The sequence below is a fragment of the Nicotiana tabacum genome, chromosome 3 (assembly GCF_000715075.1).
Source record: "Nicotiana tabacum cultivar K326 chromosome 3, ASM71507v2, whole genome shotgun sequence".
Lineage (NCBI taxonomy): Eukaryota > Viridiplantae > Streptophyta > Magnoliopsida > Solanales > Solanaceae > Nicotiana > Nicotiana tabacum.
The window spans coordinates 5,472,200-5,544,288 of record NC_134082.1 but is presented as its reverse complement, the minus strand read 5'-3'; the positions used below and the strand labels follow the sequence as shown (position 1 = coordinate 5,544,288).

Here is a 72,089-nt window from a genome sequence, read left to right as displayed (position 1 = left end):
AAAAAGACTGAATGTATGCCTCTGTTATCTGGGCGGGCTCCCAACTTCAACTCTGGAAATATAAAGACTTGAACCAACATATCCTATTTGAGGGCGGATGAACCCAACATATCCTATTTGAGGGCGGATGAACCCGACATATCCTATTTGAGGGCGGATGAACCCGACATATCCTATTTGAGGGCGGATGAACCCAACAGATCCTATTTGAGGGCGGATGAACCCGACAGATCCTATTTGAGGGCGGATGAACCCGACATATCCTATTTGAGGGCGGATGAACCCAACAGATCCTATTTGAGGGCGGATGAACCCGACATATCCTATTTGAGGGCGGATGAACCCGACAGATCCTATTTGAGGGCGGATGAACCCAACAGATCCTATTTGAGGGCGGATGAACCTGGCAGATCCTATTTGAGGGCGGATGAACCCGACAGATCCTTGTAAGCACGTGATTTTTGCTTTACGAGCAATCGCTCCAAAAGAAAATAAAAATAGTGACAAATGATTTCGCTGTACAATTGTTCGAGTTTTCGTGACGTGTGTTGTTAGTCATTTGTGGATCTGTCCATTTTTGCATTTAATCATTAGCAAACAAAATACAAAATGTGTATGTCGGGATGATTAAACCATAATTCGGTCAGTAAAAGAAAATTCAAAAAATATATATATGTGTGCATCGTTCGTTCTAGGCTTTTAGCTAACTTACTTAAATATTTTTGTGATAATTGTGTTAAAATGTTGCATTGTTGCTTAGTTTTAATTTCGTTATTTTATTATTTGTTATTTTTATTTTTGTTTTAAAAGAAAAAATGAAATTAGAAAACAAAAAGTGAAGGAAATCGGTTTGGGCCAAAAGAAATTAAACAAAAATAACAGGCCCAACCAGCACTCAGACCCAGTCCAAATCCGGCTGCCCAGGCACCTCCTGAAACGACGCCGTTTCAGGCAAATCAATCTGAGCCGTCCGTCCAGGCCAATCCAACGGCTCAGAACCCCTTCCAGCAACCCGTGTTCAAACCCGACCCAATAACCAATCCGACCCAACCCCTCACTTAAACCAAACGACCCCGTTTAACTACCAAACGACCCCGTCTCATTTCCCACCCTCAGATCCAAGCTGTTGAGATCATATGATCTAACGGCTCAGATCCGATCAACCTCCCCATATATAAACTCAGCCCTTACCCCGCACCCCCTATCCGAACCCCACCCCTCACTCGTCTCCTTCCCCAACCTGAAACCCCCAAACCCTAGCAAGCCGCCCTAGTTTCCCTTCCACCAAAACCCGGCGGCATGAACGCCGGTGGCCACCTCCCGAACACCCTAAGACCCCCTCACTCCCCTGAACACGAATCCACTAACCACGAACCTCGAATCATCTCCTATCGTCTCGAATCTGGATTTGAAGATTCGAGACAAAACTCGATCTACACCAAACCTCACCATCTTTGTATCAGACACTCCCCTGACCTTCCTCGTGACCAAACCAAGCTTGGTTTGGTCCGAATCTACCCACAACTCCCTAAAAATCAGATCTGGAAATCCAGACCTTAGAACACATGCACCTGGGGAATCCGGCCGGTTTTCCACAAGGGTTTGAGGTCTAATAGACCTTAATCAAGGTGTTCTCATGTGAGAACACCCTGATTAAAGTTTGTTCGGCCTCAAGAGTTCGAAGTTGAGTCTGATTTGGGGTCCATTTTGATTTCAAACTTTGTCGGTAAGTTTTTCTTTCCCTTTTCGTTTATATTAACTGCTGATTAAGTCATTAGCATGCTTTATGGTAATTGTTCGTTATTTTCTGATAGTTTCTTAAATTACTTTCATCTCTGTAAAGACCTTTTATTTGGTCGATTGTCTTCTGTTTGTGTGCTGAATACACTCTGTGATAAACATGATCGTCAGTTGGATTAGTCATCAAATGAATTAACTCATATAGGCCCCAGTAATTGAACAAAAATTGTCTGATGCCCTTTAGGTACCTGAACGTATTGTTTATTTGAACGACTGATTATTACCTGTTATAATTAGTATAGTCGACTCGATAAATGTCGTCGATTAGTTTTCTATAACTAAGGAATCGAATGAGCTAATAATGTCGCATAACTAATTGAACGTTGCCACTGACTGAATGCCCCAGCATTGTTTAAAATGGTTTGTTTGCATTGTAAGAATGACTGAAGGTTCAGTCCAGGCAGCCTTGAATTTGAACTTTCATCAGTTCAAAAATGTCCTGATGCTGCAATAGGCAGGGCAGTAATAATCAAGGTTAAGCAGGGGTATTCTGGGGTTTGAAAAAGGCAGAAAAGGTTAGTTTAAATGAAGCTGACAAGTAGGGTACTAATTAAGATTAAACTAATACTAATGGGGAGCAAGACATAAGAGTATGGGGCTTAAAATGAATAAATAAAATGAGCTCATAACTCTTGATTAAACAAAGACCAGGCGTGGGTAACAAAGGGGCTGGCACCAAAGATGCTTAGGCATGGGCTTAAAGGGTATGGGTATTCTGCCAATTGGCAGGGCAGGCAGCTTAGCTGCACTGGTTCATTTGGCTTATAAATAGGCCATTTGAGAACTTAGCAGAGGCTGGACTTTTAGTCTTCAGAAAAAAGGAAAAATTTTGAGTCTTGAGGCTGGAATCTTTAAGTCTTAAGAAAGTTTTGTAAGTTAAAAGAAAAGACTGAAAACATAAGAGAGTTCCAGTAGGACATTGCAACCAAACACTGCCTGAAAGTTGTATAAGAGTGCATTTTGGTCAAGTTGTCTTGGTCAAGTTCTGTTGTTTGCATTGACTGAGCTGTTTCTGGTTGTTGAATTGGTAGTGTTGCTGTATTGAATACTCTGTTGTTGCTTCATCATTCTTTTCTGGGTTCACTGGTTTGGTACTCGACTATTTGCTGGTTCTCGTTGGTTCTGGGAAACATTGTTGTTTGTCTGTGGACTGTGGACACCACTGGGAGTGTCCATTTGTTGTTCGACTCTTTGCTGAGCTTCATCATTATTGGCTGGTTGTTTGTTGCTGTGTTGTTGCTGTGAATCTGCTGATTGCTGTTGTTTGCTGTGTGCTACTCAGCTTATCCCTTTCCTTCTTCTTCTGTTCCTCTATACCAGGTACACACCTAAGACACTGTCAGATGTAGCTGGAAATTTGAGCATGAATGTAAATGAAAAACCTGAAGAATTTTTTTTTATAGATATAGATTGTTACATTAAATATTCATGCAATGTGTAATAGTTTTACATTTTTGTTCTGGGTACAAGAGGTAGTCTTCATGCCTATAAATGTCAATGCATGGTAGTTGAATGCTAGAATGTGCATATAGGTTGGTAATGAGAGTATGCCCAAGGCAGTAGTTTGTATCTCATATTTAGTTCAAAGGCGTAGTATAAGCCTGTAATGTATGCCAAGCATGAAATTCGTACACTGTAAATAAGTTCTTTCCTTTCCAATAAATTGCTACATATAACTCTTAAAACCATGTTTTAAGATCAGGAACACAAATTCAGGGCCTCAACCTCACAAAGGTCGAGTTCAGGCCAAAACAGGCCAAGTCGGCCTGCTTCGAACAAGCAGTGGCCCAGGTCTGGCCAATCACGCTTGGGCTGGATTTGGGCCCGTGATTATTTGTTCGGACAGCCTCGTTTCTGATTTTAGGCATTTCTGAATGTTGTTACAAACAACTTGCAAGCATGTAATTAATTAGGACTATCTACTGTTTTCAATTGATAAGGACAAACAAGACAAGAAACGTAGTTGCTATAGGATATCCTTTTTAAAATAAGAACGAGATGAGCCTCGATGAAAATAAACAAAACGCGCAGATGCGGGGCCCTTGTTTAAATGTATATTATCGAAGCATTTAGGTTCCAGGACGGGTTGTTTAGCAAATCTCACAACCCTCCTAAAATAACAATACGTTAGACTCTTTAGGACGCGCCTTAATAAATCTTACCTTCTTAAACTCGGGTGCGCATTTATGTGACCCAAATCCAATTCTCAACGGAGTCGAAATGTGTTTCTAATCACGGGTACATTGATTGTGACGTGGTCCGAGATGCATGTCCATGACGTTGCAAATTCATTAAAAAATAAGAACGAGATGAGCCTCGCCAAATAAAAATACAAATTGCGGGGCCCTCAGTAAATATTTGCTTTAAAATTATTTGGACTTCGGGATGGACCGTTTAGTAAAATTCCACGGTCTTACCCAAAATAAATACGCTAGTCGCTTTAGGCGCGTCTTTAATAATTTAATTTCCTTAAACTCGGGTGCGCATTGATGTGACCCAAATCCAAATCTCAACGGAGTCAAAGTGTGTCGACGACCACGGGTCCATTGATTGTAACGCGGTTCGAGATACATTTTCACAACGTTGCAATTCCTGATAAAAACAGTAAAATGATAAAAGCGGTTAAAAGTTAAATTTGCACATAAGTTCACACTTGTATAAAATCAGATAATCAAGCCGAATATGACAGTTGAGCGACCGTGCTAGAACCACGGAACTCGGGAATGCCTAACACCTTCTCCCGGGTTAACAGAATTCCTTATCCGGATTTCTGGTACGCAGACTGTAATATAGAGTCATTATTTTCCTCGATTCGGGATTAAAACTGGTGACTTGGGACACCCTAAATCTCCCAAGTGGCGACTCTGAAATAAATAAACAAATCCCGTTTCGATTGTCCTTTAATTGGAAAAAACTCCCTTGCCCCTCGGGTGCGGAAAAAGGAGGTGTGACAATCCTATTTGAGGGCGGATGAACCCAACATATCCTATTTGAGGGCGGATGAACCCGACAGATCCTATTTGAGGGCGGATGAACCCGACAGATCCTATTTGAGGGCGGATGAACCCGACAGATCCTATTTGAGGGCGGATGAACCCGACAGATCCTATTTGAGGGCGGATGAACCCGACAGATCCTATTTGAGGGCGGATGAACCCGACAGATCCTATTTGAGGGCGGATGAACCCGACAGATCCTATTTGTGGGCGGATGAACCCGACAGATCCTATTTGAGGGCGGATGAACCCGACAGATCCTATTTGAGAGCGGATGAACCCGACAGATCCTTAAGACTTGAAATGTCTTACCTCGAATACTTGCTGGGGATTAGGATGAATTTTCCCTCTTTTTTTCATTATTATCTTTTTATTCTTCCCTTTTTTTTTATTCTTTTTTTTTTATTCATAGCTTCTTCCTTCGAAGACTACCTCCCTTGAGAGTCGTTTTGCCTTTCCCCGAAAGGAACCGCTGAGGATACCGACTTTCCAACCTTGTGTTGGACTCCTCGCAACTGCTAGGGATAACACTGTTGGGGAATTATTTACTTACCTGTTGGGGGTAAAATGTTATCAGTTGAGGGTACCTGACTTCCAAAAAATTTTCTAAATGGAAGGAAAATTTTCTGCCCCAGTTTGATAATATCCCTTGTGGCATGCGTTTCTGCATCAATGCCATTTCCTTTACCTGTTTCAAATCAAACAAAATTTGTTAGTTTAAAACATGGTGGTTGGCTGTGATACTCCTATTGGGATGACTTTCCCTTTCCCCTTCCTTTCTCTGTGCTCCACAACTTGTTGGGGATGATATTGTGTGCTGGGGATAATCCCTTCCTGCTGGGAATATCCCTCTTCTTTTGTGGCATAGCTCGGAAACTGGCATCTTCCCGACCTTTTAGTCTAGTATGGATTTCGCCAAATCATGCTCACTGCTCTCCTTGCTCTGTTCATGGGCCCTGGCCTTTGAGGTTTATAACCTTGGTTTTGGCAAGGATATCTCTCTTGACGCTCGTCAATCCTTTTGTCAATTCCCTTTGCTGGGGATATCTTTTTTGACACTGGTCTCGCGTTTGTTCCTCGCTGACTATACCATTTGGATATACTAGTCAGATCTCATCTTGGAAAGCTGATGGCATATTTTGAAGTCATTTCATACTTGTTCTGACCGGACAGACTCTATTGGGGAAATTTTTTATGAAAGGAGAAAGATAACAGAAACAAAATAAAAGACAAAGGAAACGATGACTCTTTTACAAAAGAAACTATAAATAAAAATCTATCAAACGCAGATACCGACTCTAATGGCCATGACATGCGTATGTGGCCTATCCTCTGCCGTCAATCGTCTTTTAAGATCTTCAATTGGCGATTCCCCCTCTGATTCTCAATCTTATTCGACTTGTAGTGCCCGAAGGGTTTTCACTATCAAGTCTCTCTCATTTTTGGGTTTTTCTCTCAGCTTTCATCGCCTTATGGTGCCTGTGAAGGTTTTCACCAATAAGACTCTCTCGTTTTATATCTCTCTCTAGCTGGGGATTTGGATTGTTGCTGGTATGACTCTTTCTGTTGGAGATTAGAGTCCTTTCTGCTGTGGAACAGAATGTTATGTTCGCCGGTAAGACTCTTCATTTGTCTGACTTGGCATTTTTGAAAACTGATCAGAAGGTCTTTCTTTGGACCGTAATGTGGGTTTTGGATAGGGCTAAAAAAAGGGTATTAAACGCTCAAAAAATGCATTAGTTTTGGGTTATTAGTTACAACCTTCGGAATAAGATTTATTTACAACGACCGCAACCTCTGCCCCAGTTTCTTGCTTGGGGATATCTTAATTGTTTTTTTTTTCATTTTTCAAAACTATGACCGAGCCGTGAAGTGCCTACGTATCCTCTTTGAGGAATCAGGTCAAACGTAGTTCCCAATTCCTCTTTTTCATTTGACTTTTCCTTTTTTTTCTTTGTTACCATTTTCTTTTCTTTTTTTTCCGTTTTGTTGTTTTCTTTTCTTTTTTTTCTTTCTTTTGTTTACCTGCCGCGCTTGCGTATTCTATTCGTTGCTACTAATTCCGAACAAGGGGTATGAAAGAAAATAAATAAGGCTCAAAAGGGGTAACGAAGGATAAAGTGTTTAGGTAGCAGAACAAAATGCCTTCGTCATTCCAATCTTCAAAACATGCCAAGTGCAAACAACACAATTTAAATTTGTAGTCTCTTCTGATGGTGCTTGACTTGACAATTATATTCAACATTTGTTTGTTCATTTGTCACTTCTAAAGCACCGTTGGGCGACACTCTTATTATCATGAATGACCCTCATGCCAATTTGGCGAATCTTGCTTTTAACGGTTTTCTTTGTGTTTAACTTGCCCCAGTTCCACATGACTCGGGCTTCAAATAATCCAAAACCGTTCTTATTTCCTTTGAATGCTTTGATCACCTTCCTATGGTTTTATGATTAACTTTTAAGATTAGGCCCAAACTGGGTGCGCATGTCATGTCCCTAGAATCAGCATTGAATGAAATGATAAAAGGACTAAACAAAAGACGACTGGAACTAACAAAAGACCGACTTTGTATTAGACTACCGGCGAAATGGTTTGAATAATAAAACAAACAAAACAACCAAAATAAAATCCTAACACAGACTGGACAAAATTTAAACAAACTGCTATGACAAAATGGAAAGATAAGAAGGTTTGACACATGACAAAATCCCAATTACAACCTTAATAATCCGAACAACAGAAATGACCACAAAATAAGCCACCACAAGCTTCTCTCTTGCTGACCAAGGAACGAAGCGTCCTCCCCAAAAAATTGGCATCTTAGCCATTGAGCTTTGCATCAATACTGCCAAGACCATTACCCGCTTCAACATCGTCACCCTCTGTCAACAAGTTCTCGATAGGGTTCGAGTGCTCCATGTCACTGTTATTGATCACAATCCGCCCTTCTTGGATCATTCTTTCTATTTCTCTTTTCAAATCCCGACAGCTTTCAACATTGTGCCCCTGGACATTGAAATGGTATTCACACCTTTTAGAAGGGTCAAAGCTTCTTGCACGTGGGTCCACACGATTTGGAGGAATAGGTGCAATCATGTCATGATTCTTTAATTTCTCAAATAAGCTTTCATAGGACTCTCCTATTGGTGTAAAATTATCTTTCAACCTTTGTTCCCCTTTATACCACTGGCTTGGCTGTGGGTTATAGGGCATCTGAAAATTTTGTGGAGACTTCTGGAGATTTTGTGATGCTCGTGCTCGCCTCATGGGGTGTTTTGGTGGCTGGACAACATACTGAGGTGGAGCGACAGAGTATTGAGCGTCATGAGGTGGATAATACTGCTCAGGGGAGCCATAAAAAATTTGAGGAGGCTGCTCATACCCTCGAGATGTTCTCCTGGGACCTCTTCTAGACCCTGATGTCATCATGATTTCTTCAATCTCCTCATTTGTGTCGCTAAGATTATCTGACTCAACCCGGACAGCCTGAGTTGCGGCTTTAAGAACAGCTTGACTTATAATTTTGCCTGTCTTAAGACCATTCTCTACCATTTCTCCAATTTTGATTGCTTCCGAGAAGGTTTTGCCAACTGCGGACACCATGTTTTGAAAGTAATCTGGCTCTTGCGCCTGAAGGAAGACAGTAATTAGCTCGTGGTCATCCATGGGTGGCTTAACTCGAGCTGCTTGCTCTCTCCATTTTATGGCATATTCCCTGAAACTTTCACTTGGTTTCTTCTTCAGATTTGAAAGGGACATGCGGTCTGGGGGAATGTCGATGTTGTATTGGAACTGTCTGACAAAGGCCTGTGCCATGTCATCCCAGACATACCAGCGAGACGTGTCTTGATCCATAAACCATTCGGAGGCTACTCCCGTAAGGCTTTCCACAAAATAAGCCATCAACAATTTTTCATTTCTTCCTGCCCCTCTCAGTTGATTGCAATACCTTTTCAGGTGGGCTATGGGATCTCCATGTCCATCGTACTTTTCAAATCTGGGGGTCTTGAAACCAGGCGGCAAGTGGACATCGGGGAACATGCATAGATCTTTGAAGGCAACACTCTTTTGGCCTGCTAGCCCTTGCATGTTTTCCAACCATTGTTCTAAGCTTTTCACTCGTTGGGTCATTTCTTCCTGTACCATCTTTCGGGCAGACTTCTCAGCTTTTGCAGCAAGATCAAACGAGTACGAGTGATACTAAGGAGAGTGGTACTGCTCTTGTTGTGTCGCAAATTGTGACTCATGACGAGGAACCTTCCCACTCTGAGTCTCTGGAGCACTTATAGCAGCTTCGACGTTAGTTGTCATTTTTCTTTGAGGCACAAACCAACCACCTCAACTTTCTTCACAATTCAAAACCAAATATGTTAGAATGGACTCAGTCGGTCCTTATTATTATCAATATATATATATATATATATATATATATATATATATATATATATATATATATATATATATATATATATATATATATATATATATATATATATATATATATATATATATATATATACCTTTGTTTTTCTTTTTCTTTTTTTTCCCTTTTCCATCATTTTTTGTGTGTGGTCGAATCTTATGGAGATTGCCTACGTATCATGACCCCGCATGAATCAGACCTTGCGTAGTTCGGACCAATAAAAAATAAACAACAGTAAACATTTTTCAATTTTCATATTAGAACAAACTGAGTTTCAAAGGTTTGAAGATGACCTACAAACTTGAAACTAAAGCAACCCACATTATTCTAATCAAGAGATTCAAAAACAAAAGGCTAGCTCCCTTTCTCTGTTCGACAAATGCAACCAAACAGTTATTTTTGCAAATGTGGCCCCTTCCAATTTTCACATGAATTTTGAGGCCGGGGAGGATTCTTTTGACACTTTAAAACTTGTCCATTCTTTTACGAAAATAACCTTTCGACAACTGAAAGATACTCTAATGCTATTTCGGCAAGAACGGTTTAAGACGTGGCCGAAGCTGGCTCGGCTTATTATGACAAAATTCAAACGGTATTCACCTGACCGCTGACTCTTTTTTTTCAAATTATAATAAAACTTGGTGTTGCAAAACACGGCCCTTCAGCGTCTCGGGGACAAAGCTTTTTAAGGCTGTGTGGGTCCATATCTCAAAATGGCCCAAAGGCGGCTGTTTATGCCAAGTCAGCCTTCTGGCGTCCCTTTCGGGAACATTCGGCTATTTATGACAAACAACATCTCCTGACTTAGTTATGACTCTTTTATTGTTTTTCGAAAATAGGAAACCCAATACTGCAAACACGGCCTGTCAACGTCTCGGGGACGAAGATTTTTAAGGCTGTGTGGGCCAATTGGACCAAATCCAAAACATGACCCAAAAGGTGGCTGTTTATGCAAAGTCAGCCTTCCGGCGTCCCTTTCGGGAACATTCGGCTATGTCTTGATAAAACAGCGTCACCCGACTTATTTATGACAAAATTAAAATTTGACATATATATATTTTTATTTTATTATTATTTATTTGTGTTTTTTTTTTGGCTTTTTAGCAAAAGGTGGGGTTGGACCCGATGAGGGTTGCCTACGTATCTCACATTCGGTGAGAATCAAACCCGCGTAGTTCGGGCAAATAAGAATAAGTAGGCAAATAATAATAAGCAGATGAACTAACTTTTTTTTTTTGAATTTTCGTTTAAAAGAACTACTTTAAAAGAAACAAGGAAATATTACTTTTTGATTGATTTTCTTTTTAAAAGAAAGACTAATATTTTTTGAATTTTCGTTTTTTTTTATTCTAAAGAAAAGAAGAAAATATTTTTCGGAATTTTACCTTTAATATAAGAAATGCTCCTAAAATGTTTTTTTTTGAATTTTGAATTTTCTTTTCAATTTCTGAAAAAGAATCAAAATATTTTCGGATTTGTTTTTTTATTTTATTTTATATTATATTATTTTTTGAAAACAATTAGAAAGACTTCCTAGAGAAGCCAATAATGGAGAAAATATTTTTGGATTATTTTAATTTTGTCATTTTCATAAACAAATAAATAACACATATTTTAAAAACAAGACTCTTTTTTTCATTTTTATGGCAAGACAAACAATTTTCTTTTCTATTAATGCTTTTTTTTTAATAAAACAAACTAATAAGACATATATTTTTTATTTTATATTCTCAAAATTTCGGCAGAGTTTCGACACTACTTGGACATTTGTTTTTTTTTTTCTTTCTAAAAATAAGTAGTTATATCTCTACACTGCCATTTCCTCATCTTTTCACGATTTTCTAATTTGTGGAAAATGATGACAACATACAAAATCTTTTGAATTTTCATGCCTTGTTTTTATATATATACATATATATTTTATTTTTTATATTTATTATATTTTCAAAAATGTGGCATGAGGGACATAGGGAATTTCAAGACTTCTTGGATTCCGCAAATGTTCCCCATGTGCTTTTCCCCAAAATGAAGCGTGGGGGACATAGGGAATTCCAAGGCTCCTTGGATTCCACAAATGTTCCCTAGGTGCTTTTCCCAAAAATGAAGCGTGGGGGACATAGGGAATTTCAAAGCTCCTTGAATTCCACAAATGTTCCCCATACTTTGATTAAAATAAAACCATGCTGGAAATGACCAAATGACACATTCGCCCTTGACTAAATACAACATGTAGCACATAGGATGCCAAAAGCTGGTCTATTATTTTCAGGTTGCTTGTCCTAGACGGACCCAACCCCTGTGTTGAGTCCCCTAAGTCAAATGCACATGATGCAAATAAACGTTCCTACTAGGGATCCGACATGTGGCTTTGTTATACTAGGTTCAGACCTGGGTGTTTGTTCTAGACCTGGCTTACCCGAGCGGACAGCTCGAGCCGAGGGGGCAGCGTACCGGGAATACAGAAGCTTCACCGGCTTAGCAACTTGTCCGAACCTCGTTCTAAATTGGGATTTGACACTATACAGAAAAGAAGTCGTACGAAGTACACCCTTCTTCATGATTTAGAAGACTCAGAAAGGATATGGGTTTCGGCACAGTTTATATACAGTTCAAATAATATCAAAGCGGTAAAAGCAGCATTTAACACATTAGGCTCAAACATGTAAAAATCAGATAATAGATAAAGCCAAATAATAACAATTATTTTAAGCTCGAATTCTTAACCCTGAACCAGTGGTTCTGGGTCAATCCCCAGCAGAGTCGCCAGAGCTGTCACACCTCCTTTTTCCGCACCCGAGGGGCGCGAGGGAGTTTTTTCCAATTAAAGGACAATCGAAACGAGATTTGTTTATTTATTTCAGAGTCGCCACTTGGGAGATTTAGGGTGTCCCAAGTCACCAATTTTAATCCCGAATCGAGGAAAAGAATGACTCCATATTACAGTCTGCATACCAGAAATCCGGATAAGGAATTCTGTTAACCCGGGAGAAGGTGTTAGGCATTCCCGAGTTCCGTGGTTCTAGCACGGTCGCTCAACTGTTATATTCGGCTTATTTATCTGATTTTAAATACAATTGTGAACCATGTGCAAATTTTATCTTTTACCGCTTTATTATCATTATTTTAAGGAATGTGAACATCGCTTAAAACATGTCTTTGGACTGCGTCACATGAAATGCACCCACAATCCGGAACATATTTTATTTGACGTTTTGGTATTTGGATTTGGGTCGCATGAAATGCACACCCAAATTTAAGAAAGTAGATTATTAAACACGCGCCTAAAGAGACTATCGTGTTATTATTTTGGGAAGGCCACGAAATTCGCTAAGCGGCCCTCCTGAATTCTAAGTAATTTTAAAACAAGTATTTACTGAGGGCCCCGCAATTTGCATTTTTTGTTTGTCGAGGCTCGTCCCATTTATTATTTTAAAAATGAATTTGCAACGTCATGGAAATGCATCTCAGACCACGTCACAGTCAATGTACCCGTGATTAGAGACACATTTCGATTTCGTTGAGATTTGGATTTGGGTCACATAAATGTGCACCCGAGTTTAGGGAGATAACATCATTAAAGGCGCGCCTAAAGCAACTAGCGCATTATTATTTTTGGGGTAGGGCCGTGAGATTTGCTAAACGACCCATCCCGGAATCTAAATATTTCATACATATATTTTGTGAGGGCTTCGCAATCTGTACATTTTTATTTGGCGAAGCTAGTCTCGTTTTCTATTTATTTATTTATTTTTTTTCCTCTTTTTTTTTTAGAAAAAGGACAAGACTAAAATAACTACGTTTTTCGCTACTTCATGAGATCATGGGTTATAAATTGAACTCATTTGATGAAGTGGTTTTTTTTTCTGCGGAATTAAAATTGCTACTAAAATTTTAACATTACTACCACATGTATAAACAACTATTAAGACAAACTAAGTAATTAACACCTTTCAGAATAGGAAATCCGATATTCAACAAATCCGATACACAAACAGTGCATAGGAAATCCATATCATTTCATTCCATTTAAGCAAATATAACAAGTTTGGAAATGGGTATGCACCTGTTTGAAGCAAGAACAACAACCAAACTGTCCCGACAACTATCGGAAACCTCTCCAATGACGGAACGACGGAACCTCGACGTCAAGCTCAACGTAACGGACCTCGACGAACCAAAGTCGACCTCGACGGAAAACAGAACACTCGGCCAAGCAGGATCGCAGCAAACCACAGCTGCTCGCGAAAGATGAAACAACGTCGACAACAGTAAGGTCGACGCGAGGGGGGCTGCTGACGGGCGTTTGAACGGCGTCGACGCGAGGAGGATGTCGTTTGAGCAGTTGACGGAGTGGTGCGACTGGGTTTTCGTCGTGAGGGTGACGGGTTGGGGTTTTGTTAGGTTTTGGTGAGGAAGAAGAAATGTGAGCAGCTGATGGGTGGTTTAGTTGACGAGGAGGGTGAGGTTGATTATGGCGATGCAGCAGCACGTCGGCTTGGGTGGAGCTGGAGCTTGCAGCGGGCGGCAATGGAGGTTGACGACGGGCCTGTTTGGTTCTCTGTTTGGCGCTGGTGCTGGGTCGTGGATGCGGGTGGTTTCAGGCGATGGAGGAGGCTGGTAGGAGGAGGGTGGTTGCCGGTCGCGGTGGTTTGCCTGGAGGTTTTGGGGTCGGGCTTGGTTAGGTTTTGTTGGTTTTTACAGTAGGGTTTGTTAGGTTTTTTCAAAGGAGGAAGACGGAGGAACAGTACCCTCTTCCCAAAAATTTTCAAAAGTCCCCCTTGTCAAATGTGTTAGTCCGTGTATTTGACATGGCTTTGCCCAGAAAAATGAGCCCACGCGTGGTGGGGTTCAAGGCATATGTTCCCCACGCGTGGTGGGGTTCCCCACGTGTCCTGGACACGGTTTATTATGGGCTAGGTCCGAAAATTAGGCCTAAAACCGGGTAGTTTGAACCCGAATATTATTCTTTTGCCCGGACCCGAGAAATAGGAACACGTTGCTTAACTAGTCCTATGTAAGCAAAATAACTACAAAAAATAAGACTAGTATTTAACAAAACTATATCTTTTTTAAATATTTTTAAGGATTTAAAATAGCTACAAAATATTAATAAAACTATTTTTGTAATTTTCGTAAATATTAAGATAAAATATGAAGTACTATTTTTGTATTTTTTTCAAAGTTAAAATGACTATAAAATATTAATAAAACTATTTTTTTGTAATTTTCGTAAATATTAAGATAAAATATGAAGTAATATTTTTTTTGTATTTTTTCAAAGTTAAAATAACTATAAAATATTAATAAAACTATTTTTTTGTAATTTTCGTTTTTTAATAAAGACAAAAATATGAAATAATATTTTTTGTATTAAAACGACTTCAAAACATTAATAGAATTATATATATTTTTTTGTAATTTTCGAATTTATATAAAGTACCAAAATAAAGTACAATTTTTTTTTATTTTTCAAGTTTATGAGAAATACATAAAATAAAATTATATATATATTTTTGTGATTTTCTTTTTTGCAACGAAATAAAGTAAAAATAGTTAAAATAGCTATACTAGACCCAATTTCACATATTCACGCTAAAAATGTGAAAATTCTCGGGGAGGGTCAAAAATCACGTGCTTACAATGACGAAGTTTCTCTCAGAGAAGTTTGTTTGGCTTTGTACAACTATGAACAAAGAAAGCGAGAAAAACAGAAGGGCGGAGAAGGAGAAGCACTGTTTGTGAGGGGTCGTCCTCAAAATCAAACGAGGACAAAGAAGGGAAGATCCAAGTCAAGATCCAGACCCAGCAAAGATGAATGTGCCTTTTGTCGAGAAAAAAGGCACTGGAAGAAAGACTATCCGAAGTTGAAGAATAAGGCCAAATATAATAATGGAAAGGCCATTATGGATTCAAATGTAGCTGATTGTGATGATTCAGACTTCTCATTAGTTACAACAGGGTCATCAACATCACCAGACATATGGTTGATGGACTCGGCTTGTAGCTATCATATGTGTCCCAACAGGGACTGGTTCATGGATTTTCAAGAAGGAGAATATGGAATCATTCACACAACGGATAACAGCCCTCTTACCTCATATGGGATTGGTTCAATACGATTAAGGAACCACGATGGAATGATCATAACATTAACAGATGTTCGATATGTACCAGACTTGAAGAAGAATCTCATCTCTGTGGGAGCCCTAGAATCAAAAGGGTTCAAAATCATTGCAGAAAATGGAGTGATGAGAGTATGCTCAGGTGCACTAGTGGTAATGAAGGCTAATTGGAAGAATAATAATATGTACTGCTATTGTGGTAGTACAGTTATTGGGACAGCGATAGTGACATCCAGTGACGACAAAGAAACAGAAGCAACTAGGCTATGGCACATGCGCTTGGGACATGCTGGAGGAAAATCCTTGAAAACTCTATCAGATCAAGGATTGTTAAAGAGAGTCAAGGCTTGCAACTTAGAGTTTTGCGAGCATTGTGTTAAAGGGAAACAGACAAGGGTTAAATTTGGTACAGCGATCCATAATACTAAAAGCATTTTGGATTATGTACACTCTGATGTTTGGGGTCCTTCCAAAACACCTTCATTGGGTGGGAAGCACTATTTTGTAACCTTTGTTGATGATTTTTCCCGAAGAGTATGGGTGTATACAATGAAGAGCAAAAATGAAGTGATGGGAATTTTTCTCAAATGGAAGACGATGGTGGAGAATCGAACAGGCAAGAGGATCAAGTGTATTCGCACAGACAATGGAGGTGAATACAAAAATGATCATTTCAATAAGGTCTGTCAAAATGATGGCATCATCCGACACTTCACTGTCAGACATACACCACAACAGAATGGAGTGGCAGAACGTATGAACCGGACCTTGCTGGAGAATGTACGGTGTATGTTGTCCAATGCTGGCTTGGGCAAAGAATTTTGGGCTGAGGCAGTTACATATGCATGTCACCTCATTAATCGCTTACCATCTGTTGTTGTTGATGGCAAGACACCATTTGAAAAATGGTATGGAAAGCCTACTGTAGATTATGACTCTTTGCACGTGTTTGGCTCAACTGCATATTATCATGTGACAGAGTCAAAATTGGATCCAAGGGCAAAAAAGGCTATTTTTATGGGAATTACTTCTGGAGTCAAAGGATATCGCTTATGGTGTCCTATGACAAAGAAAGTAATATTCAGCAGAGATGTTACCTTTGATGAATCTGTTATGGTAAATAAGGTAACAGAAGATACCAAACAAAATAAAGGTGCTTCTAAGCAGGTGGAGTTTGAGGGAAAATTTATTTTTCCTACACAAGAAGCAGAGGAGGAAACAAATGAAGATTACCCTCTGGAAGGAGAGCCAGTAGAGGAGATTCCAACTCAGGAACCTCAACAACAACTTGAATCAATAGCAACCAGCAGGCCAAAAAGAACAATAACGAAACCTGTTCGTCTCATAGAAACGGTTGCTTGTGCAACTTCAATTGTAGCTGAAGATGTTCCTACCACTTATAAAGACGCAGTCCAAAGTTCAGAAGAAGATAAGTGGAGGATTGCCATGAATGATGAAATACAGTCCCTTCATCAGAATCATACATGGAGATTGGTTAATCTCCCGAAGGGAAAGAAAGCAATTGGGTGCAAATGGGTATTTGCAAAGAAGGAAGGATTTCCTAACCAAGTAGATGTTCACTACAAAGCAAGATTGATGGCCAAAGGATATGCTTAAAAGGAGGGAATTGATTACAATGAAGTGTTTTCTTCAGTTGTAAAATATTCCTCCATTAGAATTATGTTGGCTTTGGTAGCACAATTGGATTTGGAACTAGTTCAGATGGATGTAAAAAATGCATTTTTACATGGAAACTTGGAGGAGGAAATCTACATGACTCAGCCAGAAGGATTCAAAGTTGCTGGAAAAGAAAATATGGTATGCAAACTTGAAAAATCGTTGTACGGATTGAAACAATCTTCTAGACAATGGTACAAGCGATTTGACGAGTTTATGTTGCGGCAAGGGTACAAGAGAAGCAAATACGATCATTGTGTGTATTTGCGCAAGCTTAAAAATGGTTCCTTTGTATATCTTCTCTTATATGTTGATGATATGCTGATAGCTTCCAAGAATTCGGAAGAAATTGATAAGTTGAAGATTCAACTGAAGAAGGAGTTCGAGATGAAGGATTTGGGTGAGGCAAAGAAAATTCTTAGCATGGAGATAATAAGAGATAGACGTTCAAAGAAACTCTGTTTATCTCAGAAAGAATATTTGAAGAGAGTACTGCAACGTTTTGGCATAGATGAGAAGACTAAGCTGGTTAGTACTCCACTTGCTCCCCATTTTAAGCTAAGTACTATTATGTCGCCAAAGGATGAAACTGAACGAGAGTATATGTCAAAGGTACCATACGCAAATGTTGTTGGTAGCTTGATGTATGCAATGGTCTGTACGAGACCTGACATTTCACAAGTTGTTGGAGTTATTAGCAGATATATGCATAATCCAGGAAAGGAGCATTGGCAAGCTGTGAAGTGGATTCTACGGTATATTCATAATACTGTAGATGTTGGGTTAGTTTTTGAGCAGGAAGACAATCAGTCTGTAGTTGGATATTGTAACTCAGATTTTGCGGGTGATCTAGACAAACGAAGATCAACTACTGGTTATGTGTTTACTTTTGCAAAGGCACCAGTTAATTGGAAGTCTACTTTGCAGTCAACAGTTGCTTTATCCACAACAGAGGCAGAGTACATGGCTATTACAGAGGCTGTGAAAGAGGCAATTTGGGTTCAAGGATTGCTAAAGGAGCTTGGTGTTGAACAAAAAGGTATCACAATTTTTTGTGATAGTCAAAGTGCTATTCAATTAGCGAAGAACCAAGTTTATCATGCAATGACGAAGCACATTGATGTTCGGTATCATTTCGTACGAGAAATCATAGAAGAAGGTGGAGTCACGGTAAAGAAAATTCATACTACGGAGAATCCTGCTGATATGCTGATAAAGGTGGTGACTGCGGTCAAGTTTCAACATTGTTTGGATTTGATCAACATTGTTGAAAACTGAAGATTGAAGATGAAGACACATCAAAATTTGTTATTGAGAGAAAATTGAAGATGTGGAATTTTGCCAAGGTGGAGATTTGTTAAGTTTGGCAAATATTTTTGTCCCACATCGGTGGGAAAAGAAGAGTTGGGGGGTTTTCCCCTATAAAAGAAGGCTTAATGTTTAGGATTTAAACACACCTCTCATTTGCCTTCTTATCTTCTTAAAACGTTTGTATCTTCTCTCTTTAGTATTATTTCACTTGTATTTTGGAGTGGAATAAAATATTGGTTGTGTCCGAGGAGTAGGCAAAATTAGCCGAACCTCGTAAATTCTGGTGTTCCTTTTATTGTTGTTTTATTGTCTTATTTATTATTTGGTGGCTGTCATAATTTTTGGTATAGTAGTTGTGACTTATTCACACTATATACATTTGGCTTCCGCAACAGTAACGACACGACCACACCAAATCGGTCGTTACATAAAGTGGCACATTTCGTCGTTATGTAACGACGGATTTAATGATACGATACAATAAAATTTAAGTAACAATCAAAACAAACATCGTATTTAATATAACAATACGATACAATACAATGGGTAACAACCATCCAAACAAGCTGTTATTGATTACTTAGGTTGTGGCATTACCTATCCGAACCAAATTAGCACTTCTCTGATCAGGTTAGGTCTCTCCAGTTGAGTTGGGCGTCGTTTTATTTTTATGTATATGCTATACGTTGGCTCCTCTTACTTACTTACTTTATTTATTTATTTATTATATTTGACGTTTTTAGTAAAATTCTTAGCTTCACCGATAACAATTCAAAAAATATATAAAATACGCAATAAATATTGTTATTACTAAATAGGCATTCACATGCTCCCGTCGTCTCATATTAACAGTCGTGGTTACTAAAAATAATTGTTTCAAATTATTTATCATTTTAGAAGTTCAAGACAAAATTAATTATTTTTTTTCCTTTTTTTACCTTTAGTAATAATTATTCCTTGATGGAGATAACACATAAATAAAATAAATATTCAATGATGAGAGATTATATCTTAAGACACAAATAAGGGTAAAGTAGTCCAATTTTTTTCCTAATTAATATTTCTTAAGGGACGTGTAAGCGAGAAACACAACACATAATATATTAATATGGGGAGAAATTCAAAAATAGCCAGATTTACAAGTGGTCATTCAAAAATAGCCACAGTTTCAAAAGTAATCGAAATTTAACCACTTTTCATGTAAAGATAAATCTTAACGAAAATACTGTTCAAAATCCGAAAAATACTCAAGTATATTATACTGGATTTCCAGCATAAGTATATTGAAACTCCAACATATTATAATGGAGTTCCAGCAGCATAATATACTGGGGTTCCAGTAAAATATACCGGTCCAGCATAATATACTGGAAGTTCATACACATGTGCTCCAATCTCCAGTATATTATGGTGGAACTTTCCGCGTGTTGGAGTTACAATATAATTTGCTAGAAGTTCATACACAGGTGCACCGATCTCCACTATATGATACTGTACCGGTCCCTATTACACTAAAATAGTGACTATTTGTCAATAACTTTACAAACGCTTGCTAGTTTTGAATGACCAGTTCGAAAACTGGCTAACTCGTGAGTGAGTATTAATTTATCACTTAACCGTTATAAATTATGGTATGATTTGGTGTAAATTAACTTTTCTCTCTCTTTTCTAGTTTCACTAGATTCTCATTACTGTGCAAAACGTCATCTCCGAAACCCGAGCTTCGATGACCCGAATATTTTCCAGAAAAAAAACCTAATCTTTTTTCTATGGCAATATCATCTTTTTAGAAAATTGAAAAAGAAAAATCAGTCACTGCAGTGAATTAGGATTATAATTCGATCCTAGAGCTATTACTACTGAAGAATTTATGAGTTTTCGATCATCTGAAAGAGTACAAAATGGAAATTATCAGTGAGAGAAAAAGAACCCGATCTCAAGCGGCTGCTATTCTAGTGGAGCTAAAATCCATCAATGTTCAGCCCAAAAAAGGATCCAAAGTATATGAAAAAGATGGTGTGAAAAATTCTGGAAAAAGGAAGCGTCGAAAGGGTAGTAATGTCAGGAGAAAAAAGAAAGGAAAACATGTACAAGTTGACTCTGATGAAGACTATGTGTTTGATAAAAGTCCCAAAAGGAGAAAGCTGGATTATGGACACAAGGGGAAGAGTTCCAGCTCGGATTTGAAGGTACTTTCCAGTTTTCTTTCGTTTTTTTATTACTCTTTCTGCTCCATTGTTATGTGATGTTGTTTGAATGGACATGGAGTCAGAGGCATTTGTACAACCTATAAGTTAATTATGTCGTTAGGTAGAATGAGAAATTTAAAGTTAAATTATTTCTAAATATAAAAAGTCATTCTTTGTGGGACACACTAAAAATGAAAGAGTGTGGCATGAATTGGGATAGGGGCAGTAATATATAATTTATCTTATGTATATATAGCTCTATGTCTATGCATATACATAGTATATGATGTATATGTTTAGTAAACTGTATGTATATATTGTACTAGCATTTGATGTGTATATGTACGGTATGTTATGTGTATTACAGTGTATATGATGTGTGCGTGAGTATAGTAGATGATGTAGAAATGGTATATCTGTACTTTTTGATTGTACAATATATTTGACAACTTTCTGGTGTATTAACAGTATAGTTGTGTCATTGTTATGTAGACTTGGGATTTTTATGTTCAACCGAGAAAGCATTTCACAGCAAGAATTGGGGCACACACTAATGTAGATGTTGTTAAATTGTTGAATGCGAAGTTGGATGATAGGCAGATTCAGATGTTCAGAGAAACATGCTTCGGGCATTTTCTTGATTTGCCTGATGTATTGGTTCAGCCTCAATTGATACACTCGCTATTGCTGAGGGAGGTGGTTCACGAGAGAGAGGATGAGTTGTGTATTTCAGTGAATGATGTCAGGCTGCGTTTTGGGCTTGTTGAGTTTGGTATTATCACCGGGTTAAAGTGTACGGGTGTTGCTGATGTGTGCCTTGATTTCGATGGAACGAATCGGTTGTTTGATACGTACTTTTCTGAACTTTGCAGTGTACCTAAGCAATCCTTAATTGACTGCTTCCTTAACAAGAGATGGAAATCCGATGAGGATGCAGTCAACATTGCTATCCTATATTTCATACACACATTCTTGTTCTCCACTCTGAATCATAAATATATCACGAGGCATGACTTTGGGCTCGTTGAGAGCGGTGCATATCAAACGTACCCTTGGGGAAAAGTTGTCTTTAAAGCCACACTGAAGTCTATTAAGGGTAGGTTGCTTGGGAAGCCCTCGATGTACAGGCTTCGTGGATTACCATTGGCATTCCAATGTTGGTTTTACGAGTGCTGCCCTTATGTTAATAAGAAGATTGCTTTCCGGGTTGATGACAAAGTGCCCCGCATACTTAGTTGGGAAGTTACAAAGAAGCCAAACCTCAAGGAGTTGTCGAATGGGATTTTCATGCAGAAGCGGGATCAGGTAACTGGGAAGCACCGTCATTTTTGTATAGTGTGTTAACATATACACTTGATATTCCATTAACATACACACTAATGTAGGATATATTTTGCACTTTAAAAGTGTATATTTATGGTATTATTATAGTATATTATATTGTAACATGTTGCTATACATGTAAAACCATTACTATACCATCTTACACCATTATTAATTATGAATCGACGAACGTTTATTCTCTTCTCATGCTAATGTTTTTTATGTAGTTGATGCTGAGGAATATTTCTCCAACAACATTTGAGCAAACAACACTGAATTTGCCTGAATCATTTGAAAATGAAAGGGATAATGAGGTGGCATCTGGAGATGGTGCTGAAGTTCATCTTAGTGATGATGACTTTAGCGGTCCGCCGCCTCAAACAAGTAGGAAGCAGCCTAAAACCAAACCTGATCATCCCTTGAACAATGATGACTGTAGCACCGAGTTAAAAAGACTGAGTGATGGACAGTTGGAGTTGAAAAGTGAGATTCAGATGGTACGACCACTTGTCTTTTTGTTTCTTTGAGCCGAGGGTCTTTCGGAAACAGCCTCTCTACTCCTTCAGGGTAGGGGTAAGGTCTGCGTACATACTACCCTCCCCAGACCCCATTAGTGGGATTTTACTGGGTTGTTGTTGTTGTTATGAATTTTCCCTATCTAAATAATTTGAACTTTGTTTTTTTTCCCTTTCACTAGCTCAACAAGGAGGTTGCATCACTCAAGGACTGCATGGTAGCATCCTTTGCAGATGCTTTTAAAGCCATCAAGTCTCTGTCGAAGAAACAAAGAGAAAAGACTGCTTCCGAGGTAATGCACAAAGTAGGGGTTCATTTGAATTTTTTTTGGTAAATAATTTTTTATTAATTACCAAGTAATCTTTGTACAGCTCAAACAAAACAAAAAAACAAGCACTAAAGCTGGGCATCATCTCTATCACTACTATACCCCTAAACAACAACAACATCATAAAGCATTTACTAGGCTAACTAAGGGTAAAAATTTAAGCGTTCCAGTTTTTTAGCCAATCGAGCCCACATAGAACCTCTGCAGAATATCTCTTGAATAATTTGTCTGATAACTTGCTCCTCTTGCCTTTGCTTATTCTGAAATATCCTCATGTTTCGCTCTTGCCATATATGATATACACATCCAGCTATAGCCATTCTGGATACCTCTGCTCTAGCGCTCCTACCCCTCTCATTTACTTCCGTCCATGCCATTTCATGCTGCCAGTTCATAGCCTTTCTTGTCAAAACTTGCCATTGTAATAATCTGTTCCATATTCCACTTGAGTACACACAGCTGAAAAATAAATGGTCAATAGTCTCATTAGCAACATTACACAGAGGACACACCAGTGTATCAGTCACACCCCAGCTAGCCAGCCTTTCCCTTGTGCTTAGTCCCCCTATGAGCTGCCAGGTTAAGCATAAAAATCCATCTTGGTGCACCATAGTTATTACAAATCAACTTTCTCCATGGAACTTTTTGATGGACTCCCCTCATCTTCTGGTATATAGCTTTGATAGAGAAAGACCTCATCCTTTCTAGCTCACTTGTCTGTGCTATTTCAGTATATACCTGAAAATAATGATGTTCTTTCATTTCTCATTTTGAACAGCTTGATGGAGAAAATGGCCACCATGAAAGACACGGCGAAAGCGATTCTAGTGACTTTAGTAATAGTGAAGACAATGGTTGTCAAGGTCAAGAGCATGGCAAGGACTCTATGGGTGACAAGGACAATAGTGAGAAAGGGAACGAAGTAGCTTTGGGCGATGCTGAGGGTCGGGAGACAGTTAGAGATCCTGTGGTGGAGGGTGAAAGGATGGATGTATCTGTGTCTCAGATTCTTCCAGATACATGTGAGGTGTCAGATCACATTACACTGGAACAAAGTCATCTGACACCAGTTCTTGAGTCACCATATGTGAACCAAGACGACACTGGTGTTGAAGGTTCTTCCGAGAAGTCCATTTTAAAAGGACAGAACCCTTTAGAGAGCAAAATTTTTGATGATGTTGATTATAGTTTGTTGTCTGAGTTTGATAAGTGGGTTGACGAAGGGATGAAGAAAGAAAGCAAGTAAGATGACTGTTTCAGTGTTTGCTATCTATGAAGCATCGAGAGGGAGGAATGAGACCGGTTCTGTTTAGCAGTTTTACATCGAGCAAATAGCATTTCGTGTTAAGCTCAAACGTCTTCCCAAATTCTGCGTTTTCCTTTGTCCCTATCCCGACAAAGGGTCTGCCAATTTTAAGGTTTAGAAACAAGAGACTAAATTCATTTGTGAATAAAGTGCAGTTTAGATTGTAGTTTTTATTTTCTCTGCATACCTTAAGCCTTGTAATATTGCTTCTTATACATTGCAATTGAGAAAGCTTTGTTTTCTTTTATATTTTTCCATCATATGTGCCTTCATATTTCAACAAAAATGATTTATAAAAAAAAAAAAAACAAAGAGGGAAGGATTGGATATCTGCATTTTCTAGTTTCTAAAGGTGGACGGATGCTTCTGAACTTTGATTACTTAATTCTATTATCATATTTCAGAACTTAAAACAATCCTTAACGTACTGAAGAATTGAGAGAGAAATGATGGCTGTGTGACACAAGGATCACTGGAAACTTTTTAGATTTGATTAGTACAACTCTGTAAATTACTGTTAATCCATTAGTTTTTCTCTTTTTCCCTGAGTACAGTGGTGTCCGGACCAGCTTGCAGCACCTCAACTAAAATCCACCGGGTACCTGCTACCTCCTGCTAGCTCAGGTACCGAGCAACTTTGATGTTACCTCCATTAGTTAAGAGAGCTAATTTGAATGTCAATAACCCAAATCCAAATTTAATGCTGAAAACATCTGGTGAACAAACACCATAGATACTAGATAGGGAAAAACTTACCAGCACCTGAAATTCATACCAAGCGAATAAATACATGACATGAAATTCATATTCTCACTTTATTTTTCCACTAATCATGGTAAACTAACGCAGTTTGGCGTAAATACGAGATGAGAGATAAGTTTTTTTCCAGATAGATACATTGGAAAAGAGTATGTAAAAGAAAAAAATGGAAGGAACCAGTTAATAAAGTATGCTCATACAAAAAGGATTTTCAGGCTCTAAGCATTCTACTTTGAATGCATGAAAATAAACAAATATCCATAATAGGTTCGAGCCTGCGCCAAGCAAACTAACTCTTCGAGCCTGCGCCAAGCAAACTAACTCTGGTATTTATGTGGAGAAGGATAGAGGGGCGACCCCATTATCCCCAAGTTTTGAAGGCTGTGATTGACCCAAAGGGTCAGCTCCAGACAGATTTCTCGATCATAGGTCCTCCCACTAGCAGCTCAATCAGTCTCTAACCTTGCAATATAATTGTCATAGTATTTTGCAGCTTGTTCCAAATCCCCAAGCTCAGTATAACAATCAGCTATTGCTCCATAAGCTTCTGTGTTCCCCGACTCCTCTCCATGTCTTGCCGATATTTCAAGAACCATAGAGTGGTACTTAATAGCTTCGCGGTACTTACCCTGCCGTTGTAAAGATGCCCCTGGAAAATCCAACATAAAACTGACACTCGAACATTGCCATATAGGAGGGAATGAGCAGCATTGCGTATATGGTCATGTTTGTATGTGTAAATAAATTCTCCCTCTCTCTCTACCATAAGGAACAAGAATTACTGAGCCTTAAATCCAACTTATTAGAAGTGAGATTCAGAGTTGTCAAAAGTGATAAGCTCAGAAAGCACCAAAGACTGTTGGGCTTTAAGTGCAAACAATAACGATAATTAAGCGGAATGTATGAAGTAAAAATGACATTAACAACAATAACTACTAAGTGTCAGTCACAAACAAGTAAAAATGACATCAATCAAGTTTAACCATTTAAAATTTCTCATTGAGATGAAAATTTTAGTTTTTTTGTTTTTCTTAAAGCAAGGTTGCTTAACCTAAAAATTTTAATTTCCTTAACCACCAAAAGTTCATTTGTATCATAGTGAGAGCGCAACTAGGGATGTGTGGGTTAGCCGCACGTCACGCATTCGAACCCTAGCGCATACAGAAGCCTGATATTTAAGTGGCGAAGGGTGAAGAGCTGAGCCCACTGTCTTCCGAGTTTCAAAATGTGTGCCACAGGCCCTTGGGGATTTCTCCTTTATAAACAAAAGTTGATTTGTGACGTTATTTTGACAATAATGTATCAGTTTACCGCTATTATTGTCTATCACTGTCTTCTTAAAGACGGAGCCCATGGGTAAAGAGGCGCACGCCATTAGCACTTTAGCGCCTATACCAAAGTGTCACTTAAGTGACGCGAAACGCACAACCTGGCTTATAATACCTTAGCACCTATACCAAACCAAAAGTGTCACTTAAGCAAGGCAACACACACAACCTGGGTTTAAGTTCAATAGAGAAATTGAAGGTTTAGACAGAACAAGAAGATGGATGTACCTAAGCCCCGAGCTGCTTTCTTTTCCTTCAAAGGTTCTTTTAAATTTTGTGCAAGGTCAAGAGCAGCTTTAAACTCCAATTGCGCCTTTTCTGGTGCTTGGTTTCTAAGAAATTTCTTCCCATTTTTCAAGCGAGATATTAATTCCTGTTTTCTTGGATCAACAATTACTTCACTTTCTGCAACCCTGCCACCAACAGGAGCGTAACTTAAGTTAGGTGCATAGGACTCAATCTTGGCTTGCCTTCTTAGAGCAGCATTGATCTGGCGGAGCTGTTCATTCAACCGCTGCAATTCCCTTTTTCGCTGACGTGCAAGTAGTCCTAAAAAAAAATGTACAAAACGTGTAGAATACGTAGTCAACTAACAAAAATCTGAAACCAGGGAATCACAAAATAGGAACAAGGAATACCATGCTCCGGCTAAGACAGGATGTAAGCATACGCTAGATGTATAAAAAATTTAAAAACCGAATTACGGAGAAAAAACATTGACAAAACAGTATTAATTGTATACGATAAATCTTCATGGAAGATACTCTGAGAACTCTTTCGTCATAGGGAAAAAGCCAATATTAAGGCTTAGTTTCCGCAAAAGAAGATGCAGCTCTGACCTAGTCGTTCGATCAAACACAAAGAATGGGAAGAGTGTTGCTTAACTTTCTTTGGAATAACTAAGAACCTATTTACTAGCATACAGGACCTAATCCTCAAACTTACACAGCACTTTGTCTGTGAGTGCAACTATCAAAGAGTGGATCCCTTAGATAATACTTAAAACTCAGAAATATACAAACTCTAGCAAATTTCTCGGGTCTCCATCAGAACAAATTCTGAAATGAAAACAGTAAAAGTGTAGATTGTATAATATTGTCTTGAGATGAGTTTAAATGGAAAAACATGGTCAGTAAGGATTCATATAGCCGAACCCAACTTGTTTGGAACTTAAGCATAGTTGTTGTTGTAACGCTAAAAATAGAGATCCCTTCTCAATAACATCATTTGACTGCGGTAGAGTAGTGACGACTGAATGGTGAACTCCAGGGTTCTAAACAGATTTCGAAATGTATCATGTTTGATATGAAAAGCTTTTAACTTCTTAAGATTGAATTTCGGATACCCATGTAACCTTTCAAGTGCCTTTCTGAAACAGAGTGTCATATGCAACACATACTCATGCATGATCGTAAAGTTTATGTTCAAACTTTACATTCACTGAGATCTATGACTTAAAAAGTTACGTCCATTCACAACAGTTTTCATCTTTTCAAAGTTGTAAGCCTGCAACACAGGAAGAAATGATGTGCTCATGGGTACAACTCATTAAGCTATGTTGCGACTTGCGTGTGTTAGGATTTTGCCCTGAATATTTAATCTATTAGGACTTTCTTTCTTGAAGGAAAGGAAAAAGATTCCTAAAAGGAATAAATCGCTTTCATATGCCTTATCCTTTTCTTGGAGGAGAAGTTTGTACTTCTATAAATTAATGTTTTCTTCTCACAACAACAATAGCCTCCACAGTATAGTCTTTACGAGAATCATGTTTAGGGGAGATTATTCTCTCTCAAAAAAATTATCTTCTCTTTTTATGTTAGTGATAGATTATATGTAGGTCAGTTGACCAAACCCCATATAATATCCTATTGACTCTCCAAAATGATGCCGCACCCATGTCGGATCCTTCAAAAATACACTACTTTTGGAGGATCCAACACGTGCTCGATGACATTTTTGGAGAGTCTGTCCAACATAGTTTTTAAGTACCTTACCTCCAACAGTGGCCCCAATAAGCGCAACAAGCAGCAGTAACGGCATATTCATATTGAAGAGAGAATTTTCAGCTTCACATGTTTCAGCTAAGGCTTCTAAGGGTGAAGTCATCATCAATGCATTAACCACAATTACTGCTGCTGCTGGCTGTCTAAACTGCAAGATTTCCTGCCAATTGAAATTCAACATGAAGAGGAGCCAGAAAGTGTGATCAACAAGTAGTTTTATTTTCATATTTATCGGATTGAGAATCCATAGACTGAATAAAGTTGGAGCAGACATTTACATTTTCCAAAACATTAGACTATTTTACGGTTTTTTCTTATGAAACACTTCAAGAAACTAAATTTATTGAGTCTTTTATCTTTTCAAATATAGTATAAGTACATTGGTGCAGAGCAAGCTACAAAGAGTTTCACTTGTTACAGCTTATGCAATGAATTTAAATGCAGTAGGAATAAGGTAGTGTCACTTAATATCGGATAGAATCTAATTGAACTGTCTCACACAAAATCTGTTAACGTTTAGCTTTTCAGCAGTGAAGATCAATGCAGCTCTTACAGCAGGTACTCTCAACCAGTAGATCATTAGAATCATTATGTAGACCTTAAAACATAGAGAAAAATACACTAATCTAACACCAGTTCCAGTATTTCTTTGGAAATTAGTGCGGCTACAACAATAATCATCCATTATATCACCCGTTGAACAAAATTCCTAATCAAGCCCTTTTTTATTTCCGCAGGCGTAGTTGAAGGCCAGGTTTTTTAACATATCCTACAGATTAGTTCAAAATTCAAAATTTTCTGAAGTACGTTACAGATGAAGCTAGTTCTTCACTTTTCTCCTTTAAAAACAGCAAGAACATGTTCTCGGTCGGATATAAACTGTTTATGCTTACAGGAATCCCACCTAAATAAAGTAATCTTTTCTCTGTCCTAATTTATATCCGACTCTTTATATTTTGGATATCAAAAATTTTAACACTATTCTGCTTCTGCATAACTTTCACAACGTTCAAGAATTCAATCTTATTTAAATTGTGCAAACTTTAAACTTCAAAACTAACTTTTCAACTAGTACTTTAATTTTTTCTTTCAGTATTACTAATAGGTATTCAACTTGTGTACACTGATAGTATAAAAAAAATTTTACAATGTAAGTGTAATTTAACCTATTGCAGTAGGTTGACTTATATTCCAAGTTATTAATTCCACTTAGGATTTCAGTTATATACACTGACATCAGAAAATTGATTAAACACCATCACTGAATTTTAACTTGTGATTAGTTACCATTCTTATCTGGTTACCAATTAAAGCTTGTAAGGAAATTTACTTATAATTACCTAATAAGTGACCTGATTGTGTTAATATTTTTCATATTGTCAATATGTAGAACTTAAACTCGTCCACTTACTATTTTTTTTTTTTGGACCATTTCTCGATTTGTGTGTATCATCCTTGCGCAGGGGCCATGCTAACGTTCCAATTTTATCGGATTACTATAGACTGTTGCATATGGAGTATTTATCTTTTAGATGATATGATAGTATAACGTTTTATTACACAATTTGTATATATACAGGGGCGGACCTAGTGCATAGACTACGGGTTCCCGGGAACCCAGTAACTCTTGTGTAGACCCTGTATTTATATTAAGAAATTCATTAAATATTGGTAAATATCTGACTGTGAACCCAGTTATTATTGCATATTAACCTGAAATTAAGGTGGGAACCCATAAGCCTCAAATTCTGGATCCGCCTATATATAAGTTCAACTGTTACAGTATAATTCGTCTAATTAATGTCCTAAACTATGCGTTCAGCCAAACAAAGTCATATAAAAATAGGACAGAAATAACAGTTGCTCTGATTATCAAAAGAGACTTCAAAGAACAGTAGAAAGAAGCAAACACAGTCCATGATCATGACTAAAAGCAGCAATTTTGCAGCAGACCCAGAAGCTAAAAATTCAGTTACCTTGAAACCAATGCCGACACATTTAGAAGCTCTCTTGGGGGTTTTCTGGATAAACTTCTTTAACAGAGCAGCTGAGCTAGGGATGTTTGAAGAATTTTTACACTATCAGTCTAATTTTACACTATCAGTCTAAGTTGCAACAACCGGATTGCCTGCTTTATTTTCTACATTGCTATTTCCAAGGGCGGATGCACATTTATCGAAGCGGTGTCACGCGACAATGCTTCACCGAATTTTTTTACTAAATATATGTATTAATACTGTGAGGAAGCGGATAAGTAGGAAAAAATAACACCATTTAATATAAATTGTCTCTTGGCACATTAGTTATGTGCGTGATTTTGCTCTAAGAGGTTAAAGGTTCGAATCTCAACTAACATATTTTTTTTTTTTGCAAATATTTGAGAGAATCTATGTGGTTAAAAATTGTGATGAAGTACAATTTAATTCAGGACTTTTTCTAACTTAAGACTCAACAAAACCAATAGACCAAAACTATTTCTTGTCTAGAAGCATGATAATTAAAGTTATTATTCCCGTTCTTCTATAAATTTTGACACCACTTACACCACCCATGGCTATTTAAAAATTCTCTCACACAACTGTTACAAACATAATACTCCCTCTACAATAACTGATCACACAATTGTTACAAACAAAATACTCCCTCTATAATATCTGACACACTTCCTTTTTAGTCCGTCTAAGAAAATGACATATTTTTATATTTGGAAATAACTTAACTTTAAAATTCTCATTTTGCAGCAGACCCATAACCAGATATTAGAAATAAACATAACCCAGAAGCGAAATTCAGATAGTTACCTTGAAATCAATGCAGATGCATTTGGGAGTTTTCTTGGGTTTGTTCTGTATAAGCTTCTTTAACAGAGCTTCTTCTCTCCATTTGAGAGGGGGATTTTTGGGTGAAATAAAGAAGGAATGTGAGAGAGAATGAAGGCAAGGACTCGCCCCTTGCTTCATCATCACTGCCATTTTCTTCGTTACAGTATGTCTATGTTTGGATGATCTTTTGTCTCGAAAAATTCAAGATAACATTGTACTAGTAAGTTTTGCCTTACCACCCAAGTATTTGGTGTTGTGGATGGGCTGCTCACTTGTTCTGGCCTTGGGTAGACGTATTGAGTTTGAGTCCTCGAAATGGAAAAATAGTTGGTAGGGAGCTTCCCGAATGAGATATTATACGGCACAAATTCGGATATAGTCGGCTCCAACGTGAGTACTAGACACCGGCTGGGAAAAAAAAGAATGTATGTTTTGCCTTTCTTTATTTTTTTTAGCTTGCTTCTCCAAGTTTGAATTTTTTTTAAAAAAAAGTCCTTTTCTCCCGAGGTTAAAGTATTTGACCAAACTTTTAGCAAATTAAAAAGTATTTTTGAACATAAACAAAAGCAATTTTGGAGAATAAAAAAAAATTATTAGAAGCATTTTTGAGAAAAATATTGTTAAAAACACTTTGGCGGAATACCTAAAAACCATCCTAAAGTTGACACTGATTTTTTTAGTAATACCCCTAAACTATTTGTGGTATTAATTACCTCCTAATTTAATGGGTATAGTTGAAATTCATTGAAAACATATAAATAAGTCAATATACAAAATTTGAAGAAGATTGGAGGTGATTTGGACTGGTTTTGTATCAAAATTCGTAACTAAATCGAGTTCAAAAAATTCTTTTGCAACACTTGTATCAAACATGTATCACGCATGTATCTCACACACAGATATACATGGATATACATGTGATACACAATTGATACAACTATGATACATATGTGATACACTAATGATACACATATCATTTTTTTCACGTTCAGTTTTTACTTCGAATTTTTAACACCTCAAAACTTCACCAAATCATCCCAAAACTGAGATTCAAGCTCCTTAAGATGTACCCAATTTATTCTAATAACACTCACTTAAAAGAAAGCAAAAACTTGACTTTTTTTTGTTACAAATAGCTAATCGGCTAATATTAGTAATAATTGGCTAATATTAATAATATTTTATGAATTGACCAATTTTTGTAATGAGCTACTTATAAATGGACATAGGTAGTAGTTTCCCCGAATTGTATTACATTGGGCCAAGTCAACAGGCCTCAAATTCAAATCAGGTAATGGGCCCAACGAGCTCGATAGAGTAACTGGACCAAAGAAAAACCCTAGGCACCTTTGCATATAAAACCCTAACGCCTCCCACTTCTGTAGTTTTCTCACAGGTTAGAGAGAGAGTGAAGAACAACACCGTCCAACAATGTCGAAGCGAGGTACAATTCAATTTCTATCTCTTCTATCATTCTATATAAATTCCATGTGTACTTTACAATTTGATCTTATGTATTTACTTATTTATTTATTGAAAATATAACATTAAGTGTGAGATTTAGGGAACTTTTAATGTATAAATCCTAATTTACTTTAGAGAGCAAATTTATTTATCGGTAATAGATTGAAATTAGCCTAATATAATAGAGCATGTACAAATGTTTCATAAAGTCAACTCTAACTAGTTTGGGGTTGAAATATTTAATTTTTATAAATCATAGTTTTTCATTTTTTGAAAGTGTAATGTAAAAAGTGTGAGATTTAGTGAACTTTAATTTATGTAACCTTAGAAAACCAATTTAAATTATCAGTCTTAGAATGAAATTTGAAGCCTAATGGAGTGGAACAACATGTACATGAAAGCAATCGCCATATGTTCTGTGGAAATTCTTTCTGTATTTTTGTTGTTTGATCGCATGTATTTTTTGAAATTTCTGAAAATTTAATGTACAAAGTATGAGATTTAGGGAATTTTTAATTTATATAACTCTTAATTTACCTCAGAAAACAAATGTATTTATTAGAATGAAATGAGAAGCCTAATACAGTTGAACATTTATAGATGCTTCAAGTACTGATGTTTTATATAGTTGATCCGTACTGGTTTTTGGGAATGTAACTTAGTTGATTGATTAATTGTGATTAGTTAATCGTATTATACTGAAATGAGCCTAATGGAGTAGTTCATTGATTAGTATGACCCCGACTTGATTGAGATTGAAATGTGGCTGATTGATTAATTAATTTTTAATCGACTAGTTGTGATTGGCTAATTAGTTAATTCCTTAAAATGTAATTTGTGAGCCCTTAGAGTGGAACATATACAAACTATTCGTGTAGTCTAATTTAGTTTGAAATTGTGACTAGTTGATTGATTAGTTATTTTAAAATGTAACTTAAGGACGTGGAGGTTCTGCTGGGAACAAGTTCAGGATGTCGTTGGGTTTACCGGTGGCGGCAACTATTAACTGTGCCGATAACACTGGTGCAAAGAACCTTTACATCATTTCGGTGAAGGGTATCAAGGCAAGGCTTAACAGGTTGCCTTCAGCTTGTGTGGGTGACATGGTTATGGCCACTGTGAAAAAGGGTAAGCCTGATCTCAGAAAGAAGGTTATGCCTGCTGTCGTTGTTCGTCAGCGCAAGCCGTGGCGCCGAAAGGACGGTGTTTTCATGTACTTTGAAGGTATTTTCAGATACCCTTAATTGGTTTTGTTGTTTTGAAATTGATTTTCTTTTCAGATTGTGAGTTTGCTGTTTTGTTTTGTTTAACCCTTTCCAAAAACACTATAATTTTAGTTTTGGGTTTTCATTAGTTCAAGTTTTTGTCGGTGTCATTTCTTTCTAGTTAGCAAGTTGTTTGTCCATGTAGAGGTAAAAGTGTAGCTGAATATATCATTTCATAATTATAAATTACTGGATTAATATTTGTCTTCCTTGCTACTGTTGTCTTGTTTGTTATATTACCTGTATTATTTTTCTCTCTGTTTGTATATTGGCTCCTTACATGATTATTACTTGTATCTGGGTAGTTCACTGAATTATTGAGAGTGTTTTGAAACGGCTGTTAGAGAGGTCTGCACAGTATATGAAAACTTGTCTGCTGATGCTTCTCTTTTATTTGTGCAGATAATGCTGGTGTAATTGTGAATCCCAAGGGTGAAATGAAGGGTAAGTTATTTTACATTGAGTAGACTTTATTGCTATTTCAAAGGCAAAAGAGATCACTAAAGTTACCTTTAACAATTTTACTTCTGTATCTTTGTTTTTTAAGTCTAGTACTTCCTCCTTCCCAATTTACGTGGCATTCTTTCCTTTTTTAGTCGGTCCCAAAACAAATGTCACGTTTCCTCATTTGGAAACCTTTTATCTTTGGAGATTCTACTTTTCCCTAATGAATTGATCTACACAGCTACACAAATATCTATGGTTTGAATTATTCAACAAATTTCAAAAGTCTTTCTTTCTTAAACCCTGAGAAGTCGAGCATCGTCACATATGTGTGACAGAGTATTACTTTTGAAGTGTGACCATTCATACAAACACCCATTAGTGATTCATCAACTGTAGCATCTATCAATCCTGCAATTTCAAAACTGACTCATTAAGCGACTCTTGAGAGTGAACTTTAAAACTAATAAGATATGTATTGTTTGACTATCAATGCCCGGTCTATGTTATCTTACCATGTATTCTTTCCTGTTATGTAGGATCTGCCATTACTGGTCCCATTGGGAAAGAGTGTGCTGATCTTTGGCCAAGGATTGCAAGTGCTGCCAATGCTATCGTTTAGTTTGAGAATTGTGTTTTCCAATAGTTTATTTGGTTTTTGAATATCAGGGAGTTCTTTTCTTGCTAAGAATTATTAGTGCAACTGGCTATGAGAATTTTGCTGTACTCCAAACGTTTTCACCTATGTAGGACATTACTGTTTCCTTTTCTTGTTGGTGTGTTTATTATGAGTAAAAGGAAAGAAGTTGAATTCATTGATTTTCTTACACTTCCGTAGTTTTATACGAAAAAATCCAAAGGTTTTACTACATATAGCATGATATATGAAGTTAAAATTTAAGGGGCATTGGCATTAAGATGCTTGTCTTTTACTTTGATTAGATGAGCTGAGTGACGAGTCATAACCCAAATTTTACCAACTAAAAACTACTTTTCCTTTTCATCCAAAAATTATTGTAACATAGCATTGACTTACTACAAAACTTATGTAAATTTAGTCATTTAACAAAAGAACAAATTCTACTGGCGGCTATTTGGTTCTAAAAGCAGAATATGATCTTCTCAAGCAAGTAGCAACCCCCACCAAGTTTTAAGGGCTACAAGTGACCTGATTATAGAAATATGGAGCTTGTTTTTATAAATCTCTGTTTCATTATTAATCCAATGAAAAGGGAAAGAAAGAGAAGTTGCAAAGTAACTATCCATAGTAGAGCAAAAAAGAAAAGTCAAATAGAGAAAGAGAGGATATACACAAAGAAGCCGCAAAAACAACAACAATAATATACCTAGTGAAATTTTACAAGTGGGATCTGAGGAAGATAGTGTATATGTAAACCTTGCCTTTACCTTGTGAAGGTAAAGAGATTGTTTCTGATAGATTAACACAAGAAAAGTATTATCCAGCAGTCATGAATAAGAAATACGATAGTGCATACTAATACGAGCGTAATACTAATACTACTAGTATGGAGAAGAAAAACGTGCGACTACCTACTAGCCTACAACCGTAATCCTCGACCTCTACACCCTCCTATCAAGGATTATGTCCTCAATAAGCTGAAGATGTACCATTTTTTGCCTAATCACCTCTCCCTAATACTTCTTAGGCTTACCTCTGCCTCTCCTAAGTCTCACCATTGTCAACCTCTCATGCCTCCTTACTGGGCATCTGTGCATCTCCTCTTTACATGCACAAACCACTTCAATCTTGCTTTCCGTATCTTGTCCACCACTGAGACTATTCTCACTTTGTCCCAAATATCTTCATATATTCCTAATCGTATCTCTTACTATGCCCATACATCCATCTCAGCATCCTCATTTCCGCTGCTTTCATCTTCTGGACATGAGAGTTCTTGATTGGCCAATTATTCACCTCAAACAACATAGTTGGTCGAACCATCACTCTGTCGAACAAATAAAGTTGCATTTGGTAAGAAGCTCTTTACCTCAAGTAGAACTTCTGACACAAATCCGGGTTATAACAATCCCAAAACAGAGTAGCAGCTTCTATGATCTTGTTGTTAGGTTGGATTTCCAAGAGAGAAGGTAGATTTCCTAGGTATTTTAGGACAAAAATCTGATCACTAGAATGAAGATCCTCCCACTAGCTTAGCAATTTTGGGTGGATGTTGGTGACCATCTTCCTTTTAGATCTTTTTTTTGAAGGTTTGGACCCCTCAGCACAACAGGAAGCATATTTAGTTTGACCAGTATTATCTCAACTATTCCCCACTCACTGTAGATATGAATATGAAATCCAATATTAGTGAACCTGATGCCTAGTTGCCTACATATAGAATCTTTATATACTTAAAAAGAGCATGGCAGATCTCCACTTTTTTGAAGAGTGGGGATGTCAATTGACTCATTTCTTATTAAGAGAATATTATCCATCTATATATAGTATTAAGAATATTATCACTCTTCAAAATTAAGGTCGTTCAGACTTTGAAAAATTGTGGTTAAAGACCCTGTCTTGAATTCAGAAGTAGTTAAAGGGATGGAAATCTTGAGTTCAACAAGGTTGAAGAAGATCCAAATGTTGAAGTGGTGGCGGAGATGGAATATTTTATCACAGGTACCAGATAACTCTGCTGAAATAGTGGTCAATGTAGGACGAAGAACAAGGATGAATGAATGGTTTGTGCATTATTAGAAAGTCGGTTTTGAGGTTCAAATCTCAGTGGAGACAAGCCCTGAGATGGCGAAGAAACTCTGTGTGCTTCAGCTATGATGCTTACAACTACTCTCAGAATTTTGATGATGGATGCTTTAAGGAACACACTTCACCTTTAGTTCCTTGAAAAATTTTCATGTTGGGTAATTTTTTTTAATCTGTTTAAATCTTGGTAAGCACTGTTAATCGGTACATATCCTAATTGGAAGTAGCAGTCATTCAATGGAATGGTCGAGGTACATGCAAGTCGACACGACACCTGGCTGAAACATGAAGAGTAGAAGCTATATCCATTTCTTGATATCATGAGTTGGATTGCTATAAGTTAGCAATAGTTAGCTGGTGATCTTTTTCCTGTTTTATACAGAATATTGTGTTGAATCATTTATGTAGAGTCGGTAATTATTGACTACTTTGTATGTGTTCTTACTGACGTTGTATTCAGAATCTAAAAGCGTAAAAATTGCATGGGCGTTCTATTTGGTCGCCCTCATTTAACATATACTCATTTTTTTTAAAACTTTTAACTTATACCCACTCTTTAAATAACTTCGGCACCCTTTCTCGTCCTCCTTCTCCTCCTTCATTTTCTTCTTCTTTCTTCTGCTGCTGTTGGTGCTGCTATGGAACTTCAGCTATTAAAATTTTGTGTAGACATATCTGGTTCAATGATAAGACGAATGGATCTGCAAGTGGTCATTGTTTGGCACCATGTCCATTTTCACCCTTAACTTTAGGCTGAAGTGAAAGCAATTCACCACAAATTTTGCATCTGAAAGTTCTTTTGTTTACTTAAAAAGAGAGAGGACCAAGTGATTAACAAGAATGGCCTAGGAAATGGGTGATCTTAGACTTTTGATCTTGCTTGGCTAGTGAGCAGAACTTTTAACTTTTGACCTTGAAGATTTACTCAAGCGGCAAGGGGGAGTCAAAAGTTTAAGATCATCCATTTATAAGGTCATTAAGTATAATTTCCCGAGAGGAAGTGAAGAACCTAATTGAATGTTTTTCGGACCGACCTCCTAAATCTGATACTTCTACCCATCATACAAGGCCCACAAATCCAAACTCGAAATGGTTCAAATATGTATTAAATAGTAAAGTACGGGCCAAGTGCATAGATAACGCAAGATTTTATCCTGAAATTTTAAATTAAAAATCTTAACTTCAGGACAACGCAAGATATTTTGTCCTTTAAATTTGAACTGAAAAAGTGAAATTGAGAACGCACTGGCTAATTCCTAAATAGCAACCTTTTAGAGTTGCTACTTGGTGTCATTTCTACGAAAAGTGCTTTCTATCAATTTTGTTTTATAAAAAAATAACTCAAACACGAGAACTTCGATTAAGGATGAATAAGTCATATTCATTCCACCATAACTCTTGGTGGTTTTCTACTCGAATCTGTTTGTACTCTGTTAAAAAAGAAACACACACACAAAAAAAACCTATAAATCGTTTCGGTCTCTCAACAAATGTAGTCCATGATCCTAACTCTTCAGCTCTTTAAGGTCAATCCTTAATAAGAAACGTTCTAAGATTAGGTCAATCACTAAGGGAGAGAAATTAGTGTTATTACTATCAGTCTATCATAAAATCGTCACTAAAATAAGGCTGAATACACCTAAAACTATCACTATTTTTCATTTAGACATCTCAAGTATAAGCTTTATTTCGATTGAACACTTGTAGTTGGCCCAAAATGTACCAATCTCCTTTAGGATAGGATCCTCCTTGGTCCTTTTTACATAACACTCTTGGCCGCCCAAGAGGACTGGCTATCTTTCTTTTTATACGCAATATCTTGAAAGGCAAAGAAAAACAGCGCACGGACAGGAAAGGACGACGTACTATGAGACTTTCTGTTTTATTAATCTCTACGAGCTTAATTCTTCTTCGATATCCATATATTTTCTATATGGTTCAAACAAACATAAGAAATAGCGGGTTCCTGATAGAGGGAAATCCACAGTTATATTCGGAATTTAAGTACATCTTAATCTCTTTTTGCCTTTATTCATTCATTACAACGAGAAATTTCCACTGGATTTATTGTTCTAAAAGCGTAAGTCAGATTTATTTCGCTGACATGATTGATAGCGTGAGTTGCATCTATATAATGCTCATGTTCATTGTCCTCTACTGATGCCTTAGGAGTTTTTTCGATGCATAAATGTACGTTCATATATAATTTCATTTGTAATTACTTTATTTTCTATTAGAAAAACCTACTGATTGTGGTTCAATTTTTAGCAAACTATAGTCGCATCACCCCTAAGAGCGTTCTATCAATCTGAGTATTTAGCCCAGAGTCGAATCCTCAGAGAATTAACCTATCAATTACTTTTGTTAGACTCACTAAATTCTACGTAATCAACTTCCCAGATATTTAAATAACAATTGGTGATGGTTTAACTAACTATAACTGAATAAAAGCAAGTAAACTAACAGCCAACTCTGATTGAATTGTAATGCAAGTAAAGAATGATCTAAAGTTATGATTTCCTCTATTGATGGAATCCCTTCCTGTTATGTTTCACATAGATTTGCCTAACTGTCTCTATCGATCATGAGCACTCTTATTACCGTAAATCTCTCCCGAGTAATCACGACAATTTACTAGACGCACTCTCCCGAGTTACGCTAGCTGGCTTTTAATACAGCTCACTTTAGATCGCACTCAAGGCTTCGTTATCATTAATCCAACATTTAAACCCTCGGTTATTGATCCCTCATATACTTTGGGAGTGGTGCTGTTCAAAAATTACCTAAATATGCACTCTCTCTCGAGTAATACATACTAAATAGGCACAACTAATTGAGGATCCTATCAATTAACTACAACAAGAACATAGTTGAACAAATAGAGATTAAACCGGGCAAACTATATTAACATAATACGAAGTTCATCCTTCAATAGGTTCCATCAAAACCCTAGACTAAGGAGTTAGCTACTCATAGTAAGGCAAGATAAAACTACAAAAGTATTCATAATGTGCAATTGAAATAACAAAGAGAAGATTGAAAAACTCTAATGGTTGATTGCTCTTCTCACACTTGTTCTTGCCTCCAATTCAGTCTAAAAACAAGTTTAACCTTTCCTTAGGCGAGTTTGTTGAGTTTATAAAGGGTTAGGATAAGTTTTTCCCGATTTACACTTTAGTCCCAAAAATTCTGGGCAGTTACACAGTCGACCGCGGTCGCGGCAGAATGCGGCGCGACCGCGGTGAAACGCAACTATTCTGCCTCACTTGCTTGGCCTACCGCGGTCCAGCCGCGGTCGCAATGGCATCTTGCCCAGTCTTCCTTTGCCTCTTTCTTGCTTATTTTCGTTTGAGTTCTTCTTGATTGGCCTTATATCCACATTATTGACTCCAAAACACTTCATAGTCTCTTCCTAACTTGGATTAGTCTCTGCAAAGCAAAAGAACACCAATTAGAGTATTTTGTTATCATTTAGCCATTAAAACAACAATAAAGTATGGTACATTTAGAGTGTAAATAGCGTTTATATAGTCTATTATCACTACCCGAAAAAAAATATAAATTGTATACATTAATTTGGGACAAGAAACAATACTTTAAAACCACCACAATTCAAAATTCAAATTTGTTTACTAGAGGAGCAATATTAATAGGCTGATATTGCTAATATTAAATTTTGATGTACGCTATTGTGGTCTGATCATATTTTTATTCACCAACCAAATATCGAAAAAAAGTATTGATTTACATCGTATTATAATGAATTCACATAGATTCTTTGTGCATGCAATTTGTGTATGACTTTTGCTTTAGTTGTGAATTGTCGTTATCCATTCATATATTCGAATCAAATTATTATTCCTCGCAAAATGTATATCTATGAAATGGCCTTTCTTATTTTTCATCTATCACAAAATAACGACATAAATACTTATATGTATCATATATTTACACTAATGTAAATAATACATCACGTATGCTTTTATAAAAATAATTATCACTAAATCATAGTTAATTAATATGCAATCTCACATTAATTTATCACTCAATTATGATAAATTAATATAATTTAATGTAAATACTTATGCAAATAAATTTTTACGAAACAACAGAAAGGAAAGAGAGTGAAAGGACATTTTTAAAGTCGCTACTATTTTGAGCAGTGATCAGACCAACTCCTTAGCTTCATAAATAATATTGCACCAATGTTCTAGATATAAAATCTGATTTTTTTTTTTCATATTTAGTACAAATATTGCTTTTATGTAAATTCAAAATTTTGTTTTTGCTTTATCGAAATAGAATGTGCATTTTTAGAAAATACAACGAAATAAACGTCCGGCAAACCATAGAGTAAGTGAAAACAGGATAATTTTTTATTCGGTTTCTAATATCCATATTAAACTTTGACTAATTAGGAATCGCGTTGCATAAGACCCATAAATAAAGAAAATGCTTTCTTACAAAAAAAAAATCGATATTAAAGTTTGAACACGAAACCTTTGATTAGGGGTGTCCATGGTTCGGTTTGGATCGGTTTTTCCCTAAAAAGAAATCAAACCAAGTAAGTCGGTTTTTCAAATATTAGAACCAAACCAAACCAATTAAGTCAGTTTTTTCTCGATTCGGTTTATGTCAGTTTTTCGGTTCTTTCGATTATTTGTCGGCTTTTTCTTAAATATAAGACATACACTACCAAATACACATTTCGGCGACCACATTTTCAACGTAACATTATCAAATCAATTGCCCTTTGAGAAATCTATTATTTACCAAGATATATTGATGATAATTGAATCAAATAGTGATGAATAATTTAAGAACTCAATTAAAAATATATTATTTTTAACATAAAATAGATTCTTACACTTAACAAAAGAAAACTACCAATTAAATTAGAATGTAAAGGTAAAGAACTGTACTAAATGTGCAAACGATTAATATTTACTATAAAAATTTTAAACTTTGTATAAAAATATACATATATATATGTGTAATAATAAATTTAAAATAGTTACTCCTATATTCGGTTTGGTTCGGTTTGTTTAATTAAAACCAAAATCAAACCAAATTTGATCGATTTTTAAATTTCAAAACCAAAACGAAACCAAACCAAACAAAAAAGTATCGGATTTTTTAGTCGATTTGGTTTGGTTTTCGGTTTGATTCGAATTTTTTTATGAACACCCCTATCTTTGATTAAATATAAAAAAATTCTGTATATCCTGCCACAATTCTTGACAATTTATTTGGACTCGTGCTAGTTAAATCAAAAGAACCAATCAAATATTGGAAGCAATTAATGCCAAAGTCCAAAGGAGGAAAGAGAAATAAGAGAAGAAAATCATGGAAAAATTAAATAATACTATAAAAAAAGTTATGATATCTTATGCCATATATGATTAGTTGTTTGGTTCAGTTTCCGTTTAACCTTTTTGCTTTTGTTTAAAATCAGACTAAATTAATTCTTAGTCCAAACCGTATTTATAGGAATTTACACGTCGATTTTAGTTACTTTATTTGGTTTGGTATTTTGATTTTTTTAAACCTCTTTATTTATCGGGCCAAAGATTTAAAACAAGAGAAGAATGACAAATAAACGAAGGGCACAAAAAAAAAATCCTATTTTGGCCTACTGAATCAAATATCTGGAATCAGCCCTAAATGTTTTCTATCTAAGAAGATTTACCATAATTACATTTTATTATTAAGATGAACAAAATTCATAAAATATTTAGCTGATACAAAATATTAGCTGATTTTTTTTATCCGTTCATGTTTTTATAGATAGAGTTATTCGATATTTATACTAATAAAAAATATTAAATATTTTGTAAAATTAATCGATATGTGCATAAACTGAGCCGAACACTAGGATTATAATAAAAATTTCATACACTTAATATCGTTTCCTAAACAACAAAAAAAGGTTAATGTTAACTCCTTGGGCTGCTTCCTGAATATTTGGGTTTGGGTTTTAAACAATTATTCAGTAAAAATAGTACGGTATAACCAGTTTTCGGACTGGTCATTCAAAAATAGCCAGCGTTTATCAAGTCAATGAAAAATAGCCACTATTTTGCTGTAATAGAAATCGGTCCAGCATAATATACTGGAGTTCGGTACACCTGTGTATGAACTCCAGCATATTATGTTGGACCAGTACACTTGCTGTAACTCCAGTATATTATGCTGGAGTTCTAGTGTACTTATGCTAGAACTCCATCATATTATGCTGGAGTTCTAGCGTACTTATCCTGGAACTCCAGTATAATATGTTGGAGTTCAAATATACTTATGCTGGAACGTCAGCACAATATATTGGCGTATTATCCGGGTTTTGAACAGTGTTTTCGCTCAGATTTATCTTTATATAAAAAGTGGCTAAATTTCGATTACTTTTGAAACTAGGCTATTTTTGAACGACCAGTTGTAAATCTAGCTATTTTTAAATTTCTCCCGTCTTAGCCGGTCAGTGGCATGTTGGCCCCTAAGGCACTATTCGTACATTCCAAAAGTTGACTAGTGTTGAACAAGGAGAATTTATAAAATCAATTAATTTTACGGTACTATTCGTACCCTCCAAAAGTTGACTAGTGTTGAACGAGGAGAATTATAAAATTAATTAAATTTCAGGGTACTATTCGTACACTGTAAAAGTTGACTAGTATTGAACGAGGAGAATTTATAAAATTAATTAAATTTCAGGGTACTATTCGTACACTCTAAAAGTTGACTAGTATTGATCGAGGAGAATTTATAAAATTAATTAAATTTTGTGGTACTATTCGTGCACCCCAAAAGTTGACTAGTGCTGAATGAGAAGAATTTATAATTAAATTTTACGGTACTATTCGTACACCCCAAAAGTTGACTAGTATTGAATGAGAAAAATTTATAATTAAATTTTACGGTACTATTCGTCCACCACAAAAGTTGACTAGTGCTGAACGAGAAAAATTATAAAATTAATTAAATTTCAAGGTACTATTCGTACACTCTAAAAGTTGACTAGTATTGAACGAGGAGAATTTATAAAATTAATTAAATTTTATGGTACTGTTCGTACACCCCAAAAGTTGACTAGTGTTGAATGAGAAGAATTTATAATTAAATTTTACGGTACTATTCGTACACCTCAAAAGTTGACTAGTGTTGAATGAGAAGAATTTATAATTAAATTTTATGGTACTATTCGTACACCTCAAAAGTTGACTAGTGTTGAATGAGAAGAATTTATAATTAAATTTTACGGTACTATTCGTCCACCACAAAAGTTGGCTAGTGCTGAACGAGGAAAATTTATAAAATTAATTAAATTTTATGGTACCGTTCGTACACCCCAAAAGTTGACTGGTGTTGAATGAGAAGAATTTATAATTAAATTTTACAGTACTATTCGTACACCTCAAAAGTTGACTAGTGTTGAATGAGAAGAATTTATAATTAAATTTTACGGTACTATTCGTCCACCACAAAAGTTGGCTAGTGCTGAACGAGGAAAATTATAAAATTAATTAAATTTCAGGGTACTATTCGTATACTCTAAAGGTTGACTAGTATTGAACGAGGAGTATTTATAAAATTAATTAAATTTTATGGCACTATTCGTACCCCCAAAAGTTGACTAGTGTTGAATGAGAAGAATTTATAATTAAATTTTACGGTACTATCCGTACACTCCAAAAGTTGACTAGTGTTGAACGAGGAGAATTATAAAATTAATTAAATTTCAGGGTACTATTCATACACTCTAAAAGTTGACTATTGAATGAGGAGAATTTATAAAATTAGTTAAATTTTATGGTACTATTCGTACACCCCAAAAATTGACTAGTGTTGAATGAAAAGAATTTATAATTAAATTTTATGGTACTATTCGTATACTACAAAAGATTTTACGGTACTATTCGTACACTATAAAAGTTGACTAGTGTTGAATGCGGAGAATTTATAAAATTAATTAAATTTCATAATGAATGGGTTTTTTTTAGCACATGTGCACCCATAAAGCTGTCCACTCATTATCCAATTTGCATTCCTTTTATAAAGTGGGATCCCTCCCTGTCATATTCCCACTTTGCTTTGTATTTACCACCAACACTTACTCAATAATTTATTACTCATCAAATTCAATAATTTTACTTAAAAAATTACTATTTAGGTCCATATTATTTACTCGTTATGTCTCATATTAATAGTCATGTTTACTAAATATAATTGTCTCAAATTATTTGTCATTTTAGAAGTTTAAGATAAATTTTTTTTATTTTTTTTACCCTTAGTAATAATTGTTCTTGAAGATAGAGATAACACATAAATAAAATAAATATTTAATGAAAAGAGACTATATCTTAAAACATAAATAAGGGTAGAATGCTAATTAATATTTCTTAAGGAGCGTGTAAAAAAAAATACGACACATAATATGAAACGGATAAGAGTATCTTGTAAAGTTTTTACACACTCCTCAAAAAAATATTTAATAAATTTAATCTTAAAAATATTTGTTTAAACTATTTTATTTTGCTCTAATGGCCTTTCAATCAAAAGGTAGTACAAAATTTGCAGCCAAAGAAAAACCCAAATAAAATAAAGCCAAAGAACTTTCAGTCGTCACCGTTCATTTTCCTTTCAAATTCGCCGGCGACCGGAACCCTCGAATTTTTAGGTATTAATTTCGTATTCCCTTTTATTTATCTTCATTAAATTTTGTTGAAATAATCCGAATTTTTAGGTATCGAATTTTTTGATTCAATAAATGTATTTGACGCTAGCTAGGAATTATAATGTTTCCATGCATTACTGTAGCTTTATTTGTTTTTTTGTTAAACTTTTAGTTGTTAGTCTTATTAAATTTGAGCAGCTTTTGACCAAAAAAAAAATTGAGCAGCTAAATCGGTTTCTGATTATTTGAAAGTTGTAATCTTGACTTTGTAAAGTCTGTAAAAAATAATTATTCGGTTTAATTGGTTGTGGCATTGAAGTAAAGGCAGAAGCTTTAGGTTATTGTAGTTATTCTTCTGCTAAATTAACTTTGATATCAAATCCATACTAAACAAAAGGCAACAGATGAAGAAAGGTGGCTGGCAGGGGCTAGAAACGGATTCAGGATTTGAAGTTTATGGGTTCTTGTAATGACGTTAAGTTAAATATTCAATAATAATTGAATTCACCGTCAATATTTATAAATATTTAGTAGGTTTCTTAATCCATATACGGTCTGGACAAAAGTTACTAGGTTAACGTAAACCCGCTACCAATTTTCTAGATTCGCCTCTAGCAGGGCCGGAGCTAGGTTGTGCGAGGGGGTTCAATTAAATCCTCTTCGCTTAGAAATTATACTGCGTAAATAAGGAAAAACAAATTTCTTGATTATATATAAATTGTTGAATTCACTTTGACATAAGGTAAGATTCTATCTTAGTGGTAAAGGGGGTTCAACAATTGCTTTAGGTCATAGGTGTGAACCTTAGGTGTGACATTTTAGTAATTTTGTGAATTCAATTTTTTTTTAATCAAACCACCACAACAACAACAGTCCCGGTGTAATCTCACAAGTGGGGTCTAGGGAGGGTAGTGTGTACGCAACTTTACCTACCTTGTGAAGGTAGAGAGTAAAACAGACCGTGTATAATCCCACAAGTGGAGTCTGGGGAGGGTAGTGTGTATGCAACTTTACCTACCTTGTGAAGGTAGAGAGGTTGTTTCCGATAAGACCTTTTTTTGAATCCTCTTGTAGGAAATTCTGCTACAGGTGGCCCGTTCTCAATAGACATGTTTTATGAAGGAACTGGGGCTTTTTCCTTGTAGTGTGTGATTTAGTCAATCTCTTATCAAGTTGTAAGAGGGCTAGATGCCTGCTTTCAGAATTCCCCCCTCAAGAGAAACAAAATGCTGCATTAGTCTTGTAATGTTTTCATAAGTCCTTTTTTCTACCATACCACAAGCTCTATGTATGCTTCGAGTTGAATCAATCTTCTCGTTATGTTCTATCCTACCTATGAATAGATATCCACCTGCATGGTTTAAATCCGTGCTATAGTATGGAAGGATTAGTGTCTACATACAATTCATATTTCATAGTACTTTTTCATTGGCATTTCTATGGCAGATCTTTGTATCAGCGGTGATGCTACAGTCCATAGTTATTTTTCGAGACATGCTATGTCTTTAAAGTTATGACAGGTTTGAGTTCTCTTGGGTGGTCAGAAACCTAAATTCAAACTAGCATCAAGTTTTGTAAAGAGTATCATGCTTACAGAATGACTATAGCTATATAAGATATTCTACATGTTGGTGCCAGTTGTTTAGATTTCGCCTTGCTAGTGAAGTTAGCTGTCATATGTTTGAAAACTGTAACTATCTCTTTTGTTTTAGCCTGTAGCTATCATGCAACCATTTGGTTATTGTTTCCTACTGATGAACTACTTTTCACGGTCAAATTTGATTCTAGTTGGGGAATACTGATATTCTCTTGTACGCTCTTTTTCAGTTTTAGTAATTTGTTTTCATGTATTTTAATTCAGCTCTATCATCTGTTTGAGTTTTCCAATTTTTATTCTTTAGGATAGTAACAATAACTTTTTCCTTGATGATTTAGTCTAGTTCTAAGCACCACGGGTTTTCAACAACCTTTGAGGAAACTTGTTAGTGTGCTGTTCCGTTTTGTGCTTATTAGCTCTGTTTTTTATTTCCTTTCTTGTGATGCAGGAATCAGCCTTTGCCGTAAGTGACAAAAATGCTAGAAGATTCTATTTAAAGTGAATTTAGTTGTGTTTGGTATTCCTAAAATAGGATATGGAGGCGCGTCCTACTTTATCCGTCCAGAGGGCGGGCGCGCATCAACTCAGTAATTTTGGAGCATCAGGAGCTCACTCTTCATTACCCGTGCTTCCAGCAAGCTTGGAGGACAAATATCCTATGTTGCCGAGGGCTGTCCTTTCTTCATTGCCTTCAAACAGTGGGGCGGTCGGTCATTTGTTGTCTTCATCGTCAGGATTCTCCACCAATCTTCACTTTTCATCTGTTCTTCCTCATGAAGAGCATTCTGCACCTATACCTTTCATTTCTCAGTCAACAAATAATGAGGCATTAATCCCATTAGCTAATTCCATAGTTCTTCAATCTGCAGCATCAAGCCAGTATCTTAATGAAAATAATGAACCCTGGTGTACAGCACCATTGCCTGATTACCTCGATTACTCGTTAAATACCCCCGTCCACAACACTCAACTAGATTGTAGCAATACAGGTGATTGTCGCATCCCATCTGAGGATCTTAGTAAACAAAGTGATTGGCCGGAATGGGCTGACCTTGTAATGAATGATGATGATGCTCTGACTTCTAACTGGAACGACATCATGTTAGATACTGGCATTGCTGATGCCGAGCCAAAGGTCAGTTTTGTTCTATACCAACTACTGGATTGTTATTCATCTTAATTTGCTTTTTGTTTTCTTACTCTCCTTTCTTTAATTAAAAAGGAGACGGCTCTTACATTTCTTTGTTGTGTGATTAAAGATGCAATATCAGGAACAAAAACAACCTTCAAATTTCCCTGTACACCAAGGCCAACCATTGCAACAAGTTCCTACTGCATCTGTAGAAACATCTGCCATTGTTCCTGCATCATCCACTGCAAGTGGTGCTTCATCGAAGCAACGAATGCGTTGGACACCAGAACTTCATGAAGCGTTTGTGGAAGCAGTCAACAAACTTGGTGGAAGTGAAAGTACTTCGCTCTCCTTACTTTGCATATTAAATAAGTATTGGAGTGTTGTCTAGCTCGATAATTCTACTTTGAAATACAGGAGCTACTCCCAAGGGTGTGTTGAAGTTAATGAAAGTTGAAGGTTTGACCATCTATCACGTAAAAAGCCATTTGCAGGTTTGTTCTGCTCTTTGCATTTTCAAAGTTAGATACTTTCACATATAGACATGCTCTATTATTTAACTGATGGAGTTTTGATACAATTTCTTATAATGCAGAAATATCGAACAGCTAGATATAAACCAGAAGCATTAGAGGGTATGCAGCTATTTCTTTTTCCCTTGTGTGTTTTTTACATGTGTCTTAATTTTGTCTCTGTTTTCAAAAGTCGTTAAAAAAATTGAGTTTTAGGGCCTGCGTATTTGTTACTCGATCCAGTAGATGTCTAATTTTTTTTGTTTTTGTAATTAAAAAATTTAGTTTCTTCTTTTCTTAAGTGAAAAAAGTTGTGTTTTTTGTGTGTGTATATGTGTGCATTATTTTTATGCTATGTGGAGTTATTGGTTTTTTTTGGTGCTATTTCATATATCACATTGAATCACAAGAGGTTAATAAAAGTATATGTTGAATACACTGACACTTCTCAATCTCCTCAATCTTGTTTTTTTGCATAGTAGCAGATGATGAAGATAAGATTTTAGATAGTAAAGATCAACAATTTATCATTTGTATGGTGATTGCCTTTTGTGTAAATAGGAGCTTTCTTTGTTTTGTTTTTAGTTCATGCTAAATATGCAAGCTATGGTTCACAGAATCTCACCGTATGAAACCTATGTTAGGTTTATGTTACTTGAACAAGAAAGCCACACTGACAATATTGACCTTCTCTCTCTCTCTCTCTCCCTCTCCCTCTCCCTCCGTCCCCCCTCCTGAAAATGGAGCTGAGATTTTGGGATTTATATTTATTGCTTTCTTTGTATAATATGCTTATAGCTTTGACTAAATGTTTCTTAATTTGTGCCTTTCTCCTATAAGCAAATAAAGGAAAAGAAACATGGAATTTTGCTCTGTAACTTTAATATGACACGGCATTTGCCCATATCTTAGGAAATTATTTTTTTGAGACGTGTCAAGGACGTGAAATAATACATGCGTGAAAGGTGTAACATAGCAAATTGGTAAAAATTTGGCACTTTAACTGGTATTATTAACTTCATATACGATTGCCAAGATAATAAGAAACTAGTCAAAGTTTGCACTATTTAACTGGAACAAGTAAACTTCAAACACCACTGCCGAAATCTCCTAAGTTTTTGTTTGTCTTCTTCTAAAAAGCCAAATGGATTTATCCTTAACATATTAACGTTCTCTTTTTGTGATCAGAGATTATTTGTGCTTGGAGAATGCTAATAAACCTCTATATCTGTCAGGCTTTTATATTTCCTTTCACTCAAATTATTGTTTGCTGAAGCCCCTTTATTTTTTCCCTTCTCATAACAGGGTCCTCTGAGAAGAAAGAGTCATCCATTGGTGATTTGTCAGCTCTGGACTTAAAAACGTTAGTAGTTGGGTCCATTGCCTCTGTTTTCTGGCTTAATGATATGCATCATTTGGAATTTGGATAAGATTTTATATTCTCTTGTGCATAAACTAATGAGTGTATTGCCTACTTCCAATGGCATATATTTGGGGCATAATGTGCTTAACCGATGTTGCTTATAATGGACTTTATTGACAGTCTGGTGCTTTTGCCATATGGCTGTAGACGGAAAACATAAACCATATATTGAGATATAGTGGCTTCAATAATTTTATTATCTAGATTGGTACAACCTTGCATGAACCTATTTGGAGAAATAGATATTCCATTTGGTCTGGTATATGTATAAGGTAATTCCAAAAAGACAAAGGGTGAAAATGATGGTGAATATGAAATTTTATTGAAGGATCTACTTGTTAAAAGTAGGATTTTATTCAGGTTGTCAACAAAATTGGAAGATAAGGGAAAGGAAAATATTGGAAAAGTTAAGTTAGGGCTCTGATAGATGGAGGTAAGACAGCTGGAATAGTTCTATGTGCACATGTAATGTAGAACAGGTCCTTTAAGTAGAATGGCATGGTGGCTTAAAGGGCTCTATTTGAATCGCTATGAAGTTTTCCCCTCATAACTAACTGTAACCTGTACTCTCGTGTTATCTTTGTTATATGATGTGTTTGGGTTTCGATCAGGGGTATTGAGATCACTGAAGCATTGCGGTTACAGATGGAAGTTCAGAAACAGCTGCATGAACAACTTGAGGTATAAATTCTTGCCTTAGCAACATGATCTTGTGCAGGGGTGCATCCAGGTGATGGGGTATGGGTTCACGTGAACCCATGTTCCTCTCCCTAGAGCATATATTGCAATATTATATTTCTTCAAAACTACTTGAATATACTTGTGTACACTCAAGCTCAAAGTGTCCTATTGTGCAATGAATAGTGCACCTCTACAAGTGAAATCAATGGTTCAAATCCCACCCCGACCGGCCTTGTTTTCGATACGGAGTATAAATATATATGTGAAACTCACCAAAATTGCAGAAAGAATATAATTTTGAACCTATAATTTTAAAAGTGTAATGGGTTCATTTTTTTTTTTTTTTGATAAGGTAAAAGTTTTATTGATAAAAGTACCAAGATGGTACATAAGATTACACCAGGATCAGACCAACACCTATGATAGCATACTTTCAGTTACAAGTTGCTTAGCACATCCAAAAACTCCATATATTGATCTAGACTTTCAACTAAACATTTCTTACACCAAAAAAATAATTTTTTTTTTTTTGAAAAGGACCCAAAATAAATAAATAAATTTTGAAGACAAGTATTTTTTTTTCTAGCAATGTGATTCCTAACATCAAATCCAACAACAAGAACAATAAACTCAGTGTAATCCCACCAATGGGGTTTGGGGAGGGTAGAGAGGCTATTTCTGATAGACCCACGGCTTAAGAAATACTAAACAGGAAGCAACCAACAATAACAACACAAGAAAAAAAAAACAATGACACTATGTGTAGTAACAAAGATCTAAAAATGAGAAATACAAGAATACTACTAACAATACTGGTAAGAATGACACAATATGGAATAACAAAGATCTAAGAACACGAAAATGTAAGAATAATACTAATACTACTGGTACGATTAGGAGAAACTCTCTACTATCTATCAACCTACGATCCTAATTCTTGACCTCCACACATTCCTATCGAGGGTCATAACCTCGGTAAGCTGAAACAATGTCATGTTCTGCCTAATCACCTCTTCCCATTACTTCTTTGGCTTACCTCTACCCTTTCGCAAACTCGTCAACCTCTCACACCTCCTAACCGGGGCATCGATGTCTCTCCTCATCATGTGCCCGAACCTTCTTAGCCTCGATTCCCGCAATTAGTCTTCCACAAGGGCCTCTCATACCTTGTCCCTAATAACTTCATTCATAATCTTATCTTTCCTGGTATGCCCACATCCATCTCAACATCCTCATTTCTGCTACTCTCATCTTCTGGACATTGGATTTCTTGACTGGCCAACACTCAGCACCATACAACATAGTCGGTCTAACTACCACTCTGTAGAACTTGCGCTTAAGTCTCGGTGGCACATTCTTATCACACAAAACACCAGATGCGAGCCTTACTGAACTTGCACTCCAAGTATTATGTTTTCGTCCTACTCAACTTGAAACCTTTAGACTCAAGGGTCTGTCTTCAAACATCCAATCTAGTGTTACCCCCGCATCGTGTCTCGTCAATCAGCAGTATATCATCTGCAAATAACATACACCATGGCACCTCCCCTTGGATGTGTCGCCTCAACACATCCATCGCCAGAGCAAATAAAAAATGGGCTAAGAGTTGATCCCTGATGTCCCATCAACACTGGGAAGTGTTTTGAGTCTCCTCCCACAGTCCTCACCCGAGTTTTAGCACCATCGTATATATCTCTAATCACCCTAGTGTACGTTACTGGGATGCCATTAACCTCCAAACATCTCCATAGAACCTACCTCGAGACTTTGTCGTAGACTTTCTCTAGGTCAATAAACACCATCTGCAAGTCTTCTTTCTTCCTCTCCCTATGTGCTCCACCCGTCTCCTCACAAGATGAATGACTTCTGTGATTGACCGTCCCGGCATGAATCCGAACTGGTTTTTAGAAATAGACACATTTCTCCTCATCCTCCTCAGCCTAACATCAAATCCGGCAAATATAAATTCTAGATCTACCTCTTCATAATAGTGCGTCCATCTTCTTGAGTTCCTGAATCCGCCTCTGGTGTTTCTAGTTTCAGTTTGATAGGTCATCACTGTTTGCATCATCCGCAAGAAATTGGGTCCTTAATTTGAGCATATAGAAGATTCCTTGTCCTGCATTATTTTGTTGGAGATTGCTTTTTAACTGTTGTCTTTGTGGTATAAAATAGTGGCATGGCATGGCATGGCTTTTCTTTTGCCCTTTCTGAAGTTAAAGGTGAAGCTTTTGGGATATCTCTATATAATTCCTGTATAATTACAACAGAAGTAGTTCCTTAACTACAACAAAAAAAAATTCAGTGTAATTCCACAATTGGGGTCTGAGGATGATAGTGTGAATGCAGCCTTACCCCTTCGTAGAGAGGTTGTTTCGCATAGAGAAGTAGTTCCTTAAAAAATAAAAATAAAAATAAAAATTAACAACAGAAGTAGTTAGTTTGTGCTTCTCTTCTTTGATTATTGTTGAAATAATTGATTTTGAGTTTCTCACTGCTTAATTTTGGTGCGGAATCAACTCTTTCATGGGCAAGAACTCTATACCTCTATGATGCTGATAGATGAATGAATTGCCCGCTCATTGAATCTAAGGAAACTTACGTGGTATCATATGTAATGCGTGCTTTTATTGTCACGAACTTTTACAGATTCAAAGAAATCTGCAGCTGCGTATAGAAGAACAAGGGCGATATCTCCAGGAGATGTTTGAAAAGCAATGCAAGTCGATTCCGAGTACTGACTTGGTAAAGGCCTCATCATCCATAGCTGAGGATGCCTCTGCACAATCGACAGATGCAGTTCAACGCTCCTCAAACAAAAATGATCCAGCAGTGCCACCAAGCAATCCTCAAGAAGCAGGAGATTATATAACTCAAAAGGTGGGGGAGAAGCAGAAAGAGCAAGAAAGAGAAGATCTTGGAAATCTTGAGACAAATAATTCAAGCTCATCAAATACACCACCAACGAAGCGTGCTAAACTGGATGAATAATCTTATGCAGTTCACAAACCTTTAGTAGGATACTAAGTTCCTATTGATGTTTGGAACATCAAATTCTTGAGTAAACAAGCTTTAACATTTTTGTTATCCCTCCCATAGATTATTCAGATGGGCCTGGTTTGTCCTCTGCTTCAGCATCCATGATAAAGAAATATCAGGATTTTCCTTTTGTATTGTTAATATATGGTGTTTTTAAGAGTTATTCTTGGAAGAATTGAGGAATTATAGATGGTCTTTAAAGCTGCATTTGTAGCGCTTCTGGTGTCTAATCCTCTGTTAATTAGCATTTTAGCAACTAACATTATGCACCCGCATCTAATGTATATATTATTGGGTAATGCCAACGTCCTGCTTATGGCGAGGCCCAGGGGCGGATCTATAGCCCATATTACGGGGCACGTGAACTCATGGTCCCTCCGCTAAACTAGATATCTTATGTACATATTTTCTAGAATTGGTCCAGTATTATGTATTGGCACTCACGCTCCATAAAGGTTGAATGGTGCACTTGGTTCAATACTTAATTATTTAATCAAAGAAATAGAGATCAATTCCCACTTAACATTTTTTCCCCTCTGTGGTGCACCCATATTCTAGAAATCCTAGATCCGCCTCTAGCGAGGCCAAGGTGAAGGGATAGCCGGGGTCGAGATCATGGTTGAATATGGTGCCTGCTTAGTAGGCTTTGTTAAAAAATAATGTTGCTCCTTTGATATCAGTTAGTATAAGTTTTGGTATGATGGTAAGTGTTTGATCATAACATATACGTATGTATTACATACAGCGCATATCCTGATTATACGCTATAAAAATCTTATACTTTCTCCATTCCAAAACTGGAATGATGTGATTCGAAGTACGAGAACCAATTATAACAATTTTAAAAAATATAAAATCTACTTCCTTCTATGAACAATAAGAGTCTTTTTTTTTTCTTCAAAAGATGAAAAGAAAAAGCATTGTATGCGCGAGGGATTGGCATAATACATAAGCAATTTCTAACCTGTCAAATGTGTCATTGTATGTGCGAGGGACTGCCAGACTGCATATAATGTTACAACAAAGGCTTGGAAGTTGGCAATTTACTTAGCATTTATCAAGAGTGGTTGACATATATAAGAAAAATGGACACAAGAATTGTACATGGATAATGTTAATATCTCTCATTTATACCATTGTTATGCCTTTTATGTTTTCTTGAGCTTCATATTTAAAACTCTCTTTCATTCCTATAGCAAAATACTATTTATAACTTTGACAAAGTTACCAATATCTATGCTGGTGGAAGGTAGCAAGTATCTCTAGTGTTAAATCTTAATTACGGAACAAGAACAATAAATTGTGTACCTTGTTACGCACAATGAAAATTGTTATATGCAACCAAGATAATTGCCCCAAATCTACTTTGAATCACTAGGAAACAAAGTTTATTTCACAAACTAAAGCCTTACCTCTTTGTAAGGTGTGTTGTGTTGGGAGAAGAAGAGAATTATTCTATGTATCTTTTTTTGAAGAAGAGGAAACCCTCTTTTATATTTGAAAAGGAGAAGAATGTTAAAATTTTATTGTGGGTGTTGTAACTAATAAGTAACTTCATTTAGTAACTTTTTAACTTCATCTCTTCTTATTGGGTCGGGTCGGGTCAGTTCACATGGGCAACTCATGACCCAAACTCAAAATCTAACATCTTGAATTAGCCAAGAAACTCACAAGCTAGACCGAACACCACTTTTATAAAAAAAAATCTTATTTATTATTTTAAAAAAATCTATTCATAACACTTATGCTACAAATAAAGAGTTGCAGAAGACATTGGAATCTGCTCAGCTGACCAAGTCCATAACCAAAGAAGAAGAAAACATTAGTTGGCTAAGGAAACTTATAACTCTCATTGTCAAAAACCTTTCTCACTTTTGTCACTAAGGTTATGTAACTTCCAGAATTCCAAAGTTTCATCTCATTGTGGAGAGCTGCTAGTACTCCATTTCATCTCTTGGCAGAAAAAACTTTGCTTTAAGATTCACTATATTACTCAGTTATAGAAAATATACAACAGCCTCATACAAACAAGACAGTTTACTCTCATCTGTCAAATGAATAAAGTTACTTCACCGGATCTTCCTAAACGAAAAACTAGTGATCGCTGTTATATTGAAACTTGCAATGCTATATCAGCAGAAAGGTTCTAATTTACATGCAGCAATAGACTGCAGGATCCATGTATGCTGAATGACTTGACAACCAATTTGCTTGGCCAAATCTTCAGCCTCAGCTTGTCTGTGCAGCAAAACATTGCTATCTTCGCCAGACATGCAACCGCGTGGTGGATCAAGGTTATAAACAACTAGACAAGATGAGTTAGTTGTTTGCATAGGACCAATCTGGTAAATCAGTTGTTCCTTAGTGTGAATGATGGAACCTCCACCCTTTTCAACTAGATCTAATAGATCCTTTTTGTAAGCTGCCACATAATCTCCACTCAAATAAAACTTGAAACCATCAAAAAGTTTAGGTGCCTGTATAAGAAACAAGGAATCTTTTTACTGTGCCATAATTTTGTTTAGAACTTCATGCACCTTGTTACTAAGAAAATCAGCAAAGATGTTCCAAGAAAATGACAAAAATGGTTCCTTATGTTTGAGGGTACATTCAAAGTAGTCCCTTAAGTATGCACTGAACATTTTTGGTCCTCAAATATTTAACAATTTATGTTCGAGAGATTTGATGGAAAATGTAGAGAGAAAAATTTAACCTTAAACATCAAGAACATCCCGTCAAATCCTAAAAAATACAACACAAAAATTGCACTAGCCACCACAAAATTTTCAAAAATAGTAAAAATTAAACCTAAACAATGCACTATACTCCAAAAATAGATATATAAAAAAAAAAAGAGAAACTACAAAACTTATAACTATAAATGTGAGTTCCCGGCTAAACTTTTTTCTCAGTTCCAACTTTCCATCAGATCTAACAATTAGAGCTTGTTATATATTTGACAAAGACCAAAAATGTTAAGTTTTGGCAAACTTAAAGGATCAAAACTGTTTAATGCATACTTAAGGGACTACTTTAAACCTACCTTCATACATAAGGGGCCCTTTTTGTCATAAAGCATGTTCACAAGCAGCATTGTAAATGCATTTCTTATCACAGCAGAAATATAAATGCTTACATAAATTCTTATCCCTATAGGAGAAAAATGAATACTTACATTGGATGAAGCCCTAAGTCTACCAGCTTTAGGGCCACCAAAACAGCCATGATTGTCCAGGGTAACTTCATAAGGTTCTTCGTTCACATGACAATTTGCTGCAATGCAGGCTTTTATCCCTGGAAATAAGGGAAGTTGTATTAGCATCATTTAAATTGAGCTAATAGGTCAATTGTTTGAAGTATATTGTCCTAGTCTTGTCTCTATTCATGGGGGGTAATTCATTTATCAAGGCATGTTCTTCACAGTAAGAGAAAATTATAGAACTACTTGAGCTTATTATTTATATTGCTAACCATGATAGGACACAGAATCTACAGAAAAAAGTACCATGCTCATGCTATAGAGCACCATTTTGGTATCTTAATACTCTGAGTCTTTGGAATGTGCATAACAACTCCGACATATACCATACAGAGGCAAAGTTCTGGATTTAAAAATGACTATTTCCAGTACTAATAATTGGGATTAAATTTAATATCTATACATATTTATTGAATTTCTTAACACAAATATAATGTTTGAGCAAAAGCTACTAGATTCGAACAAACTTGTACCTAAGCTCCTAGCTTCACTCTTGGTACCATAGCATTCCTCTCTCTGTCCTTTCCAATCCTTCTAAATACCAGATACTCTAGTTCTTATATTGTCAAGCTAAATTTATTTATTTACATGCCTATAAAACTATGCTAACCTAGTTTACTTAATTGCATACTTAGTTTACTTAATCGCATACCCTACTTCTTAGGCAATTTTACATGCCTCTCCCATAATGGAGAACCAGATGAACAAATAAGCTAACTTAACCATGTAAGACAAAAAGAAGAAAGAGCTTACAATCAATTGTTAGGATCCATTTTCCACCCAAAATTGCCATGAGAACTTTCAGTGTTCTGGTGCATGCACCCTTTTCATCGGTTGCTGCAATGACATGGGTGACATTTGGGTTCCAAGTCTTGCACACAGTTGCGCCGCACATATTAGCAAACTTGACCATCATATACTGAAATAAGATCAGAAGAACCAGTTATGATTAACCAATATTGATGGAAGTAAAAATAATTCAGCCAACAAATTCACAAACTAAAAGAGCTACACTTATTTGATTATTTTACTCCACCAAATTGTAACAAATAAACATAATAAATAGCTAATTCAGCTGTGGAGGTGTGAAAATTAACAGACAACAGAAGAATAAACTAACACTGACAGAAATCAAGTCAAACCATTTGGGGAATAATCAAACTAAAATAACCCCAAACTACTTTTCCCAAAAGCACTTTTTTTGGCCAAGCTTCTCAAGAGGTCAAAAGTATTTTTTTTTCAAAAGCACTTTTTTTTTTCTAAATTGAGGTGTGTGGCCAAGCTTTTTTGAGAAAAAAAGTGCTTTTGGGAAGCAAAAGCAATTTATGAGAAGCAGAAAAAAGTAGTCTCTTCCCAAAAGCAAAAGCAGTTAACTTTTCTTCTTACCAAAAATGCCTTTAACAAAATATAGTATATACCAAAATAACTATTAAACCTAATGCTTAGGATATTAGTGTATAAATATTTCTTCTTTTTTTTTAGGATAGCTTTCTAATATATAGTGACTTTAGGGGTGAATACTTTTATATTTGTTGAATGATTTTTAATATATTTAACTTGAATTAAAAGAATTAAGTACTTTTTAATTTTGTTTTCATATTTTACTTAAACAAAATGAAAAGATTTAATTATTGCATGTAATAACAAATTTTTGAGATTATTTATTTACTTATAATATTAACTATTAAGTAAATCTATTCATGTCCTTATTCGTAATTTGATACTTAAAAGCACTTTCTGAAAAGCTTGGCCAAACACAAATTATTGCTCAAAAGTGCTTTTCATAGTAATCAGCCAAACACAAACTCTCTCCAAAAGTACTTTTAAAAAAAGCATTTCTCAAAATAAGCTTACTTCTCCAGCTTGGCCAAACAGGCTATTAGTTGTCTGCTTATATAATGACAAAGAGCTAAATAGATAAGTTGGTTTTGCTTGGTAACTTGATAGTGGCGACAATGGCCTATAATGGCCTATAAAATGACTTTGTGCTAGTGATTTGATCCATGATATTTAAAAACTGATCAAGCAGTCATAAAATATGTGCATGGTATTTTGCATGCATATGAAAGAAACTAGCAGAATGCATTCTTACTATAGAAAGGAGACCAACCTTCTCTTCTGGGGATAGAGCAGATCCACATAGAACCCATTCTTTGGGTCCATCTGATGATGTTTCCCAAAAATTCAATCGCTCAGATGCTCTGCATACAAATTTAACATTCCAAATGAGAAAAAATCATGTGTGTCTTACAAGCTTTAAACCATGGAGGCTAGGACAGGGAGGGAATTGTGTATTCTATGTCATTTGAAATAGAGATTTTAATATGATTCAAGATGATCTTTCATCATTGTTTTAAGTGCCTTCAGTTAAGCAAGGTGATAAAAAAATACCCCTCAGTTTCAATTTATGTGTCTTAGTTTGACTAGACATGAAATTTAAGAAAAGGAAAACTTTTAAATCGTGTGATCTTAAAGTTAAGATGTGTATAATGTACGTAAATGTCCTTGAATCTTGTGGTCTTAAATATGCAGTGTGGAACGTTGGAGTTAGACAGTTACTAAATATAGAAAGAGGCACTCTTTTTTAAATAGACTAAAAAAGGAAAGGAAGACACATAAATTGAAATGGAGGGAGTAATATGGGACTTCCATAACATATAGTTCTTACATGGGAGCAGATTTTGGACAAGCTTCCATACTGGCACGCTTCCTAGACTTTGACTTCTCACTTGGAAATTTAACAGATTTATGACTCGGGCACAGCATTACAAAGTTGTCCTGCAATTAAAGATGTGGACATTGAGGGAGAGAAGGAAAATAACAATCTTTATAGATCTCAGATTGGTAAAATAATTGACTGGATGCATTATATTGCTCTACTTACACAATCCCATCGACAGTCTTGGATTTCAAATGCACAAGGCATATGATAACTCCTGCGGCATGACTTCATGAGGCAGCCAAGTGCTGCACCCTTTAGGCCACAGCCACTACACTTGAGTTTTGCAGCTCTTGCCAATTCAGCCTCCAAATTTCTCAAGGTATCTCCATCATAATATACTTGAGGTGCCCTACAAAATGGAATTAAATAGTAAAATGGACTTGTTAAACACTGCAGAACCCCAAATAATAATAAATGAAAATGTTGCTAGCTGTAAAAAGAAGGTAATACAATAAGGGCAGAACTAAGTAAAATGTGGACAAGCTCAGGTGGAATACTAACAATAAATCATCTAGTATAATGTCAAATATACAGATGTTGCCTAGTTGGTTCCATAAGCAACTAAACAGTTGAGGGCAATATATTTCCAAGTTCTAACTCAACAGTTGCAAGCTGGCAAGTATAAAACTTCCCCAGTTCAATGTAATTAACCATCAATAAGGCTAGAAGCCTTTAAACATTCTCTCAAAAAGATAAGGAAAAAAACAAGAATGGTTCTGAAGTCATTTACCATTAGTATGTCATCCAACACAAATGATAAAACAAAACATAATCTAACACATTAGAGCTTTCTTTATGAGCTTGTTATTAAAAGTTACTGATATCAAAATATCAAAGCTAAATTGTGGAATTGCATACCAGTCAATACATTTCATATGCACAGGTATGGCTTTTGAAAGTGAAGTAACATCTCCCACCACCTCCCTTCCATTTGCATAGTGCAGCATTGGTCCAGTTCCCTGCAAGTATTAATCATAGCCAAATATGAAATGATTATATCAATAGAATAAACATGTTAACTATTTTCAAATCTGTCCTTTAAAATAGTACAAAGCAGATAACTGACCTCTGTTATCTTAGATGTGTGGCAGAAAGCACAAACACTTCCTTTCGGAAGATGTTGATCTGAAACTGCTTTTGGCTGAGCAACCAAAGAAGATTCACTCAATTTACAAGCCAAAGTGCAGTCGGAGTTGGCAGTAGCATGACTTTGCAAGATTGTCTCTGACAATTCATAGCTTAGTTTCTTTTGTCTCTTCACATCTCTTTCCTCGAACACATGTTCATGCTTAACTGCATGGTGCACTAGACCTTCGACCACATGTGAGCTATCTTCTACGGACCTCTTTGCAATATGGCTTTTTATATCCTGAAAACAAGCAAATATACTCAAAAAAGAAACTTTTTTGTTGCGTATAATCATGGAAACAGTACACATCCATCTCGATAGTCTGTCATCATGATATCATAGATAACTAGCTACTCTACTTCCCTGGACTTGTTCAAGCATAAATATTGCTATATAGCTAGAGAAATTGTTTATATGTTTAGGCACTTTAATTGGATGGATGTGCGCCTTTTCTACAGGAAACTATTTCTAACTTAAGGCTAACCTCTGGCAAGTAATGGGCTACCCCAAGAATGCAAAAACTTTAGTTAGCACTTAGCAGGCATTTAATATTCCATTTGCAAAGAATGAAACCCAATGAAAAGGTGAAGACTCAACTCTAATAATACTATACTTTTTGAGAATATAATACCATACTATAATAACAACTTATGAAACTTACATTATTTCTTACTCTCAGTTCACTTGTCTCTTTAACTATGTCTTTGTTATTATCGGATGAATGAGAGCTGTCTGGCGATTGTTGTTGCACTTGATTCAAATCTATTTCCTCTGCATCATTCCTTTCATTTTTTAAGTCTGCCTTTCTGTCAGAAGAAGGCAAGAGACTCAAATTATTCACGCCATTCCAAGGAATTCCATGTCCATTCCGCCTATTAATTTCCTTGTTTGGATCATTACTGCTTACTATGGCCTTGACAGATTGCTCATTTCTTGATTTGTCATCAGCATTAACAGAAATGGGAGACTGCTCTAACGTTGTTCCAGCATCTGGTACATTAAACCAATTTTTGTGTGTGAGTAGTACTGTACTTTACTAGCGATAAGAAAATAACAGAAAATTGATATATGGGTTAAGATATATTTACCAGGAGACTGGAATTGAAAGACTTTAGCATTGAAAGTAGCATCTAAGCTTCTAAATATGGCTATCATACTCTCCATATGAGGCACTGCCCTTATTTCTGCACCATTCCAATAAAGGCAAAAACAACAGTTACTTCCTTCACAAAATCTAAGACACACACACACACACACACATTGAACTGTATGAATAACCTCATCTAAAGCTTAATGAACTAAAACAGAAAACAACTTCTTATATATTTATTTTTCAACTGCTACCATTTAAGCAGTAACATTTGAGGGAATTAATGTTCTTTCTAATGTGTATCTCCCTACAGACAAATTAGTTTTGCGGCCCATTTCAGAATTTGGTTATTAAACAGCAAAAATAATGTAATAAAACCATGTAATAGTACCTTCATTAACATATTGATGTTTGCACACAAGGCATTCACATTGAACTTGGGTAGACCTTGGAACACAAAGGCTGCACAAAAAGATTATATTTTTTTAAATCTTTGGATAATCAATATTCAAAGCATGGATTTTAAACATTCAAGCAAATATCACAGAAAATCCAATTTCAAAGAAGCCCAAAATGATAACTTACTTGCAAAAAATATGATCACATGGAAGCAACATAGGTTTATTCAGCAAGTTTAAGCTGCAAAATCATAAGAAACTTTGTGTTAAGAAATCTACATAAATATTTACAAGTATTGAAATTCAAACCTAATAACGCAAATGGTCCAAACCATTAAAGTCGAGGCATGTTCAAGATTTAAACTATATAGGTTCGACTTTTAAATTTTTAACATTGAACCCATTAAGTTATGAATTCGTATTTACTATTTGTTATAGTTTTAATAAATTTTTATATATAAATTTATAATCCACAACAAAATTACTAGGTTAAGTTGAACCCCATACCAAAGGGCTAGATCCACCCTTGCCTTAAATTCAAATCTTAGATCCACCTCTATGAATCTTTTACGTCCATTTCTTCCATTGAGTCCAATTTATTTAATGAAATGTTTTTATATTTTATAGTTGGTTCAATTTTATTCCATAAAGATTTTATCTTTTGAATGAATTAAAGTTTCAGTAAACTAAGATTTTTTTTCTAATCTTACAAATACCATACAATGCAATATGAATCTCTGACCGGGAAATTCCCTAATGCAAACTAGTTGAGACAAACTATATGGATTTTCTAATTCCATTTCCTCTTATTGGGTCCTTCTACTTCAACAAAAAAAAAAAAAAAAAAAAAAATAGAGGTTCATTAAAACTAAATTATTCTTTAATATTGCACTTATCATACAACGACACATGAATCTCCAACAAAAAAAAAATCCTCTATTGAGTCCATTTTCTTTCCATAATCTTTTTTTTATCTCTTTAGATAAATTAGTTCTTTAAAACTAAAGGATCTACGAGTCTCTAACACAAAAAAAAAGACCCAAATCAAATTAAAGATTATTGAGTTATGAAGGAAAAAAAAAACTTACCAAAGAGGGCATTTGAGTTCAAGACCCAATTTCTGAATATGAAATGCCAATGGGTTTAGTAACCGAGAAATGCTTTGAGTCTCCGCTGCCATTCTTGAAATTCACTCACAGCTTCAGTCTGCAAATCTTTTTCAGCTGAGTAAAGAACTGAAATTCACTCCGCTGTGTGTGTGTGTGTGTGTGTGTGTGTGTGTGTGTGTGTGTGTGTGTGTGTTTATTTTGTATATATACAGGACACTCGGTGAGTAAAGAATTTGGCGGTATAAAGTTCGAATTTTGGCGCTCTATGATATTCAGGAAATTGTCTCCCGCTTTTTAACAAAACCGTTGCTTAGATGGGATGTTTTGGGCTGGCCCAATTAATACTACTAATTTGTAGAAATGACACCAAGTAGCCACTCTAAAGGACTACTATTTAAGAATTAGCCGATGTGTCCTGGATTTTAGTTTTTCCGATCAAATTTTCAGGACAAAAATTCTCTGAATTGTCCTTAAGTTAAAATTTTTAGTTTAAAACTTCAAGACAAAATAAGTATTTATTAATTATGCACTTACCCATACTAATTTTCGTTCGAGAAATTTACACAGATAGCCACTTTGCGCTAGTACTTAAAATTGTCTTTATTTTTTACAACTGTTCAGAAATGACCCCCTCAAATGATATTGTCCGCTTAATGAATTGTTTGTTAATAAAAATACGCTTCAACCTAAAATACACGTGCATCTTTCTTCGATAAAAATGAAGAATTGCAAATACGAACGCTGGGGATTTCCGGGAAAAAATCGTCGCATATTCCTCCGATTCCTTATAAAAGATATTCAGTTCGTTAGAATAGAAGTTAAAGAGGGTATTTATGCTCGTCGTGTTCTTTATATGGACACCCGAGGTCAGGGGTCCATTCCCTTGACTCGTACTGATAAGAATTTGACTCCACGAGAAATTGAACAAAAGGCTGCTGAATTAGCCTATTTCTTGCGTGTACCAATTGAAGTATTTTGAGAAATAGAAAGCAATCAAACACAAAACTCAAATGTAATTATGAAATCTAGATTTAGCATGTTGATAGAAAAAAAAATTACGAATAGGACTACTTGAGAAAATTATAATAGTGCAATAAGTAAAGAGGTAAAAGCATAATTAGTCAATTTTTAAGAAAAAATTTCAGAGTCCTAGCAGAAATAAGTAATTAGCAAAAGTGGCAGCTAATTATCTATATTCCTAACAGAAACATAATCAATTAATTAATGGACCTCTCAATCACTCCCAAAACTGCCAAAAAGTAATTAATGTGATAAGTACTCTATTTAGCTGATTTATAGGGAACAAGATTGTACAACTATTAAACCACATTACTCTTCATTTTCTATTTATTTTTTTTCCTTTTTGTTTTTTCACTTTTAATTTATCTTTTTTTTTAAATGAAGAAAAATGATGATTTTCAAATATGGGAACATGATCGGAGGTTTTCTTTACATGTTTATTTTTATTTTTTTTGTATTTGATTCATTTTCTACTCCTAAAATTAATAAGTGTGTGTGTGTGTGTGTGTGTGTGTATATATATATATATATATATATATATATATATATATATATATATATATATATATATATATATATATATATTATAGTTGTATAAATATTATTTATATAGTATACTACTTGGATATTACTATTATATTATATACATCGTATATAACTAATATATACATATAGATAATTATTTAGATATTCATAGTGATATATGATGTATTTTGGGCATATAATAATTTTATGATTTAATTTGTCGTATATTTATCATATAAATTTTACATTGTACGGAATATATTATTGTTGTATAACTATTATATATAATATGTACTTGTATATTACTATTGTAATACATCGTATATAAATGATATATCTATATTATATATCATAAACCCTGAAAAAATCAAAAAGGAAAACTAAATATACAAAGTATCTTCTTATACTTGTTGCTTACGTTTGTCCATTCCAGTTGCTATTGCAAGTATTAATACAAAAAGATGAAAATGCGAAAAGATGAATGAATTTACCTCTTAATATATATGAACTTTTTCTTATGATTAGAATATATTTAGAATACATTTTAGAATGGAATCAGTTCAAGTAGTATACTATATAAATAATATTTATACGACTATTATATACTACAAATATTATATATATATGTGTGTGTGTGTGTGTGTGTGTGTGTGTGTGTGTGATTAGAATATATTTCAAGTGAAATGAAGAAAACAAGAGGAGAGACGACGACGAGATTTAGGATATAACATAAGAGGAAATAGTGCAACTAATTCCATGATTTGAGCCTCATTAATTGTGTGCATAATTTATACAATATGCTAATAATGCAAAAAAAATCTGTCATTTTTGGAATAAACTACAAATGATATTATTTTCTTAAATATTTTTAAAAAAATGCTTAACCATGTAACTTTCTCATAAGTGTAAATAGTCTTTAATCATCCAAAAAATGAAGAAGTTTGAATTTGAGAATTCTAAAGTTATCAATATTATATTATAGGCTTATATTACATATTCAATGGAAGTATACACCTTACATAAACCCAATTATTTTTAATTTCATGAACTGTGTCTGTGCTTAATAAATTAAATATACTTAAGAAAAATATTTTTTTAGCCATTCAAAAAAATAACCGATAATATATTATAAAAAAAGGACAATCCGGTGCACTAAAATAACCGTGTATATTATATATATGTATGTATGTATTCTATACACATATATTTAAAAAACCAACATTTATTAACATACTCACTTTGGTTCTTTTCTTTCCTTTCCTCATTTTGGTGAGTTGATATTTTATTGATTACAAATGAATCTGCAATTAAATCATGTTACCTCACCACTTGGAAAGTAATTTTATATGACAATGAAAAAACAATTGATTTTTTTTTCTCACACCATCTCAAATAACTCACTTGCCAATATTCCCACTCTTTTCATATTGCATTAATCTTAAATTAAAAATTAAGAATGATTCTTGAAACTATATATAACTCAAAAAAATTGGGATATGTATTTTTACAAAAGACACAACTTGTTAAGATTTGTTTACATACTTAGCAACTTCAGCTATGGCAATGAGGAAGGCTTCCTTCACTTTCTTGGTTTGTTTGGTTCTCATCACAATTGGTATTTCTTTCCTCTTTCATTGTCTCATTGAAATATATCATGTCTATAAATACCTAGTTAATGTCTCATTTAAAATCTTAACATAATTTTTTTTATTAGTCAAATTGACTTAACATTTGAAATTATTAAGCATAATTACAATAGTAGATCTATCAAATGAAAGTAAATGATTTTTATATATATTCATGGGCTTATATAGTGTTATTGTTGTCGATTCATCTTAATTCAGTAGCTTCAATTTAAATTTTATATATATAGTAAAAATTCAATAAATAATAATTGAAACCAAATAAATTAATAGATTGTGATATTTTTTTTGTACTTGAATCCATAAAGTTTAATGTCTGAATTTTGATTGTTCCCTTGATGAAATTTGAGTTTTTGTTGTTTATAAGATAAGTTATACATTTGATCAATCGGTCTAAATACATCCATCTGTTAAATATACAAGAAACATACACTGATTATATATAAAATATGTGTATTATACATTAATAAAAATGTATATATTGCCGGTTATTATTTTTTTGGAACTACTATATAATATATTTTATATATATATATTTTGTTTATTTTATAGGTTTGCAAAGTGCAGAAGTTGAAGGTACACCCGGACCACCATGCAAATTATCATTTGATTGTGGGGATTATTGCAAAGTGGGTATGGCATATTGTTTGTGGCGACATTGCACATGCGTTACCGGCTTCCCACCGCGTGGCCGAAAGGCTATTGTAAATTCTCCAATTGGATCTTTGACAAGATAATCTTAGTTAGGATTGTATGATTATGCATAAGATTATATGCTCTATCCATGCTTCGTTTGATTTTCATATGAAATAATGCATTCAGTTAGTGATCTGACCTTTTATCAGCATTGTTTGATCAAAACGTATTAAGCTTTTTGTTAAATTGATTAATGAGGAAATAAAAGGTAAATTCTAGCTAAGTATAATAAGATCGAGACAAAAAAACTTGGACAGATCCTTGGGATGAAATCACGTTTAAGAATAATAAAGATCAGGCACGTGTTCAATGATTATCAATGAATATTGTCATAAGAACATGCAATAAATGTAGACAATGACAATAAATGTAATAAAGAGGAATTTATCACCCAAATATTAGATGGTTTGGGTGATTCTCCTTCCTGGCATCAACGTGGGACAAGGATAAATGAAGATGGATAAGGAATCTTTGGATCTTATGAACAAAGAATGAATAACGTGTGTAGAGCTATAGAATTAGTGAACAAGACAATATTTGTATATTCTTTCAAGTCAACTCTTTACAAAGTTCTCTTATCAAGAAGTGAAGATCCCCCTTTTGCTCTTTATCTCTTCCTATTTATAAGATATGTTCCTAAGAAATCCTAAAAAGTACAACATAAGGAATATTTCTTATGTCTATTGCTGAGATATCCTACAGTTACTTCTTTGTTGCATTCTCTTGACCTCGGCAATAATCCTCCTTGAGATGACTCATCGCCATTGTACAGTGGTCGACTCTTCCCTCGACCCCATTTATTTGCAGTTATTAGGCCGTCCAAATTTAGACCAATACAGTTAGTCCCTCCGCTTGTGGAGGTCGTGGTCTTGCACATCCGCGATGAGCGAATCTGGTCTGCATCTATTTAGAGGAAATTTGGTCGTGTTGATCGAGTCGGCTCGGCCGAGGTCAAAAGAAAACGGCGTAACCAGCATGGCTGTGATTGGTGTGGCCCACGTGGGGTGACGTCATGGCCATGCGCGTCATCCCAATGTAGTGTTTGTGCCCCTGTTGCTTCGATTTTGGTGCCACTTACGGTCTTTTGCTTCGATTTTGGTGCCACCCAACCATATAAATAGATGGGGGGTTTACTTCCGAAAATTTTCGTCACTCCCCATTTTGCATGTATATTATTTTCTTTGATCTTCTTCTTTATTCTCCGCTTTCAATTTCTTGCAGCCTCTCCAACTTCAGTCCCTAACTTCTTACCCATTTGATATCTTCTTCTCCAGATTTTGTTGTATTTGCTTTGCTACAAAAATATGTCAACATCCCCTCACATTCACGACGAAGTTTCCGATGCCATTCCTTTATCGGTGGCCCTTCCTCCCGACGGTGAGGAATTTATGGTTGAAGAGGAGGAAAGCTTTCCCACCGTCGATGAGGTGGTCCCCAAGAACCCTTTGGTCAGACACGACTTCCCAAAGGAACCCGCTCTCGCTCTTGCCCAGAATATGAGACGGGACCGCCTCAAATAGCCGATCTCCGGTCTAAATATCACATTTTTTCTCACATCGAAATTGTTCCGACCGGGGGCGACATCGTAGAGGTTCATCGACCCGGATATTGTGCTTTCTATGTCTATCCGTTCTTAATCGGTTATTCTTTTCCTCTCCCCCCATTGGCGGATGAATTTTGCCGATTTTACAATGTCTGCCCAGCGCAACTCTCTCCTTATTTGTACAAAGTTTTTCTGATGCTCGCGAAGTATGCAGAGTTGGCCGATTGTGAGGTCAACATTCACCACTTACTGCATCTTTTTTTGCCTAGCTTTTATAAAGGCACATTAATATACCTGCGACATCGTGGGATCAACAGGTTGGTGGCCGGGAGGGATGATAAGACGAATTGGCGGTTCTGGCATAAGTACTTCTTCGTTAAGATAGAGCACTTGGTGGCGAATCCCACTGGGTTTCCCAAACAGTGGAACTATAATCGTAAGTATCTCACCGTATACTCGCCATTTTTGTTCATTGCTTCATTTTCGACTTACTCGCGACTTCTTTGTTTTTAACCTGAGAGGCATGCACCTTCTCCTATCTTCGATATGGAATATTGGGTGGCTTGAGTGTTACCTCATACCGTGGGAATTTGCGATTGGGCGTCTTTTCACAAGCGTTTTGGACCCAAGACCCAGTCCAGTAGGTGTCATGTCTACCATGTCTTATTGTTTTTTACCATCGCTATTGATGCGACATCCCTTTGGTGCCAGGTCGACGAGTTTCCAAGAAGACGAAGGATCCAATCCCTGCATTTCGCCAAGCTATCGCTTTGGTTGGAATGCAATTTGCCTTGGCCGAGTCAGCTCGAGGAGGTTGGACTCAAGCTCCGTCATTGAGGGATTTTGCCCCTCAAACTGTTGTTGTGTGGGATGAGATCTCTTCTCAGCACATCTTTAACCTCGTAGATGAAACATCTAATGGCGATGAGACATTGTCGAGAAAAAGTTGAAGGATGGAAACCAGGAAGGCCATTGTCGATGACGTTGAGCCGGAAAAATTCATTGCTTTGGAGACGAAGCTTGTTCTTACACCAGACGTTGAGGTCATTTCTACGGCGGGTGTCGTCATGGAGAGGAGACCCTCTGGGTTCGAGGTGGTTCGAGGTAGCAGAGGGCTTGCACGGGCCATAGAAGGTGGCTCATCATCAATGGCTGGGGGAAGCAGAGTTGTTCCTGTGGGGGACGACGACTCCGGATCAGATATCGACCCTGAGGAAATCCGGGCCTTCATGGAGAGGACTACTCGTGTGGGGATAAGGGCAGAGGTTCCTAATCAGCACATAGTAATCCCCGTGAACTACGACCTTTTGGCCAACTCAGAACTGGCGGTGTCGGCCTTTTCCCCTCTGTGCGCGGCTTCTAAGAATACGACGCTACAGACGATGACAGATGTTGACCTATCGCTGGGCATTTCTGATATGGCTTTGCTTTGCGGGTGAGTGTTTTTTCCTTTTTAGGTCAGGTTTGCTTTGTGCGTGCAATGTGCTTACATTGATTTCCCTTTGTTATTTTGCATCAGAATCTTATCCTGGGGATCGAGCATAATGTTACATCCTGTACTTTAATATTAGATTGAGTCATAGTAATCCATATGAGCTTGAAGGGATTAAGACCATTCATGAGGTTATAGAGGATTCGTGACTATGTTATTTTAAGGCCCCGTAAGTTTAACAACACTGATATCGTTAGATACATTTTGATATGGTATTTATTTTGAGTGGAACATTTATTGTAGAAAAAAGTTTGAAAAATATAATTTTATATAGTTAATAATATTACTACTTTCAAATATGCTTTAAATTATACACATAATATGAGAAAGTTTATGAGATTTTCTTTATTATAAAGATAAAATTTATTTTCTCACAAGAAAAGAAAGTTATCTTTTTACCATTTTAAGAATTAAGTGTACGAGAATTTTTACTCTTTATATGAGATTATGAAAATTATAAATTGAGAAAATGTATGTATTTTTATATGGATGTTTTAATAAAATAATAGTATATGTATTGATTTTATATGATACCACATGACCATAATAGTAAAGTATATTATAATAAGATATATAGAATATGAGTAGTATTTTAAGTAATTTAAGATAATTCTTAATTATGTTGATAATTGACTAATTATTAATTTAAGTAGATAAGTGTAGGAATTGTTTGTCCACGTGGGACCATAGCAGTTAAAGTAGAGTGTGACTAAATTGTTGAAAGACACGGTGGTGTCACATTTTTGATATAAGAATGCTTATTAAACATTGAAATTATATAAGTGGGTGGACCCTATGATCCACCAAGAAGTATTAGTTAGGGCATCTCCAACTTTTACCCCATTTTTTGTCCACAAAATTGGGATTTCCCCATTTCGGGGACAACTTACTCCAATCATTCCCCCATTTCGGGTACCCCATATTTGAGGGAACACTATTCATCCCCCATTTTGGGGACAAAAATGGGGGAGGGCTGGAGCTAAATTCCCCCAAATATTTCCCCCATTATGGGAGATGGGGGCAAGGTTGGAGATGGCCTTAAGGATCCTTATTTAGGTGTCTTTCTAGGAAACTAATAAAGAATATACAACAAGTGTCATAAATATATCCTTAAGCTTGAATAGCAACAACAAAAGTACATGAACAATACTATATTTTCATCTTTGGAGGAGATATAACGTCAATCTATATTGTAGTAGCAGCAATGTGAGTGGTGTTCTATGGAAGAACAGTGTAATCTTTCCCAAGAATATCATACAGACTATTTCCTATTTCGATCCGCCGTTACGTATTTTCGCAAAAGACGTGTATTAGAGGGATTATCAAGAGAATTATCTCACGTATGTTAAGGCTAATTATTCTTTCTTTTTGCATGATCCAAGTAACGATACATAGACGAAATGTTGTTCCATAAATGGTTATACTCTTAGCAGTTAAGGATGTCTATATTATTCATTCCTGTAAAAGTGATATCCAAGCATGTCTAAGTATGTATCTAATTCCCTATTGAGGTATTTGATAAAGATGTTAATGTTTATAATATAGTAATACATGCATCTTCATGCATATGCATTTACCACCGCGCTATGGCCGATTGCGCTGTTACACA

At 35.7% G+C, this 72,089-nt stretch overlaps 5 protein-coding genes and 1 pseudogene across 6 annotated transcripts; 3 read left to right on the top strand and 3 right to left on the bottom strand.

The window, feature by feature from the left end:
- The first annotated feature begins 19,958 nt into the window (after positions 1-19,958).
- On the top strand, positions 19,959-24,239 carry LOC107772551 (uncharacterized). The gene is made up of 5 exons (XM_075249124.1): positions 19,959-20,519; positions 21,012-21,824; positions 22,070-22,339; positions 22,540-22,650; positions 23,465-24,239. Exons 1-5 carry the CDS (start codon positions 20,232-20,234, stop codon positions 23,930-23,932), a joined length of 1,950 nt encoding a protein of 649 aa, XP_075105225.1. The 5' UTR covers positions 19,959-20,231; the 3' UTR covers positions 23,933-24,239.
- A 492-nt stretch (positions 24,240-24,731) lies between these two features.
- Positions 24,732-31,197, bottom strand: LOC142179378 (protein FLUORESCENT IN BLUE LIGHT, chloroplastic-like). Its single transcript, XM_075249123.1, has 4 exons — positions 30,884-31,197; positions 28,074-28,242; positions 26,308-26,628; positions 24,732-25,400 (listed from the first exon to the last, which is right to left on the bottom strand). The coding sequence occupies exons 1-4, from the start codon at positions 31,052-31,054 to the stop codon at positions 25,198-25,200; spliced, it is 864 nt and encodes a 287-aa protein (XP_075105224.1). The 5' UTR covers positions 31,055-31,197; the 3' UTR covers positions 24,732-25,197.
- Positions 29,500-29,593, bottom strand: LOC142179736 (U6 spliceosomal RNA; annotated as a pseudogene).
- A 1,016-nt stretch (positions 31,198-32,213) lies between the features above and the next one.
- Positions 32,214-34,892, top strand: LOC142179377 (large ribosomal subunit protein uL14-like). Its single transcript, XM_075249122.1, has 4 exons — positions 32,214-32,348; positions 33,308-33,592; positions 34,036-34,077; positions 34,617-34,892. The coding sequence occupies exons 1-4, from the start codon at positions 32,336-32,338 to the stop codon at positions 34,697-34,699; spliced, it is 423 nt and encodes a 140-aa protein (XP_075105223.1). The 5' UTR covers positions 32,214-32,335; the 3' UTR covers positions 34,700-34,892.
- Positions 34,893-45,335: 10,443 nt separating this feature from the next.
- Positions 45,336-54,040, top strand: LOC107772638 (protein PHR1-LIKE 1-like). Of its 2 annotated transcripts, XM_075240329.1 has the most exons (8): positions 45,336-45,473; positions 47,516-48,202; positions 48,327-48,537; positions 48,617-48,693; positions 48,795-48,834; positions 50,017-50,074; positions 50,746-50,815; positions 53,465-54,040. In XM_075240329.1, exons 2-8 carry the CDS (start codon positions 47,603-47,605, stop codon positions 53,804-53,806), a joined length of 1,398 nt encoding a protein of 465 aa, XP_075096430.1. In that variant the 5' UTR covers positions 45,336-45,473; positions 47,516-47,602; the 3' UTR covers positions 53,807-54,040.
- A 1,759-nt stretch (positions 54,041-55,799) lies between these two features.
- On the bottom strand, positions 55,800-63,750 carry LOC107773243 (BRCA1-associated RING domain protein 1-like). The gene is made up of 13 exons (XM_075249121.1): positions 63,541-63,750; positions 62,640-62,693; positions 62,446-62,516; positions 62,053-62,148; positions 61,626-61,954; positions 60,902-61,204; positions 60,694-60,794; positions 59,998-60,184; positions 59,782-59,891; positions 59,224-59,314; positions 57,867-58,032; positions 57,030-57,148; positions 55,800-56,331 (listed from the first exon to the last, which is right to left on the bottom strand). The coding sequence occupies exons 1-13, from the start codon at positions 63,630-63,632 to the stop codon at positions 55,987-55,989; spliced, it is 2,064 nt and encodes a 687-aa protein (XP_075105222.1). The 5' UTR covers positions 63,633-63,750; the 3' UTR covers positions 55,800-55,986.
- Positions 63,751-72,089: the final 8,339 nt, after the last annotated feature.

Coding starts and splice junctions, on each gene's coding strand:
- LOC107772551 (XM_075249124.1), top strand. CDS start 20,232: ATGGAAATTATCAGTGAGAGAAAAAGAACCCGATCTCAAGCGGCTGCT. Junction 22,340..22,539: donor TGAAAAGTGAGATTCAGATG/GTACGACCACTT, acceptor CCCTTTCACTAG/CTCAACAAGGAGGTTGCATC. Junction 22,651..23,464: donor GAGAAAAGACTGCTTCCGAG/GTAATGCACAAA, acceptor CATTTTGAACAG/CTTGATGGAGAAAATGGCCA.
- LOC142179378 (XM_075249123.1), bottom strand. CDS start 31,054: ATGGCAGTGATGATGAAGCAAGGGGCGAGTCCTTGCCTTCATTCTCTC. Junction 26,629..28,073: donor TATTGGGGCCACTGTTGGAG/GTAAGGTACTTA, acceptor ATTTTTTTTTAG/GACTACTTGCACGTCAGCGA. Junction 25,401..26,307: donor GAAAGCAGCTCGGGGCTTAG/GTACATCCATCT, acceptor TGGATTTTCCAG/GGGCATCTTTACAACGGCAG.
- LOC142179377 (XM_075249122.1), top strand. Junction 33,593..34,035: donor TGTTTTCATGTACTTTGAAG/GTATTTTCAGAT, acceptor TTATTTGTGCAG/ATAATGCTGGTGTAATTGTG. Junction 34,078..34,616: donor TCCCAAGGGTGAAATGAAGG/GTAAGTTATTTT, acceptor CCTGTTATGTAG/GATCTGCCATTACTGGTCCC.
- LOC107772638 (XM_075240329.1), top strand. CDS start 47,603: ATGGAGGCGCGTCCTACTTTATCCGTCCAGAGGGCGGGCGCGCATCAA. Junction 48,694..48,794: donor ACGTAAAAAGCCATTTGCAG/GTTTGTTCTGCT, acceptor CTTATAATGCAG/AAATATCGAACAGCTAGATA. Junction 50,075..50,745: donor TCAGCTCTGGACTTAAAAAC/GTTAGTAGTTGG, acceptor GGTTTCGATCAG/GGGTATTGAGATCACTGAAG.
- LOC107773243 (XM_075249121.1), bottom strand. CDS start 63,632: ATGGCAGCGGAGACTCAAAGCATTTCTCGGTTACTAAACCCATTGGCA. Junction 59,315..59,781: donor TGTCCAAAATCTGCTCCCAT/GTAAGAACTATA, acceptor ATTTGTATGCAG/AGCATCTGAGCGATTGAATT. Junction 58,033..59,223: donor CTCTATCCCCAGAAGAGAAG/GTTGGTCTCCTT, acceptor ATCTTATTTCAG/TATATGATGGTCAAGTTTGC.